Source organism: Gossypium arboreum, chromosome 12 (genome assembly GCF_025698485.1).
Source record: "Gossypium arboreum isolate Shixiya-1 chromosome 12, ASM2569848v2, whole genome shotgun sequence".
In the NCBI taxonomy this organism is placed as follows: Eukaryota; Viridiplantae; Streptophyta; class Magnoliopsida; order Malvales; family Malvaceae; genus Gossypium; species Gossypium arboreum.
The window spans coordinates 9,481,129-9,553,217 of NC_069081.1; the positions used below are offsets into that span (position 1 = coordinate 9,481,129).

Genomic DNA, 72,089 nt, shown 5'->3' on the forward strand with positions numbered 1-72,089 from the left:
AGCTTTAGTTTAACCCTTACGGGTTTTCATTCAACTCTTATGAGCTTCCGTTCAACTCTCATGGGTTTTCTGTTTAGCACTTATGTGCTTCTGTGCAACCTTCGGGCTTCTGTATATGATGTACTCATATCCGTAAGACATTCTCTGAATTTATAAAACTTGGTAAGTGACATATTGAATTTATGTTTGAAGATTTAAAGTTATTATTGATATCAATTTGAAATAAGTGAGTTCATTGATTGAAGTTGTGTTTAGAAGGAATAGTATATTGAATGATTTTACTTAAATGAATTGTTATAATATGTTCGATACGATTTATGTTTAAAAGCCAACAAACTTACTAAGCTTCATTAAGCTTACTTGCGTTGTTTACTATTCTTTGTAGATTATCGATAAGTTGAGAGGTCAGATCAACACATCGAGCCACACTATCCAAATTGTTTCGGTAGCTTTTGCAACGTATACTTCGTTTATATGCCATGTATAGGGTTGAATTGGTTTGTGTAAAAGTTTAGAGTTACATTTTGTTTATATTTCCAATTAACTTAAGTGTGTATGGTTTAATCATGTTGATATATGTGTTTGGATTAGTTAGGTGATGGATAAATCATAGTTATATGGGTGAATTGATTAATGTGGTAAATTAGAATGTTAAGATATATGTGATAATATGACAATGTTAGAGCTAGGAATTGGTTGTTTTGAAGGCATTGTTATCGCCTATAGGTATGGAATTTGAGATGTTTAAGTTGAAGTCAAGAATAGGTGAGAAATGTGGCCATAAAATGGCCTATTTTTGTCCACACGGGCAAAGACATGGGCGTGTATCTCAGTCGTGGGCATGTGGTCTGGCCATGTGTCCTCTATATTTTAAAATTTCAAAATAGAATACCTAGGTTTTTGGGTACGGCCTAGCACAAGGGCGTGTGGCTTAGCTGTGTGACCCTTGCACCTTACACTTTGCCTAACACACGAGCGTGTAATTTGGCCGTGTGACCCAAATCAAAGAGTTACACGAGTAAGGACACGGGCTGGGACATGACCATATGCCTCACATCGTATGCCTATATGGCCTAAGACACGAGCGTGTCTTCTGCTCACACAACCATGTGTCGCTTGCTTCTAAGAAAAATTTTAAAATTTTGGAAAAAAATTCCTTGAGTATCCAGTTTAGTCCTGATTCACTTCTAAAGTGTATATTGGGCCTCGAAGGCTCATACAAGGGACAATACGAGTATTTTATAATTGGTTTCTGATAAGTATATTAAATTTCGTGAAATGTTCGTATTTAATCTGTAAAGTTCAGTAATACTCTGTAACCCTATTATGACGACGGATAATGTAACAATCCAATTTTAACTCTAGTTGAAATAGTAGTTTCAGGACCACAAATTTGAGTTATAATAATATTTTAATATTATTTTCCGTGCCTATTATAAGTGAATTAACATGTGTGAAAGCCTCGTGTGAAAATTTAATTGTTTGTAGGCTTAATTTACAAAAAAAGACCTAATCGTGTAAAATGTAAAAGTTGTATGCTAGAGGTTAAAAGTGCCTATTTGACTTGGATTTATAATTGTAAGGTCTTTAGGTGGTTAATTGACCACAGTTATGATCAAATGACGTTAGTGGACATTAGTTGTTGGCATAATAATGTTTTAATGTAAGGGTAATATGGTAAAATACATATTAAAGTAAATTATATGAAAACAAATTAGAAAATGATATTATGTGTTCATCCACCGAATATTGAAGAACAAAAGAAAAGAAAAAGAGTTTTAGGGTTTCGACACATTGAAAGCTTAATTCGGGTATCTTTTGCTTCGGTTTTTGATGATTTCTACATTTTTGTAATCGTTGCTTAGTATATTATTGAACCCACGCTTCAATTTTGGACTTTGGTGATAGTTTTGAAATGTGTCATTGATGAAACTATGAGCTTTGTGATGTTAGTTGATGAATTATGGAAGCTTGATGTTGGGTTTAAATGTTTTGTCTTTGAATTTTTGATGAAATTGAGTATTATGGGCTAAATTGTAAAAATTCTATTTTGAGGGACTAAAATGTGAAATAATTGAAATGTATGGACTTGAATGAGAGTCATAAAAATTCGACTAAACTTGTGTACAAGCAAATTTTGTGTATTTTGTGATTTTGTGAATTAGGAACTAAAGTGTCAAAATATGAAAATGTGGGGGCTATTTTGTAAAATGCCCTAATTGTGTCTATATGGATTGTTTTGAATGATTTAGTGAATAAAAGGGTTAATTTTGAATACATATAGATCAAGAAGAGGAATTCAGACTTAGACCAAGAGAAGTCGAAGATTATGGAATAAACGGTAGAGTCGACAACTTCGAATACGAGGTAAGTTCATACTTATAGTATGATGTTTAAGTATGTTTTGATGTTTATATTATACATAGATTGTATATATGTTTGGTTTGGATAAGTATAGCGATAAATCAAAGATATTTGGCACTAAGTGTGCGATTGAAACTAGCTTTGGCTATTTAGGGCACTAAGTGTGCGATTTAAATTATCTTCGACTATATGAGGCACTAAGTGTGCGGTACTAACTTAGCTTCGGCAATTGAAATGGCACTAAGTGTGCAGAATCATTCTAGCTTCGGCTAACCTTTATAGTATTAAGTGTGCGGATGTTTAAAGTACAAATAATGTACGGAAGTCTTAAAATATTCAACGAGAGGTAAGAATGAAAGTGAATAAGTACGGGAAGATTCAGGTATGTACGATACCTAAGTGGTAGATGTTATTATGTATGTGAAGTTTATTGAATTGGTATGAACATATAGATTGAAGATGTGTAAATGCTTATGGATTGATGTTTATGTTTTATATACTGTTGATGATTTTAGTATGAGCTTACTAAGCTTTGGAAAGCTTACTTTGTGTGTGTTTACATTGTTTTATAGATGTCAAAGCTACTGCAAGCTCGAGGATCGTCAAGGATCGTCACCACACTATCGAACCTCATTTTGGTACTTTTGAAAATGTATATTTTGAAGTATGGCATGTATAGGTTAGTAGTTGTGGAAGTATGTTTTGTGATGTATATACTTAGCCATGTGACTTGGCTAATTTGTGCTTGAACTCATAGTCGATAATGGTTCATGGTATGTGATGGCAATATGAAATTGTGGTATGTTTTAGTTGGTAAGTTTTGGTAAGTTTTAACTTGAGATTGAATGATGTATGGAAGGAAATGTTTTGGTATGATATTACCATATGTTTGGCACGAATTGGTAAGGTTTATGAGTATGAATATTGGTGACTATTATATGATATGAAAGGGTTATGTTTTAGTATAAATATTGGCTGAATTGGTGGTGCAAATATGCTTGATTCTTTGCTTGTAGGTTGACTCATATTTGGGTGGCAAATTGGCTACTCAAATGGCCATATTGCACGGTCGTGTGTCCCTTGGGGTACCCTACAATTGTAAGTCAGACTCGACCACGGCCAAGGCACACGGGCATGTCTTGTAGCCGTGTGAGCAAGTCAGTAGCTATGCACTATTTTGCCACGGCTTAGACACACGGTCTTGTCTTAGACCGTGTGAGGCACACGGCCTGTTCACACGAGCATGTGACCTTTTAAAAGTTGATAATTCTTTTAAAATTCTGAAACTTTTATGTGTTGTCAATTTGGTCCCGAATGTATGTTTAAGTATTGTATATTCGCTTTTATGATCTTAATGAATGTGAATGATTGAGAATTACTGCAAACAGATGATATTTGTTATTCGATTATTTATGAATTGTGTTATAGATTAAGTAATGCCTCTTAACCTATTCTGGCGACGGATACGGGTTAGGGATGTTATATTTTATTGGTATCAGAGCTATGGTTTAGCTGGTTTTAGGACTACCATAGCGTATGTGAGTCTAGCTATGCATGTCATATTTATGAATTGTGATAGTGTGACGAATCCTGACATTAAAATGTGCTTTTATATAGCAATGGATCCCGATAGAGCTATAGCAGACGATGTAAAAAGTAATGCACCTGCTCCCGCGCAAGGGACGATGCAAGATAATTCTCGATCGGCTACGAGTAGTCGTGATGGTGAGGCTAAACAAGCCTTTTATCATATGATGAATGATTGGTTCACCCAATATATTAGAACCAATCCGGCTGTACAATAACTTCCACCTCCGGTTAATTCTCCTCAAACTCCTGTTATGTCACCAGTGAATATGGTACAGTTGAGTAGACCACCAGTTGATAAGATTAAAAAATATGAGGCTGAAGAGTTTAGAGCTACAACAAGTGATGATGCTGAAAAAGCTGAGTTCTAGTTAGAGAACACAATAAGAGTGTTCAATGAGTTGTTTTTGAGTCCAGAAGAATGTATAAAATGTGCTATTTCACTTCTGAGAGACATGGCGTATCATTGCTGGAAAACTTTGACATCTGTGGTTCCAAGTGAACGAGTTACATGGGATTTCTTCCAAGCTGAATTTCAGAAAAAATATGTCAGTCAGAGATTCATTGATTAGAAATGCAAAGATTTTCTCGAGCTTAAACAAGGTCGTATGTCTATCACAGAATACGAGTGAGAATTTGTAAAGTTGAGTCAGTATGCCCGCGAATGTGTATCTTCGGAAGCAATAATGTGCAAGAGATTTGAAAAAATTCGTCTGTTAGTAGGGATTTTTGGAAATCAAAGAATTTGTAGTGCTTGTTGAACGAGCATGTAAAGCTAAAGATCTTAGGAAAGAGAAAAGAAAGGCTAATTTTGAAGCTAGAGAGGTACGAAAGAGATCATCGAGTAAATCATTTCAATTTGGATCCAAGAAGTTTAGAGATGATTGCAGCCGTTCAAAGACTAGTGTGGGACATTCAAACAGAGATCATGCTAGATCGCAATCAAATTTCAAATCTTCAGCTACATCTGTTGCCAGTGTTGATAATGTAAAGAATAAAAAGCCTGAGTGTGATCAGTGTGGAAGACGACACTTATGTGAATGCTGGGAAAGTGTAATAACCAAACTTGTTATAGTTGTGGTTCAATAAATCATTTTATAAAAGATTGCCCTGATTTAGTTGAAAAAGATAATGTTCAAAATCCGAGGCAGAATGGTAATGCTTCTCGTGGTAGACCTCCCAAAAATTCGAGAAATGTAAGCAGTAGTCAAAGAGGAACGAAAGACACAACTATTAGATCTGAAGTTTGTGCACCTGCAAGAGCGTATGCTATCTGAGCTTGCGAGGAAGCGTCATAGCCAGATGTGATTACGGGTACATTTACTCTTTATGATACTTCTGTGATTGCTTTGATAGATCCTGGATCGACACATTCGTATATATGCATGAACTTAATGAACAGTAAGACTTTGCTTGTAGAGTCTACTAAATTTGTAATTAAAGTTTCGAACCCCCTAGGCTGATGTGTTCTGGTGGATAAAGTATGCAAGAATTGTCTGTTAATGTTTCAAAACACTTGTTTTCCAGCTATTCTGATACTATTACCTTTTGATGAGTTTGATATAATTCTGGATATGGATTGGTTAATTGTGCATGATGCTGTGGTGAACTACAAACGAAAAACTATTGATTTGAGATGCAAGAATAATGAAACAGTCAGAATTGAATCTAGTGATTTGAATGGATTGCCTGTCATAATATCTTCGATGAAAGCTTTAAGTATTGTGAGAAAGGGTTGTAAAACATATTTTGCATATGTGATTGATTCGAGTGTGTCAGAAAAGAAAGTTGAATCTGTGCCTGTTGTCTGTGAGTTCTCTGATGTATTTCCTGAAAAACTTCCGGGATTACCTGCAGTTAGAGAGGTAAAATTTGGCATTGAATTGGTACCTGGTACTACTCCGATTTCGATAGTTCCGTACAGAATGGCTCCAATCGAGTTAAAAGAATTAAAGTCTCAGTTGCAAGAGTTGATCGATTGAGGATTTACTAGATCGAGTTTCTCATCTTGGGGTGCTTCGGTTCTATTTGTGAGAAAGAAAGACAGTACGATAAGAATGTGTATAGATTATCATCAGTTGAACAAGGTGACTGTTAAGACTAAGTATCCCCTGCCCCAAATTGATGATTTATTTGACCATTTAAAAGGAGCTGCTGTGTTTTCGAAAATAGATTTAAGATCAGGCTATTATCAGCTACGAGTTAAAGACTCATATATTCCGAAGACTGCTTTCAGAACGAGGCACGACCACTATGAATTTTTAGTTATGCCTTTCGGATTGACTAATGCACCTGCTATCTTTATGGATTTGATGAATAGAATTTTCAAACCGTATTTAGATCAATTTGTTGTGGTATTCGTTGATGACATATTGATTTATTCACGTGATGAATCCGTACATACCGAGCATCTGAGAATAGTGCTACAGACTCTGTGAGATAAACAATTGTATGCAAAGTTTAATAAATGCAAGTTCTGGTTGCGAGAAGTTAGTTTTCTGGGTCATATTGTATTAGCATTTGGTATCTGAGTTGATCCGAGCAAAATTTCAGCTATTTTGGATTGAAAACCTCCAAGGAATGTTTCTAAAGTCCGCAGTTTTCTAGGACTTACTGATTATTATAGAAGATTCGTAAAAGGTTTCTCTATGATTGCGACTCTGTTAACAAAACTGCTACAGAAAGATGTGAAGTTTGAATGGTCTGAGAAATGTCAGAACAACTTTGATCAGTTGAAAGCTTTGTTGACTGAAGCTCTGGTATTGGTATAACATGAATCGGGTAAAGAAGTTGTAATTTATAGCGATGCTTCGTTGATTGGTCTTGGATGTGTTCTAATGCAAGATGGAAAAGTTATTGCTTATGCTTCGAGACAGTTGAAACCACACGAAAAGAACTATCCGACGCATGATCTTAAGTTAGCTGCGATTGTGTTTGCTCTAAAGATTTGGCACCATTACTTGTCCGGTGAGAAATGTCATGTGTATTCAGATCATAAGAGTTTGAAGTATTTGATGACTCAGAAAGACCTAAATCTACGTCAGAGAAGATGGTTAGAATTGCTAAAAGATTATGAACTTGTAATTGATTATCACCCGGGAAAAGCAAATGTTGTTGCTGATGCTTTGAGTCAAAAATCATTGTTTGCTTTGCGTGCGATGAATGCTCATTTGGTTCTATCAGATGATGGTTCAGTTTTAGCTGAATTAAAAGCAAAACATTTGTTCTTACAGCAGATTATCGAAGCTCAGAAGATTGATAATGAGATTTTAGTTAAACGAGCTCAGTGTGATGTAGAGACTGATTCAGAATTCAGAATTGATGAAGATGATTGTTTGAGGTTCCGAGATCGAATTTGTGTTCCAAGAAATATAGAGTTAACTCAAATGATTCTGAGTGAAGCTCACAGCAGTCACTTATCAGTGCATCCGGATAGTACGAAAATGTATAATGATCTGAAACATTATTGGTGGTCTGGAATGAAAAGAGATATCTCTGATTTTGTTTATAAATGTTTAATCTGTCAGCAAGTTAAAGCTGAACATCAGGTGTCATCGAGTTTGTTACAACCGATTATAGTTCCGGAGTAGAAATGGGATCGAGTGACCATGGATTTTGTTTCGAGTTTGCCTCTACCTCCGAGAAAGAAAGATACAATTTGGGTTGTAGTTGATCGATTGACGAAATCAGCTCATTTTATTTCAATTTGATCTGATTACTCGCTTGATAAATTAGCTAGGTTATACATTTCTGATATCGTGAGATTACATGGTGTGCCATTGTCGATAGTGTCAGATAGAGACCCGAGATTCATATTGCAATTCTGAAAGAAGTTGCAAGATGCTCTGGGTACTAAATTGCACTTTAGTACTACTTTTCATCCGCAAACAGATGGTCAGTCTAAGCGGATTATTTAGATACTCGAGGATATGTTGAGATGTTGCATTCTTGAGTTTAAAGGTACATGGGAATAGTATTTGTCTTTGATTCAATTTGCTTATAATAATAGTTTTCAGTCGAGCATTAAAATAGCACCCTACGAATCTCTATATGGTCGCAAATGTCGTACACCCTTGTATTGGACGAAGCTCAATGAAAATAAGATTCACAGGGTTCATTTAATAAAAGAGACTGAACAGAAAGTAAAAATGATCCAAGATAGTTTGAAAGCAGCTTCCGATCGTCAAAAATCATATGCGGATTTGAAAAGAAAAGACATTGAGTTTGAGATCGGCAACAAAGTGTTTCTAAAAGTGTCTTCGTGGAATAAAGTACTTAGGTTTGGTAGAATAGGCAAATTGAGCCCGAGGTTCATTAGGCTGTATGAAATTATCGAGCGTATTGGGCCGGTTACATATAGATTGTTGTTGCCACCAGAGCTAGAAAAGATTCATAATGTATTTCACGTATCGATGCTTCGACGATACAGATCCGATCCTTTGTATGTGATTCCTCCATCTAAGATTGAAATTCAGTCTGATATGACTTACGAAGAAAAACCAATACGTATTTTAGCTCGTGTGGTTAAAGAGTTGCGAAATAAGAAATTTTCATTAGTAAAACTAATATGGCATCGACATGGCATTGAAGAGGCTACGTGGGAGCCTGAGGATGCTATGAGGCAGCAATATCCGACTATGTTTAACGGTAAGATTTTCAGGGACGAAAATCCCTAAGAGGGGAGAATTGTAACAGTCTGATTTTGACCCTAGTCGGAATAGTAGTTTTGGGACCACAAATTCGAGTTAGAAAAATATTTTAATATTATTTTTCATGCCTATTATAAGTGAATTAACATGTGTGAAAGTCTCGTGTGAAAATTTAATTGTTTGTGTGCTTAATTTGCAAAAAGGACCTAATCGTGTAAAATGTAAAAGCTATATTCTAGATGTTAAAAGTGCCTATTTGACTTGGCTTTATAATTGTAAGGTTCTTAGGTGGTTAATTGACCAAATTTATGATTGAATGACATTAGTGGATATTAGTTGTTGGCATAATAAAGTTTTAATGCAAGGGTAATATGGTAAAATGCATATCAAAGTAAATTATATGAAAACAAATTAGAAAATGATGCCATATTATGTGTTCATCCACCGAATATTGAAGAATAAAATTAAAAAAATATATTTTTAGGGTTTCGACACATTGAAAGCTTAATTCGGGTATGTTTTGCTTCGATTTTTAATGATTTCTATATTTTTGTGATCGTTGCTTAGTATATTATCGAACCCATGCTTCAATTTTTGATTTTGGTGATAGTTTTGAAATGTTTCATTGATGAAACTATGAGCTTTGTGATGTTAGTTGATGAATTATGGAAGCTTGATGTTGGGTTTAAATGTTTTATCTTTGGATTTTTGATGAAATTGAGTATTATGGGCTAAATTGTAAAAATACTATTTTGAGGGACTAAAATGTGAAATAAATAAAATGTATGGACTTGTATGAGAGTCATGAAAATTCAACTAAGCTTGTATACAAGTAAATTTTGTGATTTATGAATTAGGGACTAAAGTGTCAAAATGTGAAAATATGGGGGCTATTTTGCAAAATGCCCTAATTGTGTGTATATGGATTGTTTTGAATGATTTGGTGAATAAAAGGGTTAATTTTGAATACATATAAATCAAGAAAAGAGGAATCCAGACTTAGACTGAGGGAAGTCGAAGATTATGGAATAAACGGTTGAGTCAACAACTTCGAGTACGAGGTAAGTTTGTACTTATAATATGATGTTTAAGTATGTTTTGATGTTTACATTATACATAGATTGTATATATGTTTGGCTTGGATAAGTATAGCGATAAATCAAAGATATTTGGCACTAAGTGTGCGATTGAAACTAGCTTTGGCTATTTAGGGCACTAAGTGTGCGATTTAAATTATCTTCGACTATATGAGGCACTAAGTGTGCGATACTAACTTAGCTTCGGCAATTGAAATGGCACTAAGTGTGCAGAATCATTCTAGCTTCGGTTAACCTTTATAGCATTAAGTGTGCGAATGTTTAAAGTACGAATAATGTACGGAAGTCTTAAAATATTCAACGAGAGGTAAGAATGAAAGTGAATAAGTACGGGAAGATTTAGGTATGTATGATACTTAAGTGGTAAATGTTATTACGTATGTGAAGTTTATTGAATCGGTATGAACATATGGATTGAAGATGTGTAAATACTTATGGGTTGATGTTTATGTTTTATATACTGTTGATGATTTTAGTACGAGCTTACTAAGCTTTGGAAAGCTTACTTTGTGTGTGTTTGCATTGTTTTATAGATGTCAAAGCTACTGCAAGCTCGGGGATCGTCAAGGATCGTCACCACACTATCGAACTCATTTTGGTACTTTTGAAAATGTATATTTTGAAGTATGGCATATATAGGTTAGTAGTTGTGGAAGTATGTTTTGTGATGTATATACTTAGCCATGTGACTTGGCTAATTTGTGATTGAACTCATAGTTGATAATGGTTCATGGTATGTGATGGCAATATGCAATTGTGGTATGTTTTAGTTGGTAAGTTTTGGTAAGTTTAACTTGAGATTGAATGATGTATGGAAGGAAATGTTTCGGTATGATATTACCTTATGTTTGGCATGAATTGGTAAGGTTTATGAGTATGAATATGGGTGACTATTATATGATATGAAAGGGTTTTGTTTTAGCATAAATATTGGCTGAATTGGTGGTGCAAATATGCTTGATTCTTTGCTTGTAGGTTGACTCATATTTAGGTGGCAAATTGGCTATTCAAATAGCCTATTTTTGTCCATACGGGCAGGGACACGTGCGTGTGTCTCAGTCGTGTGCGACACACGGCCATGTTGTACGGTCGTGTGTCCCTTGGGGTACCCTACAATTGTAAGTCAGACTAACCACGGCCAAGGCACACAAGCGTGTCTTGTAGCCGTGTGGGCAAGTTAGTAGGTATACCCTGTTTTGCCACGGCTTAGACATACGTGCGTGTCTAGACCGTGTGAGGCACACGGCCTGTTCACACGGGCTTGTGACCTTTTAAAAGTTGATAATTCTTATAAGTTCTGGAACTTTTACATGTTGTCAATTTGGTCCTGAATGTATGTTTAAGTATTATATATTCGCTTTTATGATCTTAATGAATGTGAATGATTGAGAATTACTACAAACAGATGATATATGTTATTCGATTATTTACGAATTGTGTTATGGATTAAGTAATGCCTCTTAACCTATTCTGGCGACGGACACGGGTTAGGGGTGTTACAGATAAAGGTTAGGGGCGTTACAGTATATCAATATTGTGTTGTTGTGGTATGTTTGTTTCATGTTCTGCTAATGATGAGAATTTTTATTATTATGGGATGTTATCGTATGGTTGAATCATGCAAAGTGATGATCTATATATGCATGTCTTGTTGTATGTACAAGTTTCTTATTTGATGAACTGTCACTGGTAAAGTAATTTCTAAAGATAATATCATTGATATGGTCCGATAGGTGATATGTTGGCATGATCTGTATTGTATTTTAACAGTATGTTTAGTTGAGTGCTTGATATATTGTTAGTCATGAAAATAAATGTATGCGGAGTATAGAGGTATGTAATAGAGGATGAAAGATGAAGAAATGTCATATTGTGCAACTTGTGCCACATGTTCTTGGTTTTGCGAAGGTTCGATTGAATTGTACGGAGATATATGCGCACATGTATATAATAACCCTATGTGGGTTCTTTCAAATATGAGACTCTGCAGAGTTTAAGGGCTAAAGCCTCATGCTTATAAGCAAGTCCATGGCCATGGTGTATGAAATTTATGGAAGCCCACTAGACTTGTTCTCTAGGTTTTCTGTCAAAGTTAGATGTGAGACTTCACTATACAAAGTCTATGACATAGTTCGCACGTATAAGTCTGCCATATCTATAAATTTTCTTCTCTAAATTCGCAAGTATAAGACCACCATAACTATGAATCTGCTTCTATGAATCTGCATATATAAGTTTGCCATATCTATGAATCTTCTTAAATGAAGTCACATTTATAAGTCTACCATATCTATGAATTCTTCTTCTACGAGTTCACATGTATGAGTTTGCTTATAAAAGTCCGCATCTAGAAATCCATAAGAAAGTGTCCACAGGATTGTCGACCAAGTAATCCAAATTTACTCTCCTCAGTAGGTTTTCTTCTAAGATTATATGCAACAAGTCTGTACGAAGAGACTATATGTTTCATGATCTTTCATAGAAGAAATTCTCATACATTAAGTATTGTGCCTCTATATTGATCAAACCTAAGCACAAGCTATGGAATATGATTACACAAGTTTTGTCTAAGCGAATTCTATGACAAATTCTTAATTTTGAAATAAAAAGGGAAGTAACTTTATTTTAGAATTCACTGAGTCCCTTATGAACTTACCATGTTTCAGGTAATCTAAACTGTTGTTCATAGGAACAAGGAAACTAAGCTAGAATCCTTAAAGTCTAGTATAAGCACGTCACATTTCGTTTTGTAACATGTGTAGATATTGGGACAACTTGTAGCCTTAAACTTCTGTTTTGCATATGGATAAGAACTTTTTAAATTCAGTTCAATTTATAATTTGACGTATAAGGATAAATTGACAGATCCCTATAAAAAGATAAATATTATCAAAAGTTCGTTTATATATATATATTGTGATTTCACGGTAAAACACTAAGGAACTGTTGTGTGGTTATTAAATTATTTTGCATATGCTGATAGTTGAAATCTCAAAGGGTCGATCATTCAACCCATCAGCTGAATGTTACAATTGCCATTGAATTGGATTGGATAAAAATGAATATTGATGGAATAATCAAAAAAGCATTATGACTTCTGCACATAAGAGGAGTACTTCGCAATTCAAACCATATTTGGATTGTTGGTTTCAATAGAAATGTGAGACTTTGTTTGATCACCCAAATAAATTGTGGGCATCTTACAATAGATTAAATCTAGCATGAGAGGTAATTGATTTATATTAGCATGGGATATAAGCTTCAGCAAAATCGTGTTTAAGACAAGTAACCAATCAATAGTAAATATGCTTAATGGAATGACCAAATATGCCAATAGAATTTCCTTAGAAGTGTCTAGGAATTGAAGAAAAGACAATGGGATGTGAATATACAATCATGTCTTCGAATAAACAAATTTGATAGTTAAATACACGGCGAGGATCTTCAGCAATGATTCGTAACAAGTTTGTGTCTTTTATGCCCCACTGATTACTGTTTGACACAAACTACTTAGTGATAGTATGGGGATTTCATACGAGAGAAATGTTTTTAATTTTAGTTTGTTGTAAATTAGGAATGGAAAAAAAATTAAGGTCAATTTTTATTTTTATTTTGAAAAATTAAGTTCAAAGCGAGTTAAATTGAGTGAAATTAGTAAAATAGTCGAGTGAGGTTTGAGGTAAACCCGCCCCAAGATATAATCAAAGTACCCCTAATATATACACATATATTTAGTTTTTGCTTTGAACAAATAGACATATAAATGTATTAAGTCTAAACCCAAAAAAAAAAAAATCTTATTTGCTTCAAAATTAAAAATAAAACAATTAAAAATGTATTCCTATTTGCTTTAAAATAAAAATAAAACAATTAAATTAGATTTAAATGGAGACAAGGAGGGGCGGAATCAAGTCTTCTATTAAATTTTGGGTTTGAGTTTGAGCAATTTTTTTCTTAAGAGTCGGGGTCGAGCAAGTTTCAATTCACGTCAAGCAAGTTGCCAGACGAGACGAGAAAAAATCTATCTCATCCCGCCCCATTGCCATTCCTATAACTTAGGGCTTCGCCCTTTTCCTAATACCAAAAGAAGTCATAATTTTGACCTTTTTTATACAATTCAAGTTCAAACTCACACAACCATATACACAGGCTACTCTACACTACCACACAGGGAAACCTATGAATCAAACATTGTATCGAGCATTGATGAACCCACTTCGGCCAATGAACCTATTACTTGGATTTAATTTTTACCTATTTAATCTAATTGATTATTTGAAAAATAATATCAAAACAAAAATAATATATCCATTAATATGACACATAATTGTGCTCATCTCAACTCTTCAATTTTTTTAATTGGCCAGATGAAAGTGAAGAAAAGTATGACTGGAGGGGGGGGCGGGGGAAGAGTGGATAAACTGAGTACATATGTAACTAAATTTAACATAAAATGTTAAAGTAAATCAACTGCTAGTTGCAAACAGAAGAAATGAGAGCAATGTACAAAAACAAAGCAAACAAGACAATGCACAATGTCGGCAATTTAAGGTATATGTTCAGCATAACAATAACTAGTTTACTTTTAACTTCTGTTGTTTTCAAGTCACCAGATTTTGTTTATTCAACCTTAGACACACAACAGAAAAAAGGTTTGATAAGTTCAAAGATTAACATACCAAACATAAAACGAAGTAGATAGGAAATATAAGTTGCAGTACTTAATAACACGCGCTTAATTGTCTCACACTTCTATTTCTTAACATTTGGAGCAGCTGCACCGAGAAGCTTATCATAGTCATTCAGATGTCAGCTTTGCTTTCCTCCCTCTCTCTTCCTACTATTTCACTGCACGAACAAAGGGCAGAAATCTCAAACACAATGAATCTCTTGATACTAGTAGAAATGCAGTTCACTGCTCTTGCGCATATGGATCATTAACTTATATCTAAAGGGTGTTGTGTCACAGAAGGGTATAATTAATTTTTGAAACAATCGTTTCAAAGGGAGTTCAAGACTTCAAGAGGGTGTCCTCAAATACATATATATGCATGTATGTATGTATGTATATATTATTACCGTCTCTTTGCTCCTCTTCTAGAGGCAGTTACTTCCAGAAACTGCAGTTTAATTTATACATAGCCAAGAATATATGCAACGAAGGTCAAACACTTAAACCATAACTGCAGAATCATTTGACAAAGGATTTTCTATTGGGAAATGATTGGCATCAATTATTCGCACAGGATGATGATTCAGGGCATGAGATCAAATTTTCCAAGAGATTAGGACTGAAATGATTCAAGGACTGGTTCCTGGTATTATCTATGCCATTACTTCAACAGTTCAGGTAAGCACCAAGGAGCAAAGTAACCGGAGTAAACTATAACATGGAAAAAAGTATTCCTCCTCCTCAACAAAAATGAACCCATTCCTTCCAATATCAGGTACAGGGGTTTTATAATTCCAGAAGAGTTAAAACTGTCTATATACAAATTAAATTAATGAATGAATGAATGAAACATATAGCACTTTTTTAGACTGGCTGTGAGTTAAAAAGCTCCATCAGTTCCAATATATCAAATGATAATCCCATTCATTTGGTCCCTGTAAAGTGCGGTTGGGAGCTCCTCATCATGCTTATAAGGATTTTGTGTCTTTCTTAATACAATTTAACAAATTACCCATAAAAACATATACAGATTCAATGTCAGATTTATAATGAATTAGTAGTTAAGCTACCAACCGGAGCATTTCAGTGAGAGTAGCAGCGGTATTCAACTCGCCGGCTTCCCTTGCTTTCAGTATGCGGAACATAAGAGCAAGTTTAACCTGTCAACAACCCATCACATGGTTAAAGCTGCCCTAAGATCTAAGGAAGAGCCTTGCTAATGAAATCCTTCCCACAATTTGTAATATACTAAAGAAAAAGGAGCAAGTTTAACCTGAGTTCTCGCACTTTGCTGGATTATGAGCCTAGTTTCCCTCTTCAATTCCTCGCACTCGGATTCGATGATTCCGAATTTTTCTTTAACTTGCCTTTGCCCTTCCCTGATATTCTTTTGTTCCTCGCTTATTTCTTCCATTTCAGATTTCAATCTTTTGAAGCTTTCCGCCATGTTCTTCATCCCTTTCCTCCCCTGATCCCCATATCAATTGTAAATTAGCAAGATATGGCAACGAAAATTTGCAAAAAGAGCAACCGAAAAAAATTATAATTACATGCTTGGCTTTGGATTTGAGACGCCTCTTGCTTAGCGCAGAAGCCTGAAGACGGCTACGTAAAGAGAACGGAGCCATAGTTTCAGAGGCAAAAGTTTTTCCTCCTGAAAACCTTAAAATTAATATATGCAAACATTTCCTCCTCTACCATATATAATCGCGCGAATCCTCAAGAAAATAAATAAAAATCTTAAAACTGTCGATAGCCGCACAATATCGGTCGATAACAGCAAGCAATCGCGCGTTTTACTATTATTTGGTAGAAAAAATGCAAGTGGCCCCACATGCTGAAGGAAGCTCGCTCGATCGCTCTTTAGTCGCGCGATTGTGAACTAAAATTTGGAGAATCGCACGATATACATCAATTAAAAAAACCAAAAACCCAAAAAGACAGGCCGACGCTGTTGATCAGTCAAATTGTGTAAAACAAACCAATTTGGCAATTCCTCCTTGCTTCATTACAAAAAGCTTTGTCAACTTTTCGCAGATGTTGTGCGCGCGAGTTCGTTTTCTCTTCGTGGGCTCTTGTGCGATGTTTAAAGATTTTTTTGTATGTCCCACCCAATTTTCTTTCTTTTTACGAAATTAAGCTATGTCTGTACATTAAAGAGTGGTTAGATTAAATATATTTTATTTGGTTATTAATGTAATAATAGACTTGAATTTTAAATTTAAAATTAAAAAATAAGTAATTATTATTGTAAAAAATAGGTATAATGACTTGGTTGGTCTTCAAACTATACAAAGCAAAAATCATTTAACTCCTCATTTAATTTTTTTATCTCTTTTAGTCTTGAGATTTTATTATTTGTCAAATTACCTACAAAATAGATAAAAAAATTAATGTCGATTAACTTTACTGACGCGACATCCATATGTATGTCATGTCATTAATTAATTAATTTTTAAAATTTTAAAAAAATAATTTTTTATATTTTATAATTTTAATAATAATAATAAATTATTTAATAATTTTTAAATTTTTAACTATGAAAAATTAATTGTGCACGTGTCATCCATGTGGCAGTCCACATGAATATCAGTCAACAAAGTTAACTTTTATTAACTTTTTAATCTATTTTATGGGCAATTTAACAACAGTACAAGTTTAATGGCCAAGTGAGGCTAAAATTTAAAGAAAATATTGAAATGACCTTTTATATATATGTATATAAAGATGAAGATTCAAATAAATTATTAGGTCTAAAAATAAAAGTTTTTCAAAATAAAAAAAACTCTTTTTCTTTTCCAAAAATAAGTCATTTAAGTAGTTAAAATTAATTTATTACTAATTCATTTATTAAAACATGGTGAAAAATAATACTCTTACTATACATAATATTAAGATATATTGATACATGATATTGACAAGAAAAAATTTGAGAGAAAAAGATAATAATGGTTTAAGAGTCAATTCACGTATAATGAACAAAAAATTAAAAAAGTGATCATTGAAGAGTCAATTTACGTACGATAAGCAAGAAACTGAAAACATGATTATACAGTACTTTTGCGAGGTTATTGCAAAGCTTGTATTACAGAATATCGGGTCATCAATAAAAAAACATTCCTCGATTTCAACCTCTAATTCTAACTTTGAGTGCGGTTGGGATTAATTGATAACCCAAACACAAAAACCCCCCAAAATGATATTCTGTAAGTCTTTTATTTCAACATCGAAACGCGAATGTCCTATGTTCTATGAGTGCCTTTGATTTATCCAAGTAATTCCCCCTCTGTACTCGAACGAGAATAGACTCGCGCTATCGCACAACATCAGTCGAAAAATACTGCAATAAATTCCTCCTTGCTGCAATCGATGAACTTTATTAAAAATACTGTCAACTTTTCGTAGATGTTGTGCGCGCGAGTTCATTTTCCCTTCCTAAGCTCTCGTGCGATGTTTAAAGATTTTTTATATGTGGAACCGAAATAAGTTTCTTTCCTTTTAGGAAATCAAGGTATGGCTGGACATAAAATCAAAATATATTTATTATGTTTTATTTGGTTATTAATATAATAATATGATACAAAGTTTATTTATTATTTATGGGTTACAATGATAGATATAAAATAAACATTAATTAGTACAAATTTAAATTTAAAATTAAAAAAATAAGTAATAATTATTATCAAAAATAAGTTTAATGACTTATTCGGTTCTCCAAATTTATAAAAAAAATTTAATCCTCCATTTAATTTTTTATTTCTTTTAGCCCTTGAGTCTACTTTGTTAAATTACTCGCAAATTAGATAGAAAAGTTAACATCTATTAACTTTACTGACGTGACATTTATGTGTACGTCAAGAATAAATTAATTTTTAAAATTTAGAAAAAATTTATTTTTATTATACTTTTTAGTAACATTAATAATTTATTTAATAATTTTTACAATTTTATAATTTTTTTGAATTTTAAATATTAAAAAAATTAATTGTTGATGTGCCATCTATGTGGCAGTCCACATGTATGCCACGTCAATAATGTTAACAAATGTTAACTTGTCAATCTATTTTACAGATGATTTAACAAACAGTACAAATTCAAGGGCTAAATGAGGCAAAAATTAAATGAAAAGCTAGAATAACCTTTTTTTTTTTATAAAATTGGAGAGCCAAACAAATCATTATGCCTAAAAAATAAAAGCTTTTCAAAATAAGAAAAAAGATTCTTCTTTCCAAAAACAAGTCACTTGTTTGGCTAAAAATTAGTTTATTACTAACTCATATATTAAAACATGATGAAAAATAATACTTCTACCAAACGTAGCATTAAGATATGCTGATATAGGGAATCAACAAGGAAGAGTTGGGGGGAAAATGTGGTGGTTATTGGAGGGTCAGTTCACCTATGGCAGGTAGGGAGCCAGAATAGGGAATTAAGGGAAAAGGAAAAAAAGAGGAAGAAGGAAGGGGAAGGTTGGGTGATGTTAGGGTTTTCTTGGAGAGAAAGAATGATCGCTTTCATGCTTCAGGATATATATACGGGAAGGTGATCTGTCGTAATTCGGTGTAGCAGATTAAACTAGTTTTCATACTTAAGGAGCTCGAATATAAACAATTTCATTATGTTTTAGTTAGTTTTTCTATTTTAGTTTTAACTCAATAAAAAATCTAGATTAAATCATTTTATGACCTTAGTGGCCGAATGTGGCCTAAGGGTGAGTTAACGTACTTAGTGAGTGTGCAGGACATCATTCAAAGCCAAAATAGCTCAAGGTTGGTCACTGTGTTACAACACGGGAAGTCCAATGTCGCAACATAAGGAGTAGAATACAAGAATTTCAAAACTGCCTTTAGTGTCGTGACACGCCTCTGAAGCTAAATATGAGCCAAAGGATACTACCTTCAATATTGTGACACAAGCATTAGGTATCGCAACACCGGCCATGTACAAGAACAATTTACGAGCTGAGGGCATTTTTGTCCGCACAATGAAAATTAACACAAAAACGTCAACAAACCCAGGGTTAAGGACGACGACCAACCCTAACTTTATAAATAGGTTCATTTAACACTTGTTTAGACACAGTTTTTGTAGCTCATAATTTTATTTGTAATTTTAGTTTCAATTTTCTTTTCTTTAAGCTTTAGGTTTATTTTCAGTTTATTTGCATTCGTGTTCTTCGGAGAACTTGATTTATAGATGTGATCAAACTCTTACGGATTTCTGCACCTTCATCAATCAAATATAATCAAGATTTTCTTAAACCTTATTCTTGATTTATTCTTTATGTTTATATCATTTATCAAGTTTATTGTGTGTATGGATTCTATGTGTAATATCTCGTTTTTCAGTGGTGTCAAAAAAGGTGGTTTTGGGACCACAATTTCGACATGTAAAGTTGTGTTTTATGGTTTAGTTAATGTTTATAGAGTTACACTATGTTCGTATTAAATTTTGGTGATAAAATTTTCATGTTTAGTTAGTTAATTAATTAAAAAAGATCAAATTGTAAAAGATGTAAAACTAGCTACAATTGAATTATAGTGATTAGATGGCTTAACTATTATTTAAAGGAAGATTTATATGGAAATTATGTCATAAAACAAGTTAATGGACGGTATTGGGTATTGTTTAAGCTTAAAACAATGTTTTATTAAAGGGTGGTATGGTAATTTAAAAATTAAACATAAAAACAAAAGATAACAAATTATGTTATCATCTTTATTGTTTCTTCATCACCGATTGTAAAGGGAGGAACACCAATTTTTGGTGCTTGAAGGTTCGGTCACCATAGCTCATTGCATGTAAGTAATTTCCAACATGTTCCTTGTAATTTTTTATAATTTTGAAATCGCTGTAACTAGGTCCTGCTAGCCCAAACCTTCGTTTTTGTAACTGTTAAAGATTATAGATGTTTTCATTGATGAATTCTTGTTATTTTAGATGTTAAATGATGAAATGGAAATTTTAGTTGTTGATTATGATTAATTTATAAAGTGGTTTTCATTACTTTTTTATTAAAGGATTGAATTGATTAAACATTAGATTTGATAAGGAAATTTTGTGAAATTAGAATAAAAGTGGGCTAAATATGGAAAGGTAAAATTTCAGTTGGCCTGATAAATCATAAAATTTTGTCAAATGTGGATTTTTGAGTTTAGGGACTAAATTGAGAGAAATGTAAAAGTTTAGGGAAAATGTGTGAATAATAAAAATTTAAGGGTAATATGCCTTGAATTGAATGTGAAATGTATGTGAATTTAATAGAATGTATTTAGTTACTGTATAGATCAAGATTTGAATAAAAAAGACAATAACCGAGGAAAAGGAAAGATTGCAAAGTAGTCCCTGTGTTTAAACCAGAAGTGCTTTAGAGGTAAGTTCATAGTTATTTGCTATTTAATGTGTTTCACTTGTAATTTATATGGTTATTACCTTGTTAGTTGATTTCTTTGAATGTACATGTGAGTATAATTGTTAAGAATACAAGTATTACATATATATACATGAAATTGAAAAGTAATTATCAGTAGTGTTTCTTGGTTATGAAAGGAATTGTATGAGACTGTAATGAGTTTTAATACGAATACGAAAATGTGAAGTGATTTCATTGCACCTCGGTGCCCCTAAAAACACTTCAGTGTCCGTGTTTACACAATTGTGCCCCTGTAAACACTTTGGTGTCCCTATTTGCACATCCGTGCCCTTGAATGCACTCTAGTGCCTCTGATAACACATTTGTGCCCTTAACTGCACTCTGGTGCTCCTGATTGCACTTTGGTGCCCCTGTTTTTCCATGTATGGTGCCTTTGAAAATAAATAAAGTTTGAGTATTTAAACTGGTTAATGCTGAAATTGAATGAATGATATGAATAATTACATGGAGTGGACATATTCAAGTTATGATGAGTTCTTGGAAATTTATAGGCAAAGCAATTAAGAATTTTAGTTATCATGTTATAATATTTAAGTGATTCCTTTATTAAAAGCAATCCAAGTAGATTTTACACTATGATCTTACTAAGCCATTTAAGCTTAACGATTTTTCTCATGTTTTTTTGTAGTTAACGGTTGCAGACGGCTTTAAGGATCGACATCAAAGCTCACACTATCCATTTACTCTTGGTAGCTTTTATATCCTTTTTTGGGTTGTGGCATGTATATAGGTTTTGTTGTAAGAAAGTTAACATTAGAGGTTTGGAAGATATAAAAAGTTCATTAGTATTTGTGATTATGTTATATGATGTTGAATGGTAAACTTTATTAGTATTAATAGAAGATAATAGTATGGTTGGTTATGAATTTTGATTGAGGTGTGTTAATGGATAAAGTTTTGGTTTATTGTTGCCTTATAATTGAGGTACCTATGAATCGTACATTGGTTAGAAGCATATAGCCTGGGACACAGACTGTCACACGGCCGTGTTCCACACATGGTTATCCCACACGACTATGTGTCTCAAGTCAGTGAGTTACACGGGCTAGCACATGGCCTACGACATGGCTGTGTGAGCCAAGTCAAAAAGTTACAAGGGCTAGCATAGAGTCTGTGACATGGTCGTATGAACCAAGTCAGTGAGTTATACAATCTATAACATGGGCGTGTGCTCCCACTTCGAATGTTCACACGGTCTTATCTGTGTCACACGGCCTAGCCACATGGTCGTGTGACTCCTGTTTTCCAAATTTTTAAGTTTTTCCAAAAACTTATGTTTTGATACAATTTGATCCCTGAATACTTTCAATCTTATTTTAGAGCCTTGTAAACCTAAAATAAAGCCCATGTGAATAATTATTTTATGATTTATTATATGTTTGTATTTTAATTGAATATTTGTTTTGATTCAAGATAAATTGTTCCATTTGATTTTGTAACACTCTGATCCTTAATCCGGCAACAGAGACGGGATATGGGCGTTACACCATGAGGAACTAATCCTCTTATAGGGGATTAGTGAATGAAAGTGTGATCAATTAATTGTTATGTAAGGTTTTCTCAGCGGATCAACTATTTGGGAAAGGAAGAACTTAAATCTTAGGATTGACGACCTTAGGAAGTCATTTAGGTAGGAATTAACCCAAAATTGGTATGACCTATCCGTGAACCCCTTACCCCCCCCCCCCCAAAAAAAAAAACTAAGATTTGCTTTCAAGGAAAGCTTGACCCTATTATAGATTTGCTTTTAAAGTGAGCTTGGTTACCTTTAAGGCAAGCTACACTTTATTACAATTTTGCCTTCAAGGTGAGCTTCGCTCTATTAAAACTTTACTTTCAAGGCAAGTTCAGATAATAAAAAAACCTTTACTTTCAAGGTAAGCTCTACTACATTTAATCTTTAAGGTATACTTGGACTTCTTAGATACTTAGCATTCAAGGCATGCTTCCCTTTCTTAGCATAGTTCGTTAAGAATCTACTAAAGCTTCATGCTTAAACTACTTAATCATTCTACTTCATTAAAAAAAAATACTTTAGTTCCTAAAGCACTCCAGGTATAGAATGAGGTAACACAGCCTCACCTAACACTCAACTTTCAAAGGGTTATTGCGCGCTAATTATGGTATAGCTTTTCTAGACATACCCCACCTTCTCGAGCACTTTAATTTTTAGGGACAAAGTCTCTTCAAGATTGTTTAGCTTTTTTTTTGGTAAAAATCATTTCTAGGACCACATTGGATGTTTATACTTGCCTTTAAGGTTTCATGCATTCATACTTCGTGTGTTACACTTTGCCTTCAAGGTCTCACACAAGTTTCACAAAAGTAATTTAATCATAAACAAACTCCACAAGAATTTCCACCTTTTTTTTTTAGAAAGAGATATAACAACATTTTCCTAAATCAATTAGATCTCGCCTATGACACATAAACCTCACTGACATTCTTTTTCTTAAGAAAGGTCACTTTATAACCTTTCCTTCGATTGGAGAGTGATGTTACACATATCCCAAGCTTTGCCAAGACTCCACCTCCACCAAATAAGAAACCTTCGGCAAGACTCCATGTAACACCCCCTAACCCCAAACTGTCACCGAAAGAGGGTTATGGAGCATTACCGGAGTTTACAAAATAATTACGCACAATTTCATTATTTTCTTATGTTCATGTCAAAGCTGTCCTCTCTAACAACAATCACTAAATTATTTATATCTGGAGCTACGAAACTCCAAATTAAGTTCCGTTAATTTTTCATGAAACTAGACTCATATACCTTTATACCATAAAATTTTCAGAATTTTTTTTTTAGTTTAGCCAATTAGTACTGTTTATTCCTCAAAGTTACCCCTGGTCTGCTGTTTGATAGCTTCAACCTTTCTTTACTAAAATTTAATTATCTCATAGCACAGGACTCGGATGATGTTCCTGTTTATTTCTCTTGAAAATAGACTCATTAAAGATTCTAAGAATATAAATTATAGTGCATAATTATTTTTATACAATTTTTAATGATTTTCCCAATTCAAAATAGGGAATTCCGAAATCAATCTGACATTGTCTCACAAAAATTCAAATTCATACCAAATTAGTCAAATCTTCTTTTATACCATAACCAAACCTAAATTTATTTATTTCATCCTTACATTTACAATTTCAAAATGACACACACACATAAGATATCCTAGGTACATGCCATTATCAATAATTAACACACTTTACCTTATTGAATTCGGGATCGGCCTAGGATGCTGATTCAACGTTCTATCTTTACTTAACCTGTGCACAGAAACAAACCGTACGCTGAGTATAAGTATACTTAGTGGTATTTCTATAATCCGAACATTTAATAATAAAACAAATACTTAAGATCATAATAACAATTACAATTATTCGATTATTTATTTCATAGATAAATTTCAACTACTTACCATATAAATTTTATACAAATCATATAATAAACACAATAACATAATTGTTCATTTCTTAAATAAATTCATTATTATTTACTCCATTCTTTCACTTACTATTCGGTATAGCTTTCTCTATTTACATAGATTCATATATCTCAAATCGCATTTCAATTCATCAAATGGCATCATATATCATCAATTCGAACTCCAATCATTTCATGAACCTTTGGTTTATATTTTCAATCCCATATCTAAATTTTCAATTTTCAATTTAATTTCTCATTTCATTTCAATAGCTTGATTAATCAAATTTATTCGATTTATTATTTCACTTATTTACCCCTATTAACAAACCCGGACTTTGACGGATACAGGATTCCAACCCAAACACACCAATGCGGCACATTATGCCTAAAAGCGGTACATAGTACTGATCGATATCGACACATAAAGTGCCTAAAACGACACACGAGGTGCCGATACGACACACGAGGTGCCCGAAATATGACACATAAAGTGCCCGATCGGTAAAGCCAAGAAATCCGTACACTTCCGGATCCTATGGCATGCCAATTATATCCGACTCATTTGATTAGTTAATAGGGTATTTCATTCACTTTCTCAATTTAATAATTCTTTCATCAATATACCATTCGATAATCACATATTCACCCATTTTCACAATTCATACAATTTATTCAATTCAACAAATATATATTTCAGTTATTCACATTAATTCATAATTCAATACAACTCAATTCACTTTTCAATATCAAATATTCAATTATCACAAATCTCATATATTCACATCAATTCCCTCATATTTTCAATCAATATAATTTTTCAATATAACATTCATTCAATATTCAAATTTTTACATAAATCATATATATTATATAATTCAATCAATATAAATTCAATCAAAATAATTTCAATCAAAATAATTTCAATAAATTCATCGCATACTAAAATCAATCCATTTCAATTATAAAACATCATAATTCAATCACTAACAATTGTCATATGTATATAAATATAACAATTAATGACTAAGTTCAGATTATAGAAATACAAACCGTATTTTCTCGAGCTAACTCCTCAACGATCTTTTCTTTTTCTTTAGATGCCGATGCCTCGTTTTCCTTGTTAGCTAAAATAATAATAATTTACATTATTAATTACAACATTAATTTAAATAATTAATTAAATTTCTACTCAATTTATGCCTAATGTTCGTTTGGTTGCAACTCCCAAATTTTCTTCATACTTCATCCGGAATTATTACTTTGTTGTTCTAGCTTCAACAAGAACTTCATATTTCATCCGGATATATTACTTTATTGCTCTAGTTTCAACAAGAGCTTCATATTTCATCCGAATAACTTAGTTCTTTTCTTTTTTTTTCTTCCTGTGTGAAAAACCCAATAAAACTCTTACTAGTTGAAAATTCATATATTTATTTCATACTTCAATTCTATTCATTTTCTTCCATATTCATCCTAACTATCAAGTATTCATAATATAACCCTAATTTAAAAATTCTTTTAATTTAATCCTCTAATACAAAACTTATAGCTTACTTTATAATGTAATCCTTTTACTAATTCTTACTTACAATTTATTCAATTAAATCCCTAATTCATCTTTTTCTTCAACATGAATTTTATTTAAAAGCTTATAAACTTTCAAACTATCAAATTAATTTCATCAAAACCTTGTTTTAAGACTTCTAAAATATCAAAATTAAGTGAAAAGAGCTATATTAACTTACCAATTAAACTTTAAAGCTTCAAACCTTTGAATTTCCCTTTCTTTCTTTCCTTTCTTTTCTCCTTTCTCCCTGTTTCACTGTTTCACGTTTACCTATTCTGTTTCTTTTCTTTCTTTTATTTACTTGTTTTTATATATATATATATATATATATATATATATATATAAAATAATATAATAACATTGTGTTATTACTTATTTATTATTTATACATGTGTATATTATTATTACATATATATCCATAAATCACCATACATTTGTCATACTTTTATTTATTTATCATATAAATATCTTATAATATAATTATTTAATTAATAAATATCTTTTACTAAATAATAAATATATAATTTAATATCAAATACTAATATTACAATTGTACACACTAATATTTTCACATTTGTACCAATAAATTTATTACAATTGTCATTATTTAATTTATTTACCAAACAAAAATCTCATTATTTAATTATTTAATTAATAAATATCTTTTATTCTAAAATTAAGTAAATATACAATTATATTTCAAGTGTTCAAATACATATATTACACTTTTACAATTTTATCATCATACATTTGTCTTTATTTCAATTTATTTCATAATATAATAATTTAATATCAATTAAATAATAATAACTATAATAATAAATGAATTAATTAATCTAAGAAAATCCTAGATTGTTTTATCTTTTGCCGCCTAAATTCATACATTAGGCATAATTTCCTATTTGGTCCTTTTTATTTTCTTTCTATCTACAATTTAACTTTCGTCATTTATTCAATTTAGTCATTTTTCCTAATTATTTTTAATTAAACTCTAATTAACTACTCAATTAACTTCGTAATTATTTTTATAAATATTTTCTAATCCATTTTTCAGAAACAGAGACCCGAAAATATATTTTTTTGATATCCTTAAAATTCGGGTCTTTATACTCCACCCCTACCAATAAGAAAACATTACCAAGATTCCACCAATCTTCATGCCCCACCTAGAACCAAGTCCACCACAAGTTTAATCACTCCAATATTACTACTATCACTCACCACTGAAATACCCTGCAACCTCATCACATCAAATCACATAATCAAACTAAGAAGGCACCCATTTTATATGATAAGCCCACCAACCAGAGAAGCCACGTAGCATATAAGTATTACCCTCACACTCTTCAAACTTCATAACTCGATTGCTTTTTGTTCTATCTCCCCCCCTCCCCTTACGGCTAAGCTTCTTCCAAGCTCTCCACAATCTCTCCTCCTTGAACTCAATTACTTGCAATTCTTGGCCCATTGGATAAACCACCTCTGACCTCTTGCCACATTTTGTATCAACACATAGCATTAGCTTATCCCGCTGCCATTCACAGCTTATATGCCAAAAGGTTACAAAGGGTACCCTTTCGATAACAAAACTCAATCCCTTGGGTCGAAAAAGTAACAAACCTACCCATAGTACCAAAACGACAACATATCAACTAAACAAAATAATCACCGAAAGCAACATTCAACTAATTAGGGAAATACAGAAAATAACATGCTGAAATAATAAAAAAATGAATTTTCCCTGCATAAAATAATTTTAAAAAAAAAATCCTTTTTCTGATATTGCCAGAACAAACCATACGATCACAGAAGAGGAAAGGAGAAAAACAGAAAGTTATTCTAATGGGTTCTTTCTTAGCTAATAAAAGCAAATTCTTACCAAAAGTAAACATATATCCATAGTAGCTTAATAGCCAAACAGAACCAGAATAGCCTTAACAACAAAAACATCATAAAGAATTATCATAATTTGCTCTTTGGTAACCCAGTTGGTGCAACCCTAGACCTTGTCTCCTGTCTTCTAGACAGTTGCCTCACAGCATCTTTCGACAACAAACGGGGTGTGCTCAACCATTGTCCTCCATCAACAACCAAGACTGTTCCATTCACAAATTTCCCTTCAAGAATTCAAAAGATGCAATGCATTGTGTTAGCACACAACTGGAAGGAAACAGAGACAATAGGTTTATCCTTCATTATGTTCACAAACTTTTTGTTTGTATTTTTTATATCAGCAAGTATGAATATTGGCAAATAGTCACAAATTGACTCTCAGTTTACACCCAACTTTTCCTTGTAAAACTTAATTGCTTGTCAAATGCTGCTTTCGTTCAGACTAAAGGTGTAAAAGAGTTTAAACAGAAAGAGAATAAAGTCTCCTAAGGTTGCATAAGGAAAGTTGCAGTTCAAGTAAACAAGTTAATGGCCGTACAACTGAAAAACGAGACAAAACTACAAACCTGCATCAGATGAAAGATAGAGAGCAGCCATTGCAATATCCCATTTCTCCCCAAATGTGTACAAAGGTTTCTCTTTAATCTTGCTCAGTACCTCCTCAGGTGCAAGTTTACTGACACCAGCAGTGTCCTCGATAGCCCCCGGTGCAATCCCATTGACTAGAATGCCATGATCTTCACCCCATTCCAATGCCAAGCTTCTGGTAATGCTATCGATAGCTGCCTGGTGGGAGCACAGCATATGGCAACTGAATCTTATTTTAAAAGATTCCAAAGTACAACGTTTAACAAGCTTGCCAGCTGATTTTACTAACCTTGGCTGCCGATGCATGAATTTGGTACCATGTTGCTCCATAATGTAAAGTTGCAGTTATGTTTATTATTGTTCCACCAGTGGAAGGGTCCTTCCCTAGTCCCCCTTTCTTAAGATATTTGAAAGCCTCATGACACATTATAAAAGTTCCAATAGAATCTATATCAATGACTGCAACAAGAACAATAAAAAGAAATAAAGAATTAAGTAACATCTAAATGCCTTGTTTGGACAAAATCGAATCATCAAATCTGAAATACAAGATATGTTTAACATTGTAGCACGCTGACTCGAGAAATTTGCAACACAAATAAAATACAAATTTATGTACAACCTGTTCGAAAGCCATTGGGAGATAAATCCTGAGCAGGCACGAGGAAATTGCCAGCTGCGGCATTGACAAGGATGTCAAGCCTGCCAAAATGCTTAAAAGTTGATTCCACAGTTCTAGCTGCATCATCTTCTCTTCTAACATCTCCCTCAAGCCCTATGGCCTGCAATAACTAGATCTTAAGTCCCACCTCTGCTATAACTAAATCATCAACTCATCATGCTAGTTAAATTTGTTCTCTTTCTATTGTATATTTAAAAAAAAAAAAACCAACTAGAACATGATCCGTGATTGGAGAATATGGTTTCAACCAATTAAACAAACTTCCCACCCATATTCATACATCAGTTCCAAAGATTTTGGGGAAACCACTTGACAGAAAAGTTGATTTTTTGCATCTCCAATAGCAAAGTCAACAAGTAATAAGAAAGGCATGGCAAGACGCTAAGGTGTATAAATATAAATAAGTGAAAGGACAATTACAGGGATGCCATGGGAACGGAGAACATCAACAGCAGAGTCGAGAACATGTTTGCGCCGCCCCATGATGGCAACTGAGGCTCCATGTTTCCCCAGCTGCACTGAGATCTCGAATCCAATTCCTGAGCCTCCTCCTGTTACCAAAGCTACTTTGCCTTTCAGTAAATTTGCTCTGAATGGTGACTCCATTTCCTTCAGTTTATTGCCTTCGTTGGTACTGACTTGTAAAACTCCACTCGAAAATGGAGCTCGCAAGCTCGTATTGACCCTCATTTAATCTGGGTCTTCGGTGAAAAAAAGGAAAACATGTTGTTTTGACATCGCCCGTATGACGCATTAAAACAATATTATAATCATTGTTTGATACCGACTTCTAAACCCAAACTCAATATTTAGTATCATTTTGCGTTTGATGAAGACAAAAGGAAAAAGGTAGCTTAGAGTTGGCCCTGAGCAATAGCAAATAGGAATGAATTTGGGTTACTCTGGACTCGTTAAAAAACACACTTTCACGATTGACCTTAAAGTTTAACTCCATACATCTCAAGTATTTTGCACATCGACATTTCCTTTTTGTTTTGCTACTAAGTATTCTAAGTATTTTTTTATATATTATATACATATAAATATACCAAGTAAATAAATACATATTAATTAAAATTATTGATGAAACTATATTTATTTATTAATAAATAATATATTAAACTATTGTGTATTTTATAGAATATAATAAATAGTATATATTATTCTGCTCCTACTACTATTTAAACTGTTCATTACAAAGTTTAGAATATAAGATCCTTTTTTTTTTTTGAAAATATGATTATTTATAAGAAGAATATTAATAGAATTGCGAAAATAATTTTTTCCAAAAAGTATTAAAGACATTTTTAAAATTAAAATAAATAATGAAAACATAAGTTTTAATAAACTTATTTTTAGGAAAAATATGCTAATAGAATTATAAGAATTAAGAAAGAAAAACTATAACAAAATATTTAAAATCTGAGTGGATTTAATATAAACAAATTTTTATTAGAATTTGGATTCAAATTGATTAACTAATTAGTTAATTAAGTGAATTTAATATTGTCATATTTTTTTAATATTCGTATATTTTATATTTTATAAATATTTACATAGTATTTTAACAATATTTTCAAAAACATTATAGTGATTTTTTACTATATATTAAAAAGTTGTCAGTAAGTTGTATTTATTTTTTAATAGAATTTAAAATATTTTATTCCTATTTTTAAACACTGTTAATTCATCTATGAGTATTTATATATAAAAATTAAATAGCTTTTTACATAGTTTTAAATTTCATATATATTTTTACATTTTAAATTATGTTTTAAAAAATATAAATTATATTTTTATTAGTTTTAAACTATATTTTCTAAAAATATTTTTAAATGTTATTTAAATATATCTTTTGTAATAAATATAATACATTTTAAAATTTTGATTTGTTGTCTTTAATAATTAAAAGAATATAAATTTTAAAAATAAGAAAAAAAGTATATATACTTTTAAATTGTCTTTAAGTAAGGCTTTTGGATAACATTGTAACTTAAAGTAGCGAACATAATTTTATAGGTAAAATATTTGAATCAAATTATACTTTTAAAATGTTAGCATTATTTTTAAAATTTTATTTTAAAATGAAAATTTAAAATAGATAATATTATATAAAATATATAAATAAAATTTAAGTTAAATTAAATGGACAAATTATCTAATTATTTTTTATTTAATTAAATATTTATCTGACTTTTGAAAATTATTATTTATCTAATTAATATTTAACATCGGGCTAGATTATAAAATCATATTATTATCACAAAAAATAAATTTAATTGATAATTAAAAATAAAAAAATTAATATACGTACAACCTAACTTGTGCATCATTTGACAGAATATACTACTAATGCTGCTTGATTATTATATTATAATATTATTATAAATTTGAAATTTATTTTAATTTTAAATAGAATAAAATTTAATAATCATATTTGAAATGCACGTGTAATATATATTCTCCCGTTTATAAATTATAGTATAAATAATTATATATTTCTTATGTCTTATAGCACATTAATTATAAATATATAGAAAAATGTCAACCGATTATTAATTGTAAATATATTTTTAAAATGAACCCGTTATTTAAAATAATATCATTAAAAATGTATTTATCAAAACGTGGATAAACTATTTTAAGATACATCATCAATTTTTAAAAATTATGACGGTATAATTTACTTTTTTTAAAGTTTATCATTAAATATAATTCAATGTGTATAAAGTTATTATTTATCATTAAATATAAATTTAACTTAGTAATGTTCGGTACTTATTTTAGTTTTTTTAAAAAGATTTTTATGTTGAGTACTTAACATTAAATATAATTTACGTTTTTAATATGTATAAAATTTAAATTATATTTTATATTATGAAATAATAATAATGCAAGAAACACAAGAATAATAGATGAGAATAAAGGAGAATTTCTATTGTATCTTCTTTTTCATCATCATTACATGTCACGCCTCGTTTTATAATTTATTGTTGTAAGAGTTTAAATAAGATTGAGTTTTAGCCTAGTGATCAAGAGTAAGTGTAGTTATTTAAAAGACCCAAGTTCAAGTTCCCTTTTTAGCATTTTTGTTGAATTTCGGCTCACCCTTCGACAACCCTCCCATTGCTGCCCAAATGAGTTGTCCATCCCTTAATTCCCTCATTTTCTTCTCCTTTGTTTCCTTACTTTCTTTTTCTTTCCCTTTGACTATCTAGTGCCGCCCTTATCACCAAAGAAATATATCACTTTTATTTCTTTTTTTCAACTTTTCTCTTCAAAACCACCATCTTGTGTCACCCCTTTCCCCTAGCTCATCCTTTTTCTTCTTAATTTGCACTTTGTCGTCAAATCTCCTCATTGTACCTCCTTTTGCACCACCGTCACACCATCACACCTTCCACCTTACTCCTCCGTCACAACGTAGTACCTCCACCACCGCAATGCCGTTACACCGCCACCATTGTCGCCACCCTTTTTCTTCTCCACTTTTCTTTCATTCTCTTCTTCTTTTCTTCTTACTTCACCACCATTTATTTTCATTGCTACCCTTATTTTTATTTCATTGTTGTCCCTTCTTGCACCGCCCATCGCCACTGGACCCCCATCTTAAATGCTTTTCTTTTATTTTTGTTTTTATTTTTCTTCCCTCTCTTCATTTTGTTTTGTGTGATTGGATTCTCACTTTATTTCTCCATCATTTCTTTCCCTTGGCTGAATCTCTTTAGTTACTCAAGATTTTTTTCGTTGAGCCCATAACATTCTGATCTAGTCCAGTAAAGCGTAAGTGGTGATTAGCTTAATCTAATTGTAACAACCCGATTTTAGGCCTAGTCGAAACAGTGGTTTCAAAACCACTAATCTGAAATCGGAGAAATTATTTTTAATATTATTCTATGTGTTATAGCATGATTATGTGAGTGCACGAAAATTTTGGTGAATTTATTTTAGAGATTGTGAGCCCAATTTCGAAAAAGGACTAAATCGCATAAAGTGCAAAGGTCCTATTTTGATAGCTAAGGGTGTTAAATAGCTAGAGAACCAAAATTGGGGGTCTTTAAAAGGCAAATAGACCCTTGAAGGGAGGCATAGCCGACCATAGGAGACAAATGCATTAAAAAGTCAATATTTGGTGAAATTAGGTGGCTTAATTGAATAAAATAAAACAAATAGGAAAAGTTGTCATTTTTCTCATCTCTCTCCTTCTTTCTCCACCGATTTTTCCTCCAAGAAATAGTCATGGGAGCTTGAAACTTTCAGCCATTTATTTCTCTCTCAAGTAAGTGATTTAGATGGTTATTTTTGATGATTTTGGTATTTTTGGAACCCCTAAAGCTTAATCTAGCTATTGAGGGGACTATTTTGCAAAATGATTAAGAGTCTAGGGTTTTTCCATGAAAGATTATGTGATTTTAACTGAAATTTTATGGAAGAATATGAGTTATAGTTGTGTAATAAACAACTTTTGTAAAGTGATTTTCGTGGAAAACACCTAAAAGGACCATTTTGTAAAAGTTATAAAATAGGTTGTAATTGTGTGAAATAGTGGAAATTTTGGGTTGCTATAAGAGTAAAGAGAGTTTGGCTAGGCTTAAAACATGAATAAATTCGATAAAAATTAATTTTCGGGCCTAGGGGTAAAATGGTCATTTTGTAAAAGTCTAGGGGCAAAATGATCATTTTGCCCAATTATAGATTGTTAAGTACCTAAATTGATAAAATGACTAAATTGTGAATTTTTATTATTTTAGATCAAGAAATACAAAATTCGAACCTAGACCAAGGGAAAGCCAAGTAAGTAGATTAAACTGACTAGTCGCCTACATTTTGTAATCCGAGGTAAGTTGGGTGTAAATATTACAACTACATTGTTATTATATGTAATTGAATTGACATAGCATGAATTGTTGATTTGTGAAAATGATCATGTATGATGAAAATTGATGTGGTAGAACTCCCGGTTGAACCTTAGGAAATAAATCGGATATTCATGCCATGACATTTAAGTCATTTGTGAGCTAGTGTAAGACATGTCTGGGACATGAATCGGCCACATTATGAGAGCCAGTGTAAGACCATGTCTGGGACATGGCATCGGCATTCAGATGAGAGCTAGTGTAAGACATGTCTGGGACATGCATCGGCTACGAGATGTGTCAGTGTAAGACCATGTCTAGGACATGGCATCGGCACGGATATGTGAGAGCTAATGTAAGACCATGTCTAGGACAAGGCGTCGGCCTCGATCGCGAAAGTCAGTGTAAGACCATGTTTGGGACATGGCATCGACTTGATGTATGAGCTAGTGTAAGACCATGTCTGGGACACGGCATCGGCATTCTACCCTATGTTTGAGGCTTAATAAATATCCGGTAGCATTTCGAATAGTTCAACGGTGAGAGTTATAGTTAAGCTAAACGAAAAAAGTTATGACCATGTTGTGAGTGGTACATGTACCTATTTTGAAATGTATAAGATGCGAACTCGATATATGCCATGTGAATTGTATTGGATTGTGATAAGTAAGTTGTGCTTATGCCTACTTTTGCATTAATAGCATGATGAAGCATGGTAAAATTGTTGTTTTATATTTACATGCAACTTACTAAACTTTATGCTTACTCCCTCTCCTTTCCATTTTTTTATAGTGCCGCTCAATTAGCTCGAAGATCAACTGACGTTGGAGGCATTGATCACACTATCAATCGAAGCACTCGGTATATAGTAGTTTTATTATCTTGAGTATGGCATGTGTAAGGCTTAGACTTTTGTGTTTTGTGTTGTAGTTAGATTTGTTGTAATAGCCCGATTTAGACCCTATCCAGAACGGTGGTTTCGAGACCACGAATCTGAGTCAGAAAAATATTTAAAATTTATTTTTTGTGTTTATTATGTGTGAATTTATATGTGTGGAATTTTCATGCTTTAATTTTGTCGTTTGAGTGCCTGAATAAATAAAAGGACTTAATCGCGTAAAGTAAAAATTTGATGGTTATTTTTAAAAGGGTTGAATTGATGATGTCTTTCTTATATGAGGTATTTATGTTGCAAATTGCCCATGATAATATGCATTGGACGGTAGTGCCCTTGTTATATCATGGTTCATTATTTTATTACAAAGGTTATTTATGTAAAATGGTTAATATAATAAGTTATAATAGAACATAAAAATTAAAAATATGCTTTCATAATACATAGTTCTTGCCGAAACTAAAGAAATGAAAAAAGAAATAAACAAAGCTTAGGTTCAGCCATTTTCAAGCTTGATTCAAGGTAAGTTCTAGCTCATTTTTGATAATTTTTACGTTTTTGAGATAGTTGCTAAGTTATCTACAAAGCCCATGCTTGAATTGTTTATTTTGATGAATATTTTGAGTTATGCTATTGTTTAAAGCTTGTGATTTTTGTTGTTTTATGATGGAAAATAAAAGATATGTAATAGATTAACATGTTTTGTATTGGAATTTTTGATGATTTTGAGTAATTAGGACTAAATTTCAAAAATAATAAATTGAGGGACTAAAATGTGAAATAAATGAAATGTGTGGACTTGTATGAACACTAGGAGTATTCGGCCTAAGCATGGTGTGTGCAAGTTTTGCATGTTTTGTGTTTTGTGCAATTTGGACTAAATTGTAAAAAGTGTAAAATGTCAGGGGTAAAATGGTAATTTGCTTATTTATGTGTTTTGGATGAATTTGATTGAATATTTGATTAAATAAGTTTAATTTATATTAATTTAGATCAAGAAAAAAGAAAATTAGATTTGGATCGGGGAAAAACTAAAGTTGTCGACTAGCCGTTCCGTTCCGGTTTTTCATCGTCTGAGGTAAGTTTATAAGCAAATAGACGTTGTTAATTTTAATTAAATGTGAATTATATTTGCTGAAATGAATATGTGAATATATGTATGTATTAGCCGAATGTGTACAAGCTTGACAGCTATGTTTATAAATTCGATTCGACTGAGTTACGACATCCGAAAGCCCCATATAAACCTTAAGAATAGCTAGGATACATATGTCATGACATAGGATTTTGATATGTGATGTGCGAGGAAGACCATGGCATCGATATATGTGTGCAACTAAGACCACGTTTTATACGTTGGCATCGATATGTGATTCCAATAAATGTGTGCGAGTAAGATCTTGTTTGGGACAGTGGTATCGATATGTGATTACATGTAAGACCACGTCTGGGACGTTGGCATTGTACGATATATGTGATTATCTGAGTGTCCTATCCAATTCCGAATGGTTCATCGAGCAATGAAAAGTTGTGATTGAATGTACAAAACGAGCTAAAATGACCAGGTATGAGTTAGCTTATTACCTACTTGAAATAAGGTAAGTAAGTTACTTGATATTTGTTGCAAATTATGTATGAGGTAAATGAAGAATGTATGTGTACATGGAAAGTGTATTCGGCCTTTTGAACAAATAATATGAATATTTTTGAAATGATTCTTGAATATGTGAATATAAAATTATGTACATTCGGCCATATAATAATAAGTGTATATAATAATAAGTGTATGTATAAGATGTTATATTTTGGTTCATGAGTTTGTGTATATGAGTGTAAGTATACTTGGTTATATAATGACATTTTGGCTTGGAAAGTTGAATGATATTTCGTTAATATAATTATATGAGCATTCGGCCAAGGTAACATTTCTGTATGAAAGTATATATTATTTATGAAATGGTAAGTTCGAGATAATGTGATAATGATATTATAATTTGGTTTAGTTAAAATGAATTAATTTTATCATTGAGTTGTTTATTTGCTTATGACTTAATAAGCTATGATATCTTACTGTATGTGTTTGTTTGCATTGTTTTATAGATTTTGGAGTGAGGTTACGAGCTCGGGGATCATCGTCAAAGTCTATCACACTATCGACTGCCTTCGATATTTTATAAGTTGAATTTTTGAACTTATGGCATGTATAGGCTAGATTATAGTTTTAAATGTTGGAATTTGGCTTTTGTATAATTTAAGCCATGCAAAAATAGCTTAACTTCTATGCTTGAATTCAGTTTTGCTTGATTATGGTTTGTTTCATTTTGGTTATTATGTTATGCGTCACGGTTGAATGATAATTGAGATATGTGTTTTGTGCATTGAAGTAGGTTGGTGATTTTGGATGTGAGCATTTGGTTAATTTGATTATGATATATGGATAGATAAATATGTATGTGAATTCGGTTGATATGCTTAATTAAGGTATTATTATGTGATTTGGTGTTAAAGAATATTTGGTTATAACCAAACATGGTTGGAGCTCATTTTGATGTGTATGTTATATGGTATGATTTGTCTTTATGAATGGTTTATATTATTATCGAATTGTTAAGAAGTAAGTCGGTTTTGGGTTGTATTTTGATAAATGTATAATATAAGTATTTAACATGATTTGGCATATATATATATATATATATATATATGAATATGATGTAATAAGTTTGATATGACATAAATTTTAATAACATATATACTTAAATACTTAGTCAAATATATGGTCTTTGAATTAATAAAATTATGTTCTTTGTTGTATTATTAAATAGGTAATATTAGCATGTTTATATTCGATTATGGTATGTTAAAATGTTAGACAAGTTATGTTATATATATAATTATATATACATATATATATTGAGTTAGATGACTTCTAAAGTGATTGAATAAAGCTGAAAGTGAACAATTGTTAAAGCATATTTGTTAAATATATTTGTACTTGGTTAAATGCCTTGAAAAATGACCAAATGAATAGTAGCTTGTGCATTAGTAAATCATGAAAATTATATGAATTCTTTTTATGTGATGTACAAATGTTCTACTTGATAGTAGATGAATGTCCAGTAGTGTATAGGTCATTCCTTAAATTGTGATTATAAATTGATTGAATTTGTAGTAATGTACAAATGTCGAATATGCTATGGTCAAATTGATATAATTATATGGACTTGGTTTTGTGAGTTCTATTTATGTTTGATTATGCGATTGAAGTGTATTGTAGTTTGTATGTTTTGCACATTCTATAAGTTGCATTAAAGTTATATTCGACAATATGGTAATAATAATTAAATCGGTTATTATTTTTATTAATAATTGATTGGTTTAAAAGTTTGTACAAGTGTATGAATATGATTATTCGAAATTTGTGTCTTTTCTGGTAATACCTCGTAACCCTATTCCGACGACGGATAAGGGTTAGGGGTGATACATTTGCCAAATGTGTTGGCTTGGGATGAATCTATTCATTTTGTATAAGGCCATGGATAATGGTCAATATTCATTATTGATATATATATTCAATTGATGTTATTTTCGTAAATGAGTAAATGTTGTGGATGATCTAGTGCTTATTGGAGTTACCTTTGAGTGTCCTATTATGGTTGTGTTTGATGTTATGTAGGTTTGTGCTAGTAAGGGTGGCAAAGAGGCTTGGTAAATAGCCTTATTTTGGCCACACGGGTAGACACACGGGCATGTGTTTGGGCCGTGTATGACACACGGTCAGCCCCATGGGCGTGTGATCCGGTCATGTGTCCCCTGCACGTTAAATTTTTAAGTCAGTATGCATGGTAGTAAACACACGGGCAGAGACACGGCCGTGTGTTTTAGCCGTGTGAAAGGCACGGCCTAGCATACAAGTGTGTGACTTGGCCGTGTAACCCTTAAGGGTTGCTGATGTCAAAAACAAAATGTCAAGGTTTTTGCACATGGGCTAAGACACAGGCATGTCATGGCCGTGTGAGGGACACGGACATGTGTCAAGTCGTGTGAAAACCCTTGTAAGTTCAAATTGAAAAATAAATCCACAAGGGTAAAGGGGCATGGGCGTGTCCCTAGATGCTTAGGTCGTGTGAGCCACACAGGCCATCAACATGACCATGTTCAAGTTTCACACAGCCGTGTTGCCCTTCCATACGGGCGTGTGCCCTGTTTTAAAGGTCATTTTTGTAAAGTTAGTTAAAGGACCCGGGTTGGTCCCGAACGATTTCCTATTTGTGTTTTGGGCCTCGTAGGCCCACGTTAAGGAGTTTTAGACAAAGATTGAAAAGTTTTAAATTTGATCAAGTCTTGATGACCCGGGAACGTATGAATGCTTGTGTTTAACTTTAGTAATGCCTCGTATTCCATCCCGACGTAGAGTATGAGTGTGGGGTGTTACACTAATCTTGTTTCTTTCTTTTTCTTTGTTAGGGCCGAACTTTTTGTGTTAATCTTGTTTACATTATTTTGTTGAAGGTTTCAATCCGGGTCACTTAGATCTTCATTAACGCCAAAAGGTTTTTGGATCTCCATTTTGAAAGAGTGGAAATGTGAGTAGCAATATCTGAATCTTGATTTGAAAAGTCTAGTCATTTCCTATTCTAGTTGAACCCTTTATGAATTTAGGGGCTATATTATTGTTCATCTTACGTACAGATCTGATATAGATCAGATCAAATCTAAGTCTTAGAAGTTGCGGAATTAAAATAGTGCTTTGGATTTGCGTAAATCAAGTGTGGATCCTAACTATTGTGTTGATGAATAATTGAAAGTATGTTAATATGTTATTTTGGTTTGTGGTAAGTTGTGGTAACTGAATGATCTAAATGATCTAGTAAGCATTGGTCGAATGATATATAACCCTAAAATTAAGTAATTGGATGTGTAAGTGTTATCGTTATCAATTGATTGAATGCATGAAATTACATTACATGTTTCATATTCATTAGCATGACACTGACTATATCCTATATTGATTGCATGTATAACATGCCATTGACATAATTGATTACATGTACGCATGCCACTGATTCTTATCGTACATATCGAATGCATGTTTAAAACATGCCCACTGTTTTCTGATAAATCTAATCACATGTTAAAATCTTGCCTACTGTACTAATTTTGTTACTGTCATTGCATGTCATACTACATTGCATTGGGCTTGGGACATTTATGAAAGGAGGAAGTTCTTGCAATATAACTGCAATTTTGGTGGTTTAACCACATATATTTGGCAGCTTGACTGCAATTACTGGTGGCTTGTCCACATATTTCTGGCAATATATATGCATATCTGGTAGTCCGTCCACATATATTTCTGGCAACTTAACTACAATTACCAGTGGCTTTGTCCAAAATTTGGTGTATTTTTGGATGGATGAGTTCTAGGGAACTCTTAATATGGTGTGTAGCGGAGTTGGATAGGAACTTCTCTGAAAATAATGCATCGACATGCTCATGCATATTAAAAATTGTGAATCTGTACAAATAAAAGAATATTAAGTATAGGTATCCATCAAAACAAATATACAATTATACAATTATGTTCAAAAGAATACAAGTAGTAGAAATATCAATCCTTGGTACAATTTTCATCCAAATAAAGAATTACCTAGGTCACATAGGACTTTTTAGCTTGTAACGTTTTGCGGCTTAGGTTGGTTCAAAATTCGAAAGTAGGCTCAACAAAACGACTAAGCATCGGAGTAGTTTGGCACTTTATATTGTCCCCTATACTTTCCCAAATGTACATATAGCTCACCATATTATATTCACTTCTTTCACCTTCTTTATTTCTCCATTTACTAAGGCATGGTATAGTTTCATGAGTACAATCATCTGAGCTTGTATTTTTTACAAATGTGAGCGTACTTTTTTTTCCAAGTCACTTTGTTTTTATTTCTCTTTTTCTTCTAGATTTTCTCGATTTGGCATTTTTTCTGTTTCTAATTTTTTTTTCTACAAGCTCAAAAATCTTATACTCATTATAGCATACAATTCTTGAGCTTTAATACCAATTGTTGGAAAAAATCTTATTCAAAAACAATTTTCTTACACAGTGAAAAATAAAATTTTTGAAAATCAACCCGATAGCAATAAACCCTAAACTAAAATCGTACCTATATTTTCGGATAGACGGATCCTTGTAGTTCTTAGGTTTCAACCAAACGATATTCTCCGCTATTCTCGTACCACGAATTGCTTTGAATGTAGGCTCAGACAAAACGAATCAAATATAGAAACTAGAAATAGTTTTCTTTTCTTTTGTGGTGAAAACAAAAATTTTCTTCTCAAATAAAAACTGGCAGAATCTTTATTTTGAACAACATATTTAATTCTTAGACAATAAAAATCTCTTTATTTTTGGACAAAATAACAATATCTGAAATTAATAGCTCTATCAGTGCCATCTATTTATAAGGAGAAAAGATAGAACCCTTGTTAAATTGTAGAAGTTTATTTCAACTAGAAAAACAAAATCCTAATTCAACTAGAATGTAGGGGGTGGCAAACCTAGTTAATGGTACTAAGGTTTGTCATCTCCCCTTGTTACATAAGGGGCTTTTGGGCATCTTTCATACCGAGTCAAATTACAAATACTTTTTAGGCTTTTAACCCAATACTTTATAATTTAATTCAGCCCAATATTTATTTTTCTATTTCAAAAAAAAGAAACTTCAATGTATTTCCAATTAAATAATTTTCTCAACCCAATTCTAATTCCATTAAAACCATGACATCTTTACCATAAAAAATTTTATGAGAAAATATATTTAATATTTTCACATTCAACAGTTGTGAGAACGACCCATGGCCACATTTACTTTTCATCAATCATGTAATGCCAATAAGAGGATAACATTTACTCATGCCTTGGACTATGAATTCAACTATTGTAAATGACACTACATACTGCAAAAGTTGTACACCCAACACATTAGCTTTTAGTTTCTTATCTATTCAAAACTAGGCTTTTACTTCCATCAAAGTGTGTGAGTCACGCATTCATAGTCTATAATCTACTCAGAATTTAGGTATGTCACACTATGAACGTCACAAGTAAACAAATTCAGGATCTATTCTTCTTGGGTCCATTTCAATGTATTGCCAGTCCAATCAGTCACGACTATGTCTCTATCTTCTGAGAGTCATCCGCTATGATACCCAAGACAAAACATCTCCCTAATTGTACTTGATAGACAACATAATAGTCTTTCAATTGTCTACTAATATAAGTTGTCTTTCTGTATTACGATTCGTCCACGTAAACATTAGACAACTAGTGAGTAACACTTGCTTCCATTTTGTTTTGCATGCAAAAACAATGAGGACAATTATACAAAATATATTAATGTAATCAATGAATTATCTTATTAATCAATTTGTTCGAAAAAATTACAAGTTTAATTAGACGAATATACTACAATTAGAACACCAAATCCAACACTAAGTTGACATAATTAATGGACAAGAATGTTTGGAAAACATTTTGCACTTAGTAATAAAGTTTTGAGCTCATAATATTATATAATGACATGTAATTATAGAATAATTAGTATATATATGTAGTCTAAGTGAGAAATTATTGAAAAATATGAACATCACATATATAATAAGAATAATTACTGGTTATGATTTCATATCATAAGAGGTTAGCATAAATTAAAAGTGATCTAATTTAGTTAAAGCTTATTGGAGTTTAATTATTAAATAAAGTATTAGTCAAATATGTGTAGATACTCTAATAACTAATTTCTAATTAATGATGGGCTGATTAGAAATTAAAGTTAATATGCAAAAGTTATATATTAAAGTTATATAACTTTTCTAATATCTCATATTTAGAAAAGAAAGAATCATTTTTTCTAAAATACTTGTGTTAATTTAAAATATCAAAACCACCAAATTTTAATATCTCAATATATCAAAGGGTTCAAATACGCTTCCCCATCTATTCTGTTATTAATTTATTCTTATGTAACAAATTTATTAAGTTTTTGTATAAGATCTACGACTCTAACAACCAAAGCCACTAAAGTGATAAAAGGAAAGTGCTAAACTTCTCTTTCAAAGGCTTCCCTGCAAAGAAGCTGACTTTTATTCTCTTGATTGCTACATCACAACCTTTCTAATTTGCCTTTGATAAACTGTCCATATGTTCCAAAGCCTTTTTCTCGGATCTCCTCTACGTCATCCTCGTTTGTAACAAATTCAACCTCCCACTAACTCTCTCTCTCTCTCTCTCTCTCTCTCTCTCTCTCTCTCTCTTTATATCTTACAAATAATCATTTCTAGATCACCAACTCGAAAGCAGTACCGATTAACATGAAATTTTTTCAAAAGTTATTTCACCAGATTTTTTTCAGACTTTAAAAACAATTGCCAGTAAACATAATCAAGCATAAACTGAGTTAAAACAATTGAAAATAGAAAAACAAGAGAAAATGATTAACTTTCGAGCAAGAAGTCGATAAGCTCGTTTGATATATCAGCAGACGAAGCATCTTGAGTGACGTCGAGTACTGAATAAAGGTTCTGCTCACCGTTGATTCCAGTCGGTGGTGTGAACAGTAATTATGGCGGTGGAATCCAATGATTGTGGCGTTCGCGTTAGTGGTGCCAGTTGCGGGGGAAGAGTTTTTACCGTAGGCGATGAAGGAGGGGGGAAAGCCGTGGATGGGAAACTATACTTCTAAGTGTTGGGTTTTTGATCACACAAAAAACAAAACAAAAGAACTAAAAATTTGTGTTGAAAGATGAAAAACAAGAGCAAAACAGATGTTGAAGGAGAAACTTAAGTTGACTTCTCTCATTCATCAATATTGTTTAAAGAAAAATGCACATATATTAAACTATTACATTAAAAGAGTAATAAATTTTCTGCAAAGTAACTTGCACAAAAACAACTCAATAGTAACCTGCTCCTGTCTAAAGCTGCTTAGGTTAACTAACTTTATCCAGGCAGAAAAGTTGTCAGATTAGATACAGGTCGTCTGTTACACAAAAAATGCTTCATCCGGATAACATATGGTACTTTTGCATGTTGCTGTATTTTATCCGGGTAACGTATGTATGCTGTTTGTTGCCACCTTTTAACACTCCTCATTGGCTACAAAATAGCAAACTCCAATTTCCTTCCTTAAACACTCGAACCTTGTAGCAACTAATGGCTTGGTCAAAATATCAGCAAGCTGATCCCTCAAACAACAATGGACCAGGCTGATTTCCTTAGTTAATTCTGCTTCCCTCACAAAGTGATATCTGATCTTGAAATGCTTCGTTTTGCCATAGAACACAGGGTTCTTGGCTATTGCAACAGCTAACTGATTGTCTACCTTAATCTCTGTTACTTCTACTTGACTAGCATTCAAATCATCCAACAGCTTTCTAAGCCAAATTGCTTGATTAACAGCAGTAGCAGCTGCAATATACTCAGCCTCTACAATGGATTGAGCTACTGTCTGTTGTTTCTTTGAACTCCAGCTGAAAACTCCTAAACCTAGAGTGAAGAAGTATCCTGATGTGCTCTTCATATCATCAACTGAGCCAGCCCAATCACTGTCTGAATAACCAACCAGCTTCAATTCTTCAACTTTCTCAAACATCACACCATAGCCTAAGGTTTCTTTGGCATACCTTAAGACTCTTTTAGCAACCTTGAAATGAGTTGTGTTGCAGTAATGTATGAACCTTAAGAGAAAGCTAACAGCATACATAATATTTGGCCTTGTTGCTGTTAAATAGAGATGCATCCAACCAAACTCCTATACCTCTTTTCATCCACTCGATCATGCTCACTGATGCTTGACAGTTTCTCTCCTAGTGCAACAGGAGTGCTAGTAGGCTTGCACTTTGACATGCTGAATTTTCTTAGAACTTTCAGTGCAAATGCTTGCTGGCTTATGAAAATGCCATGCTCATTCTGATTCACTTCCATACCAAGGAAGTAGGTCATCAAACCAAGATCAGTCATCTCGAACACATCTTGCATCTACTTCTTAAAATCCTCAATCAGCTCACTTTTGCAGCTAGTAACTAACAAGTCATCTACATAAAGTGAGACTATCAATAAGGTTTCTTTCTCAGCCTTCTTCACATAGAGTGTAGGCTCACTAATGCTCTTCTCGAATCCCAGCCTTGATAGGTATGCATCAATCCTATCATACTAGGCCCTTGGAACCTGTTTTAGACCATACAAAGCCTTCTTGAGCTTGTAGACTTTGTGTTCTTCACCAGCAACCTTAAATCCATCAGGTTGTTCTATTAAGATTTCTTCCTTAAGAAATCCATTCAGAAATGCTGATTTGACATCCAATTGAAGGACTTTCTATTGCTTCATTGCTTCTGAGCAGCCAAGGCAAATAATAGCCTTATGGTATCTAACCTTGTAACAGGTGTAAAGGTTTCAAAGAAATCAACCTCTTGCTGCTGACTGTAGCCCTTCACAACTAGCCTAGCCTTATGCTTGTTCAGTGACCTATTTGCATTGTTATTGGTCCTGAATACCCATTTGACACCAATAACCTTTCTATTTGCTGGCCTATCGACCAACTCCCAAGTATCATTCTTATGGATCATTTTCAATTCAGCTTTCATAGCTTCTTGCTAACAGCTCTCTCTTGTTGCTTCATCATAGCAGGAAGGCTCAACCATGGTTACAACACACCTTTCATAGATGTCTACTAGTGTCCTAGTGCCTCTAACAGGTACATCATCATAATCACCTTCAGCTTCAGCTTCAATCTCAGCATGGTGCAAGTCAAGATCATTTTGGTCCTCCTCAAGCAAACTTGCATTAGTTCTATCCCATTTCCAGTAGCTTACTTCATTAAACTTCACATCCCTGCTTACTACAATCTTTTTGGCCAATGGATCAAAGACCCTATATCCCTTATTCACATTGCTATAGCCAACAAACACTCTTGGCATGGACCTCTTCTCGAGCTTGGTTCTTTTTTTAGTTGGCACCAATATATAGCACAAGCAACCAAACACTTTCAAGTGTGAAACAATTAGTTTTTGTCCAAACCAGGCTTCAAAGGGTGTTTTACCCTTAATTGCATTAGTTGGCAGCCTATTCAGCAAGTAGACAGATGTGTTTACAGCCTCAGCCCAAAATTTTTTAGGCATATTGGCCTCAAACAGAAGGCACCTGGCCATATCGAGGACTGTCCTATTCTTCCTCTCACAGACACCATTTTGCTGTGGTGTGTAAATGGTTGTCAATTGGTGTTGAATCCCACCTTCATCACAAATCTTTTGAAACCTCTAAGACACATACTCAGCTCTATTATCTGACCTAATGCACTTCAGCTTACAACTGGCTTGGTTCTCAGCCAATGCCTTGAATTTGCAAAAGAAATCAGCCACATCTGACTTTTGTTTCAAGAAACTCACCCAACAAAATCTGGTGCAATCATCAATGAATAGTGCAAAGTACCTACTTCCATTCAAAGAGGTGGTCTTCATAGGTCCACAGATGTCTGTATAAACCAGTTGAAGCCTTTCTTGAGCTCTCCAAGCTTTGTTGATAGGAAAAGGTAGTCTGGTCTGCTTGCCAAGTTGACAAACCTCACATACACCATTCTTGAGCTCAATCCTGGACATGTCTTCAACTAAGCTCATTTTGTGTAGCAAGCTTAGTGACTTGTAGTTCACATGCCCTATTCTCTTGTGCCACAAACATGATTCATCAGCTAGAGCAGTATGTGCCTTAGCTTGTAGCTAACTCACATCTAAAATGAAGATTCTATCATACATAGCTACTGTCACTAGCTCCTGACCAAAAGAGTCATTGATCATACATATTTTTCCTTCAAAAATAAGGGAGTAACCTTCTCCAGCAACTGACCAACACTAAGCAAATTTTGGTCAATGTCAGGTACATAAAGAACATCAGTAATAGTCTTGTTACCTGACTGAGTACAAATCATAGCCTTGCCCTTGCCTTTTGCCTCTAAAAGCTCACCATTACCGATTTTGACTTTGGACACAAAACTGGTGTCTAGCTCCCTGAACAAACTTTTGTCTGAAGCCATATGATAAGTACATCCACTGTCAATCAGCCAATTTTTACTGATCTTGCTCAAGTTTGCAAAATAAGAGGCGGTGAAGACATGTTCTTCTTGTGCTTCAACATCCTCAACAGCCTGAGCTTGGTTCTAGTGTTGTGGTTGTGCTCTTACTTTGTTCTTGCAAACTTTCTCAATGTGGCCAAGTTGCTTGCAGCCTCTACACTGAATGTCAGGCCTGTACCAGCAGTATTTTTCAAGGTGAGTAGTCCTTTTGCAATGAACACAAGGTGGAAACTTCTTTTTGGCAGCATCTTTCTTGCCTTTCTCTTTCTTTTCTAGCCAAGGCTTCTTGCCTTTGTAACTTGAGCTTAAGCTTGAGCTTTCTCTACTTCTGGCCTGAAAAACTCCCTCAGAGTGCTCCTCCATTCTGTTTGCTCTTCTTTGCTCTTGTGCATAGAGAGCATTTATCAACTCTATCAAAGGAATGGCTGATAGGTCCCTCGAGTCTTCCAAAGAAGAAATTTTTGATTCATACTTCTTTGGTAAGGTTTTTATGACTTTCTCAACCACCCTTTGGTCACTAAACTCATCTCCAAGTAGTCTTATGTTGTTGAATGTGGCCATAATCCTATCAACATACTGTTTGATGGTCTCTGAGTCCTTCATTCTCAGATTCTCAAAGTCCCTTCTCAAGTTAATCAGTTGTTGCTGCCTGGTCTTGTCTGACCCTTGAAACTCCTCCTTGAGTTTGTCCTAGGCATGCTTTGGAGTGTCACAAGCCATTATCCTTGTAAAGATGACATCTGAAACTCCACTCTGAAGGCACGAGATAGCCTTGTACTTCTTGGCAGTGTCCTCACTATGCTGCCTGATTTGAGCTATGGTCGGATTAGCTCTCAAGGGATGTGGCTCTGTGTCATTTAGAACAACATTCCACAGGTCATGTGCCTACAGATATGTCTTCATTTTCACAACCCAAATATTGTAGTTTTCACCAGTAAAAACAGGTAGTGGTGGTGGTGGTGAAAAACTCATCTTTGCAGCAACCAAACAAGCCAACAAAAAACAGCTCCTACTTCTTTTCTTTCCAACACTAGCCACTCACAAACAAAACACAACCAAGGCCCTCAAAGACAACAGGCTCTTGATACCATTTGTTGGGTTTTTGATCACACAAAAAACAAAACAAAAGAACTAAAAATTTGTGTTGAAAGATGAAAAACAGGAGCAAAACAGATGTTGAAGGAGAAACTTAAGCTGACTTCTCTCACTCATCAATATTGTTTAAAGAAAAATGTACATATATTAAACTATTACATTGAAAGAGCAATTAATTTTCTGAAAAGTAACTTGCACAAAAATAGCTCAATAGTAACCTGCTGCTGTCTAAAGCTGCTTAGGTTGACTAACTTTATCCAGGCAGAAAAGTTGTCAGATTAGATACAGGTCGCCTGTTACACAAAAAATACTTCATCCGGATAACATATGGTACTTTTGCATGTTGTTGTATTTCATCCGGGTAACGTATGTATGCTGTTTGTTGCCACCTTTTAACACTAAGGTCCTAATCAGGATTACATTAATTGAATTAATCAAATTTTTTATTTGTTAATCGTTAATCGAATTAAAATTTATTTAAAATAAATTAATCAAATTGAAATATTTTGAATTATTTTGTCGATAATTAAAATTTATATGTTTTTATTTTTGTTTGTTAGAACAAGTATAAAACATATTTAAAAAATTGATAAGATTTATTTGACTGAATTAACCGAATTAAAACTACATATAATTTGTATTATTAATTATTAAGTTCAATTAATTTGATTAATTGCTTGATTTCAAATTAAATTAATCGATAACCGAACTTCTAAAAAATTATTAACTGACCTTCGATCAAACTAAATCGATTAACTGACCAATTAACTGGATTAGATCAAGTCGATCAATTAATTTAATTTTAACTAAAATTTAAACATCCATGAGTCTTTAATCAATAAATCAGTTTGTTTTGACATGGCAAATTTTTGTTTGCTTCAGTTGCCACTTGCCTTTTGAATGGACATGGCAAAAAAGAGAAAAAAAAATGGAAAGTAATGCCTTAGTTGTATAAATGGTCTATGCTTTCGACAAGCCTCTTTATTCTCTTTCTCAAGACGCCCCAAGAGGAGAGCAGGACTTGGTTTTTATTTTGGATCCTCGGCAAGTCGGTGATGCCAAGTGGTGTTAATAGGTAGACGGCAGCCTAGGGTGATCACGGTGGTGCAAGTCGGCTACGCAAGTGGTGCATAAAAAAATTTGTAATTTTCTTTTGAAAATATTAATTCCTAAAATTAAATTAGAAATAATAATAACAACTATACGTAAGCATGAAAATGTCATTAGCACTTTGCAATATTTATATTTTGGTAAATTATACGGTTTTGTTTCCATCACAATTAATTAAAAATGTTATAATTTTAATTTTTATTTATTTTATTAAATTATTTAAAAGTTTTTATTTAAGGTTTTTTTAAATTTTTATCGGTAAATTTCATACAATGATTCGATAATTGATACAATGGATCAAGATTCATCGAGAGAACATATCTTAGATCCAATTCGATATGATCGTCAATATCAAAGATTAAAGAAAAATAATTACAAATGTCAATTAAATTATAACATTTTAAAGAGTCATTTTACTATTATATTAATTCATAATTTTATAATTTTTAAAAATAATTAGAAAGCAATTTTACAGGTGGGTGCTGAAGACGAATGCGTACCCCTTGGATCGTGGCAACAACAAATTATAATGATTAAGCTAGCCACATTATCACAATAATTATCAGTAATTATCAAGACAACGGCCTTAATTGATTTATTTTTTCATTATGGACGGTATTGAATGTGCTCTTCTTTTGAAGATTTAAAAAAAATTAAAAAGTTTTTATGGTAAAAATATGCTATTGGTTCTCTATTTCTATATTTAAAAGTTAAAAACTAAGTTCTATTATTTTTATCTAAAAACATAATTCAATTATTGATATTTTTATTTTGTCCTCAAAATTTATTAGCTTGCTATATTGATTAAGCTGCTCAGGTTGCTTAAGCATGTAAAATTGACAATTTCTTTTTAATATTATCAATTGTAATTGATTAGGCTATAATTTTAAACTAAAAAAGGTTTAATTTTAATTTTAATGTATTAACTTTATAAGTAGAAAAATTAAATCTCAAATTATTTACAAAATAGAAACATTAACCGCATATTTTGATTACTTCTTAAACTCTTAAGCCTTTCATTTAATCTTAAATAAAATCATTTTTAAGACCTTTAGATATTTTTATTTACCTTATTAAAATCTTCATTTATCTGCATTGTGATTTAACTGACAATGTGTAGAAATGTATTAAATATTAATTGGATATTGGGAAATTGACCATGTCAAAATTTTTTGAAGAGTATGGTGTTTTAGGTTTAAATTTTATCTTGCACGTATTTTTAAAATATTATATATATAGAAAATAAAATACTTTCATGGTAATATTTTTACTTTGTAAAAAACAAATGCTGATAGTTTTTAAATTTATTTATACTATATAATAAACATTTGATTAAGTTGGTGTCATGACTCAATCGACCACTAATTCAATTGTGTAATGATAAAAATATTTTTACTTTACAAAGTAACTTATATTATTTTAATAGTATTTTGTCACTTTAAATTTTTTATATATAAAAATAAGAAAAATATTCCTATATAATTGGATTTGAATCCATGTTTATAATTTTTACATTTATAATTTATTATTCAATCAAAATCTTATTTGTTCTTTGTATCAAATTTTAATAAATATAATTATTATATAATTTTATTTTTTATTCATTGTGGGTGATCCAACAATAAATAGTATAAATAATTGTAAGCGTAGATAGCAACTGTAGATTTGGTTGACCCAATGTGGAGAAGGAAGCTTTTAAAGCCCACTTTCCAATGGGCCCCAAAATCATGTGACTGACACACATTGGGTTGCCTTGTCCCTTCAAATTAAATTTCTTGGATTTTAGTTAAGTTCATTAAATAATTAAATTTGTTGTGTCTTTAAAATTTGCTTGAGGTCTTGAATTTGATTCTCATATTTTGGGATTTTCTGATTTAATTTTTAATTTTGTGTTATGCCCAATTTGAGTCTTTGGGCTTTTTTTTTTTTTTTAATTTTGTTAATTTATTAATAAGAATTAGTTTATTAGTTGGGTGGTAAGGTGTTTATTAATTTACTCTTTGGTCTTATTTAGGTCCCTTTGCAAGCAAATTGGAATTATTTTTGCTAATTGGTGATATCGCCTAGGTGGAGGAAGTTGGATGGGATTGAAATTCTAGGGGAGTTTCTTTAGGGATGATATCTGATTCAGTGGGTAGGTTTTATTTGATTTTAGATTTTTTTTAAATTTCCTAAAATTCTGCTATCTGCTCCCATTGTTTTCCCAAACTTCTTTCACGTTATTTTCTTCTTCGTTCTCCTTCTTGTGTCGTTTTCATTTTCTTTTCTTGTCTCTTGTTCTTGTGATTTTATTTTTGCGTTCTATCATCGCTGTTGTTCTGCATTTTGTCATGCCGTTAGTCTATCGAACGATTTTGGGTAAGTGTTCTTTACTGTGTTGTTATAAAAGATTTTGGGGTTTTGATTTGGGATTTTTCTTTGTGATGGGTTTCTATTAATGGTGAAATCTTTCGTTCTAGGAGAGGAACGTATGGTGTTAGACGAACCTCCAGCGAATTAAGTCTTCTAGTCAGTTTGGGCTGCTCGCTGCTGTTATTCATATGGTAAGTATGCGTATATGGAATTTGGGATTGTTTTCCCTGCATATTTATGAGTGGCGTACTGCCATGTACTAATGTGATTGGACGGATGAACTCTTGTAGTTTTAATTAGTGTGGTTGGTTGAATGGAGATGGTGCGTAGAGGATAGATGTAGGATGTGGTATGAGATGATATATTATAAGATATGTTCTAACATAAAATTTGATATGATATGTATAAGATATGTTCTGAAATGTAATCTGATATGCTATGATACGTTCTGGTATATATATTTATATTGTTTTGTTTGTGTGGGACATACCACACACTGGGTGTACAGTTCACGTGTTTGTTTGTTTCATTTCAGGTGATCTTCAGACTTAGCATTGGACAGCGATACAGGACCTCGGTTTCCACGCTTTTGGTTTAGTACGTTCCGGACTGATATTTTTTATGGACTTTTACAGACTTTTGTAACGTTTTAATTTTGTTTGGGATTTCAAATTTTATTTTGGTGTTTGGTTCTGCAAAAATTATGGTTTTTAATCAGTATTTAAAACAAGACGACAAAAAATAAACTAGGGATAAATAAGACCAAGTTGCTAAAAGGGTTTCGAAGCCAAATTTTGTTGAAATTCGCTAGAATGTTTTGTTTCGTAAAGAATTAAGTAAGTTGGATCTGTTTTAGTAAAAGCTATTAAATAGGGGTTTTACCTCAAAATACTCACGGGTTTTTGAAAATCGATACGTTTTCTATAAGATATATGAAATTGGATTTTCTTAAAGTTGGAAGAGGTTTTCACCAAAACTTAAGCATTAGCGTTTTCAGTAATGATGTAACCTCCACAATCTGAACGTAATGTCTAGGTCAGATTTAGGGTGTTACACTTTAACGACATATTATTATGAAAGCAACTTAATTATTGCTTGTCCAATGATTTTGTTAAAAGTTGTTACCCTCTTAGAATGCATTTAATCTCTTTGGAATAGAAACATTAATTGCATATTTTGATCACTTTTTAAATTCTTAAGCTTTTCATTTAGTCTTAAATAAAATTAGTTTTTAAGACCTTTATATATTTTTATTTACCCTATTAAAATTCTCATTTATCCGCATTGTGATTTAACTGAAAATCTGTAGAAATGTATTAAATATTAATCGGATATTGGCAAATTGGCCATGTGAAAATTTTTTGAAAAATGTTTATATTAAAATAAATAAAATTTTAGTTGAAAAGATAAATTTGAGACATTGAATAGCATAGTGTTTTAGGTTTAAATTCTATGTTGCATGTATTTTTTTTCTAAATTATATATATAATAAAACACTTTCATAGTAATATTTACTTTGTAAAAAAAGAGTGTCAATAATTTTTAAATTTATTTATATTATATAATAAACATTTGATTAAATTAGTGTCATGACTCAATCGACCACTAATTAATTGTATAATAACAGAATATTCTTACTTTACAAAGTAACTTATATTATTTTGATGGTATTTTGTCACTCTAAATCTTTTATATACAAAAATATAAAAATATTCCTATATAATTGGATTTGAATCCATGTTTATAATTCTGATCCTTTAAACTTTATTATTCAATCAAAACCTCATTTTTATTTTTATCAAATTTTAATAAATATAATTATTAAATAATTCTTTTCTTTTATCTATAATTGTAGGCGTAGATAGCAACTGCAGATTTGGTTGACCCAAGGCGAGGATGGAAGCTTTTAAAGCCCACTGTCCAATGGGCCCCAAAATCATGTGCGCAATCTTTATTTATATCACAGTGACAATCATATGTGGAAGGCCGGTGCTTGATATATTAATATTTGAACAGACAAGGCGACTGGGGTTGGTTAGAGATATAAGGGATTGTCGGCCACGTATCTACTGATACCACAGCAGTCTTTTGTTTTCTTTTAGACGATCGAGCCACGATTTCAAATAAAATATTCTATTATTATATTTCCTATTAATCGAATATGATTTTAACCACTGACTATGCATCTACGAAGCACTTCAGTTTTTCTTCAACTGCAATCATGTCTTGGTGCAAACATTTCAAACCCCAACACCAAACTATATATTATACATGACAATAATTGAAACTGAAACTAATTCACAGCGGTTGCTTCATGCTTGTCGGTATTCTATTAGTATTGCTATATATAACATCAATCTTCCTTTCTATCACATCAATACTATCCTATAATTACCTTATACCATAATAAGTGTCATTATACGAGTACATCATTAAAGATTTCATTTTTAGGGATCATTCCTCTCCTCTCCTCTCTCCATTAGTGGTGAATTTAAGGAGCTGTTATAGATACCGACTCTTAAAATGTAAAATTATTATTTATGTATTTAATTTTTTTTAAATATTTAAAATTAGTAAAGATAAAATTATATTTTTGTCTTCTTAAAATTATAAAATTTCAATTAAATCTTTTAAAATTTATAAAGATATAGACTACAAAAAATTAAAATTTTATTCGGCCCTCTTAAAAGATTGTTCTGGCTTCATCTTTACTCTCCATCTTTCTTATTTCCATTTTCCTAAAAAAACTCATCAACTAAATAAGTTCCAGGTCCCAACTTCTTTGCTAAACTCTACCAACATATATTTTTGACTCTCCGCTTACTCTAAACAAAATGAATCGATCAATACGATTACCAACCAAACTTTGCATCAATAATTAATGCATAATCGCCAATTATTAATTGGCACCCTTGCCAACTAAAAGAACTTGTCAAACATAATTGAAAGCTATTAAGGAACCAAAATTTTTTGTTTTCAGCCCTCGCCATTTTGTGGGTGGGAACCCTTGCCATTTTGGTTTAAGCAAGGGTTGAAAAGAGTAAGTTCCCTAGCATCCATCATCACACACGTAGTATACTGGGTGCTGTATCATAGTAGGGCCAACTTTCAAATAAACAAAAGCATATAAATTTAGAGTAAATGAATTTAAAACATATTTTAATTAGTATAATAATAAATAATGATAATTAATAACTACTATATTATGCTACTATTTTAGTATGTCATATAGTATTATATAATGTTATAATGTTTAACTATCAATGCATATATATAAACTATTAATATATTATATATGATATGATATAATATTATATAATATACTAGGAGAGCTAACTTTCAAATATACAAAAGAGTATTAGAGTGTTTTCAACCATTATAATAAGCAATAATATATAATGATAATTAATATATTATATATAACTATTATAGTATGTGATATAGTATTATATAGAGTAATAATATATTTTAAAACCATTAATACATACATATATATAACTATTAATTGGTCCAAAATTAAAACCTAATTTACCAATCGATTTGACTGAATTGACTTGATTGGGTCGATTAAATCGGTTTTAGTCCGCTAACTGTAATAGATGATACACTATTACATAATATGATAATACTATATATATATATATATATATATATTTGTTAAACAATTTAATTTTTTACATAAAAGAAATAGTTATAAAATTTTTAATTTACATCAAATTTGACATGCATGATTTATATGTGACAGTTGAATAATTAAAATATTAATCGTACAAAGAGATACGAAAGAGTATAGTGTAAGTGGATCCTCCCATAGTATATAACTATTACTAGAATTGTTAATACACACACATGTGTATGTATATATATATATATATATAACCAGGTAAACTATATAAATAGTCAACTAATTATTAGCGTGTTTATATTTTAGTCACTTAAGTTTAAAATTACTATTTTAATCACTAACGTTATCGTAATTTAATATTTCAGTCACTCATTCATTAAATCAGTAACAGAATGTTGACATGGCCATTTCTTCATTGGCATAATAACAAAGTTAGCCTTCTATCAATTTGGTCCTAATTAAAAAAATTCAACAAATTTAACCCTCAACTTAACACAATATGTCAATTTAGTCTTGATTAATCTTAAAATTTTAAAATGAAAATGAAAAACCTTTAAAAAATACAAAAATTTAAAGTTCATTTTGATAAAAATTACAAATAAAATTATAAATAAATGAACACCCATTTTTTTTCTTTTTTCTAACATGAAATTTATTTATTAAAATAATAATTTTGTAAATATTTTTTTTGAAAAGCCCACAAACACGATTAGCCTTTTTTCTCTTTTTTTTAGTTTTATTTTATAAATAATAAATTATTTATTATATGTATGGCCATGTTCTTTAGTCCTCGTCAAATTTGTTGAGTGTTGGTCAGAATAGCCGGTTTTGAAAATCGAACAGTGGTTTTGGGACCACAAATCCGAGTCCGAAAGGAAAATTATTTTAATATTATTATTGCATGGTCTGCATTATGATAGAAATGTCGTATAAAAATTTCATTAAGAAAATTTTACCGATTGCATGTCTAATTAGATGGAAAGGACCAAATTGCATAAAATGCAAAAGTTGAGTTCTAGTAGCTATGGGTATCAAATAGCTATAGAATTCAAAATTTAAGTTCCTTATATAGAAAATAAACCATTTAGAGGATTTTGTAGATAAGTATGCTTAGTCATCAGTAGAAAATTAAATAAAGAAAAGGACTAAATTGAAAAGATGAAATAATAAAAGATGATATTTTAATTAAATAGAAATATCATCATTTTATATCATCTTTCTCCAAATTAAAAGACATGGAAACCCTAGCTATGGTGTTGAGTTCTAGCAAGACTTATTTGGCTTAATTAGATCCAGATAGACCAAATACAGAGTTAAACCGAGGAAAACAGAAAGTAGTGGATTAGTAACTTTTGTGTGTACGAACATTGTCGAGGTAAGTTCGTGTAGCTAAATTATATTTATATTTTGAATTGAATGTTGTGTATGTGAACTAAATTGTGTAATTGACATGTATGAAAATTAAACACACATCCAAATATAACTGACAAGCATTAAGTCCCGTTTGAATAAATGAAATACGATGGATACGGGGTTCCCGATTGGTTGTGATCTTGCATGTGTTGCGGACACACCATAGCTCAAAAGAGCGTCCTATTATTAGCTCTCATGAGCTTCCCGATATATGGTTCTTGCGAGCTTCCCGTTAATAGCTCTTTGGAGCATCTCGATTTGGTTGTGATCTTACATATGTTGTGGACACCCTGTAGCTCTTATGAGTATCTCGATAAATGGCTCTTCACGAGCTTCCCGATTAAAGGCTTTTTGTGAACTTCCCTATTAAATGCTCTTTGTGAGCTTCCCGTTAAAGGTTCTCCGGAGCTTCCCAATATTGGCTCATTTGAACCTTCACAATATTAGCTCTTATGAGTTTCCCGTTACATAGCTCACATGAGCTTCCAATTATATGGCTCGAAAGAGCTTCTCGTTTATGTGCTCGTATAAGCATTCCTGAATATAAATTGACGGATTATATATTTTTACAGTTTGTGTGTACTACCCGGGTATCTATCGATATTTTAAATGATTCAACGGGCAAAATCCTGATATGAGATAATAAATGAATTAAAAGTGAAACATTATCTGTATATACACGAAATACATGGAAACTTGATATTGATGAGCTCATACATGATTATTGATATTCAGGTGAAATAAATGACTAACTTGTTTGATGAAGTTGTGTGTTTAGGTTATTAGCCAAATTGCTTGGACGCATTTTGAATGTTTATTTTAATAAAAATGAATGGTAAGTTAATTTTCCATTATACGAACTTACTAAGCATTAAATGCTTACTTTTTTTATTTCCTCTGTTTTATAACACTCGAAAGCTCGTAAAGGTTGGAAGTCGGTCAGAGTCGCATCACACTATCCCTCGGACTTTTCAGTATATTTAGCAAACTAATGTTGGTTATAATGGCATGTATAGGCTAAATATGACCAATGATGGCAATGTAAATGTTTGGTTGTAACTAGCCATTCGAATAGCTTGTGAAAGACATATTTTGATATGTTTATATATGGTTTATTTGTGTTTGATGAGTCTTTGAATTGGTTAAATGATGGAAATCATATAGGCTCATTATTAATTGGTTTGAGTTAGTATAATTGTTAAGATATGCATGAATGTGAATTTGGTCAATTAGGCAAAATTGAATACTTGGACATATGGATAATATGTATTAAACTTGATTTTGGCTTGGTTTGAATGATTGGTATTGCCTTGTGAATGTGTTAAAGTGTTGGTGTAGGTGGAAGACAAATTGGGTGAGAAAAGTGGCCTGTTTTTGTCCACACGGGTGTGCACACGGCCTAGCACATGGGCGTGTGATCTGGCAGTGTGTCCCCTGCATCTTAAAAATTGAGAAAAAAAATGCTCAAAATTATCCACACTGCCTAACACAAGAGTGTGTGCCTTGGCCATGTAACCCAAGTTAGTGAGTTACACGGGCATGGACATAGGCTGGGACACGACAGTATGCCCTATTTCGAATGCCTACACGGCTTGAGGCATGAATGTGTCTCTTGGCCATGTAAACCACGTGGCCTAGCCACACGGGCGTTTGGCCCTTGCACCTAGTAAAAATTTGAAGTTTTGCGAAAATTTTTCTGAGTTTTCGATTTAGTCCCGACTTGATTCTAATGCATATTTTGGGCCTTGAGGGCTGTTATAAGGGACGATATGATTTATTATTATTAGTTTATGATGTGAATGTGTAATGATATGAAATTGTCTATATTTAATTATGTAAATCTCAGTAACGCTCCGTAACTCTATTTTAGCGACGGATAAAGGTTAAGGGTGTTATATGGGCACCGCCTTTGCCCATAACCACTGGCACCATTAACTCTTACACCAAACTCCTTGATTTTTACATCCTTGGTCATCGTGTCATTAAACTAGGAATTGATTTTTTTTATCATACCTTTTATATTTCAAATTTGATTGAATTAACAAACGATGATTTTTATAATACAATATAATTTAAAAATGAAACACAATATTAAAGCTTTGACATAATCTCCTTATCATATTAGAAAAACATAAACTTCATACAATAACAGAGCCAAATTTTTCGATACAAGATAATACATTTCAAAGATAAATCCTAATTCCCTAAACCTTAATTACATAAACCCATAATCCTATGCGCCTCCATCATTCTTTGGTTTAATCTCCTTACAATCATTGGAATGGAGTCGATACATACAATCCTTCGAAAACCCATTTATATCAAAATTCCTCATCCATAGAAAATAAGGTGAATTTGAATTTTTCACGTAGATATGATTACCCGTAATCAGCTAGGAAGTTCTCTTTGCACCATATTTTACGACGCCCTTCACAAATTCTTTGGTTAAGATCTCTTATCATTTTTTTTTCTATTTTTCTTGTTGGAAGATAACATCAACCACAATCTATCCAACCTAACTTTATGTTCTACGTATATAAATATTTCTCTAAGAAAATGATATTTCTGAATTTCCCACCTAAGACCAATATAACATGACTAAATTAACTCCTACATATTAAGGTTCACAACAATTATGTGGGAAACAACGTAGTCGTTGTTCAAGTTCATCCTATAATTCTTAATTTTTCTACCAAAGTGTCAACAACTTCTCATTGTTGTTCAATTCTTACCTTTTTCACAGTTCAAATAACCCTAGTCATTTTCCTCTACACAATAAAGCATTATCTTTATTACAATATATATCCTAACCCTAAACCATCTAACCATTTCAAACTAATCATATTTCATAAATTCTAAACCCTATTATCTCATGTCACAAAAAATTCACATAATATAATTTTATTCTATTTGTAAACCATAAAAACTGTAATATAATTACACTATAAAGTTTCCTTACCTTTTTTTTTTCTCGGAGCTTGCCTCTCCTAACATCGATCCTGAGAAAAAAAATTACTTCCACCAATTAATACAATGATAGCCCACTAAATATGTATAACATTTGCAATTTTTATATTAGTTAGATATATTTATTTTTTCTATACTATTGGAGAAAAAAATCCAAATTAACATTTATAATTTTCTATATTTTTACTTTAATAATTCCATTTTGTTGAAAAAAAAAGTAAACATTTACTATGGATATATCATTTACAATTTCCTATATTTTCTATGTAATTTTTTACTAAAAAATTTAAAACATTTATAATTTAAATTTATGCATAATAATAAACTAATTTTTACCAAATAATTAATGGCTGGTTTTTACATTTGGAATATTAACCTTTTTCTCTAAGCTAAATTATCTTCTAACAAATTTAATAACTCTCTTAACAAATAGATTTTTTTTCAACTCTATTAACCTTTTTTTTTTTATTCTCTTTACTTTCAGCTTATTTTTTTACTACCCACAACTATCATTTTTTTTTTCACTTCGAAGCAATTTCTTTTAAAAAAACTGGGGTTTTTAAACACCTCTATGTATAGTCATGTCAAGGAGAAGAGGTTTTTGTTGCCTAGGAAGCCTAAATTGGTAGCCGCCATTTTGATTTAGGCTTCCTAGGTAACATAAAATCCCTGTTGCAACACCTGCACCGACATGATAAACTATTGGAAACCCAAATTAGTGTGTTGGTTGTCGATTTGGGGTTTTGAGGTGCTTTATTCATATTCGACTCACTAGATACATCAATTTCAACCAAAGTTATTAGTTACCATGCCGATTTGGGGGTTCCATGCATCTCTCATATTATTTTGGTAAAAAAACCTATATTATACCAATAAATAATCTATTTTTGTATTATTTCAGAAAAAGTCTAATTATATAGAAAATTTATGTAAAATAAAATGAAACTTTAATTGAAATAGTAAAGTTGAAAGTTTAAAAACTATAATGTCTTAAGTTCAAATGTCAGAATACGTAAGTTTTATTAATTTTATATAAAATAAAAAAACAATTCCATAATAAAATAATTTAATTGATAAAAATATCTTTTAATCAATTCTCAAATAAATTGATATTCAATTCGCTGAACGCATATATTGCGTGTGTTAGTTGAATTCACTTGACCCACCCTAGATAAACTTTAATTATATTTTTTATTTTCTTTATCAATAATTAATGAAGTCATTGTTAATCTAGAATTGATTGAAAAGCTACTATACTAATAAACGATATTGTAATAACACTCTAAGTAGTCTTTTCTAATTACATTATTATATAGGAGAAGAAAAAAAAACACGTTTATGAGGCCAACAAAAGTGCATCAAGTTTTGTTGACGTTCAATTAATGTCACGTGTCTTATTCTCTTACTTAATTTCCTGTTGTAATTAAGTTATCTGGGTTTTCATATTATTTACGATAAATAGATATCACATTTAATTATTTTTATATGTTTGAAAATCTTAATTTAAATAAAGATTTATTATTATTTGTACCTTTACACGTGGGTACCTTCAATCATAGAAGAAAACAAAATGACTTATTACACGTAGGTGGCAATCCTTGTGAATTTAAGATTATGGAACATTGGTTGAAGCAATTGAAGGGCCAAAGATGTGAAAGGGATAAAGCCGGCAACAACTAACCAACCACTGTGCAAATAATATATGAGGTTCCACTTTATGTTTAGATAAACTATACTAAATTATTAATAATTTTATATTTTTGTCATTTAATTTTAAAAAATTATGAAATGATCACTGAACAGTTTTAAAGTTTTTATTTAAGTCATTGCCTTCACCAATTAAAAGTCTTCTTTCCCCTTCTCTTATACAATTCAATTTTTTTTAATGAATTAGTTTCAAATATCACAAATCTGTGAACAAAAATTTAAATAACTTTCTTATCCAATCTCCATCACTAATTGTCTACTTGTCTATGAGTATTGATCTATCACAATTGTAGAATGGTCACTTGAAGCTTGCTAGTTCGACTTTTAAAAAGAATTTAACAGCCTAGTAACTTAAAATAAATTTTTTTGAATAATTCAATGATTTAAATGAATACTTCTGAATAATTCAATGATCATTTTATAACTTTTTAAAATTGAGTGACCGAAAAAAAATTATTAATAACTTAATGACTTTACAATTTATTTATTTTTTTCCTTTTTTGAAACAGAACATTTATGTGTTGTATATATATTTAAGGACAAGGGTAGCGGCTATTTAAGAAATAAAGTATTTCATCATTATCGTTTTTTCCTTGAGACTGGATAGAAATATAAGACGCCAAAAAACAGCAAAGCCGCAAAACAACAGAAACACCATCTCATGATGTAACAATGAACCATCATTAATCAGAAACCACCAAAATTAAAACATTGAATCCCATTCACCTCCAGCTTTCGCCTACAATACTCCAAAATAAAGCAATGAAATGCCTCCCATTAATTCCTAGTCAGGAACTTAAACTAAAGCACCAATATGATTCAATAACCCATATGTTGTAGCCATACCACCTAAAAGACCAAACTCAAACACCTGTTCTGCCCAAACTCACCCTGCTTTTCGCCATATTGACACATACAGAGCACCAATCGTCACTCTCAACATCCCCCTGTCAACCAATTTAAAGTCAACCATTCAATACAATAAGAATCAATATCCCATATGTACTGGAGGTGCAAACAATGATTCCAAGGCACATCTCCACACCAGAAAAGCCATACAAATCAAAAGGATTAGGAACCAATTTTCTTCATCAGCCATTAAAATTTTGTTATTTTTTTTTTAACTTTTTATGTTAATTTTGTAGTCTATATATTTAAGATTTGTGATCGCTCTTCTCAACAATCTAAAACAACAATCTAGAAATCTTATATACAATTTTCACGTGGTAAAAACAATTACATAGACGAAAAATTTTATCATACGTGTAAACATGTGGAGACTATGTATTTAAAACACATGTATATGTTTAAAATAACATACAACAAATAATAAAATTTAAGGTTTGAAAGTGATAATAATAACATATAGGCAATATGTACATATTTAAAATAAAAATAGTTTAAAATTTATGAGTAAAAAGAAATTTAAATAAGTAAATACATTAAATTAAGAATATTAAATGTACTTCAATTGTTTATAGATGATAGTAGCATAGACTCAAATCTCAAAATTTACAACTTTTTTTATTCTTTTAAATAAGAAAAAGAAAAAAGTGCTATTGTCATTATATAACTTAGGGTCTATTTAGTTCACTGAAAATGATTTCGGAAAATAAATTCTAAAATTGATTTACTTTCTTAAAAAGTTAATTTTTTAATATTTGGATGAATCTATGTAAAATATTCTCTATTATTTGACGGATTTCTTAAAAATATTTCATAAAAGTTGGTTTTGCATATATTAAAAATATTTTTAAATTTAAGTTCATTACAACGTCATTTTTAGTTACATAACTACCAAGTGAGTATTTTTATTTAAAAATGTGGCATCAACAAAATTAAAAAAAAATTAACAATGTCAACAATTGGACTTGATTTTCAAATCTGAAAAGTAGAGGGACTAAATTCTTAAAATTAAAAGTACAAAACTAAATTACAAATTTGTGAAGAGTACATAGACTTATGACATATTTTAACATTTATACTACAAAACATTTATTTTCAACATATTTATAATTGTAATAAATATTTATTATCAAAATATTAATATTGAATATTTTCAATAATATGTGAAGAATATTTTAAAAATTAAAATTAAAATATTAAATAATTTATTAAAACAATAAATTATATTAATTATATTATTAATTTATTATATGACTAAATATAAATAAATAAATAAATATGCATGTTTAATAATATTAAAAATATAATATTTTATATTAATAATTTAATAATTTTAAATATTTTTAAAAATAAAATTTATTATCAATATAATAATATTAAGCTTGATTTAAGTTAATTTTTCTATAAAAAATAAAATTACATATAGATGAACTCTTTTTCGGAAAATGATTTATGCTTTTCAAGAGGGTAAGTCCTTTTACAGGAAAATGGGTTATTCTACCTTGAATTTTAAGTCATTTTTTGTTAACCAAACTATTTTCTGTTAAACAAACACAAGAAAATGCAGAAAACATTTTCTATAAAACATTTTACATGTAAATAAACGGACCCTTATTTCAAATATTTAAGGTTGTTTTAAAAAAATTTTTGACTGAATTGGTGTCAAGTTAACTCGTTACATCAACTTAATTACACACTTAAATAATATTATAGATATGAAATTATAATAGATTTTCTTTTAAAAAAATTATTTGATTCATAATTTAAGGAAAAAAAACTATTTAGGCTCCACCAAGATAGTGTGTATTTTTTTATTTTCAAATTTGCCACTTTCTAAAGCTAATGTCCACTATTATATAGTTTTAATAATGAAGATATTAATTAATTGGTAAAATTTTCAGCATTATGCATTTAATTGAGTAACAGCATTGAAAATAAAGGGAAATAGAAATGGTGTTAACCGATGCATGGGGAGGACCACTAGCTCCACGCCACTAAACCAGCTGGCTTTGAATAGACCCATGGTTGATGATGGGCCAGCTACGAAAAAGTGACCCTGTTGGTCCCCAAAATTGGTCCCAAATATAGTAGTAGTACTAGAGGTTGCAAATTTGAAATAAGCAACATGTTCCAAGTTTTGGATAAAGTGGGGTTCATTTTAACATTAACCAATAACAGCCAACGGGGGACGCCTTGTTCAGTGGCATTTCATCACTAGAATTAACAACAAACTACGTATGATTATTTATGGAAGACAAATAATTATTTATGTATTTAAGGAAGGGATCAATTTTACATTTTTATTTTATTTTATGAATTTGACCGTTAATTGTCATACATGTAAGCAACCCCAGTGGCAAAATATCATTCTAGTCCCTTTAAATGTTTGAAATTATAAATTAATTTAATGGTAAAAATACGCTTTCCCCTCTAAGATAATAAAGTTTTAGTTTAATTTTTATTTTATAAACATATTATTACAAAACATTGCAAAATTTATGAAAAATCTTAAGAAATAATTGAATATAATTTAATTAATACATATACTCAACTCGTACAAAACTAGTTAATATATATTTAACGGTTAAAAGTTTTTTTTACAAAATAAATAGTTAAAAAGATTTTCTTTACCTCAAACGTAGCATACATAATTTATATGCATAAAACATGAAATTCAATGGTTAGATTATTAAAATATTAATCGTAAAAAAATTATGAAAGAGTGTAAAACCATGTTAATTTTGCACCAGTATAAGTGAATCTCTCCCTTTATATATATATATATATGATTCTCTTAAGTTTATAATTTCTTTTTTGAATAATCTCATTATAAGTTCTGATCATATTTTTTTTTGATACAATGCCTAATATTACCCATAGCTCATCCCTAACCCATAAATAGGAGGGTAATGTGCTTTAACGCATTTGAATCTACGTCTTCCTACTTTGGTAACAATGTACATACCAATCGAGCTAAAATTCAATTGACTTTAAGTTTATAATTTTATGCCCAATCAATAATAATTTTTTACTACTTCGATTTTAAGGTTTATTTGAATATATATACAATTAATAGAGATAATAAAAGTGTGCATAATGAAATTAAAATGTATTTAATAATTAAAAATTTGGTTGAGTAGTAAATTTAAGGTTTTATTAATATAATTAGTATAGGTTCAAATCATGCCATATTCATATTTTATTTTGTCTTGTTTTTAAATTACAAACATCAAAGTAACTCAAATAATATAACTTATTTTAAATACTGAAAGGACATTTTAATACCTCCTTAACCGAAGTTAGTGTCCATTGACTTGTGGTACCAACTCAATCAAGAGTTTAAATAATAGTGCACAATTGATGGAGGTAATAAAATATGAATTATAAAAATAAAATTAATAAAAAATTAAAATAAAGCTTTGGTTTAGTAGTAAATTTAAAGTTTTCCAAATGTAATTGGTGTGAGTTCAAATATCGTCATTTGCATATTTTTATTGTTTTTAATAAAAGATTAAAATACCCTCGAATAATATAATTTATTTTAAATACGAATGACATTTACATAATTTCATTAACTGAGTTGGACTTTGGTTGACTCGTAACACCAGCTCAATAAAAAACTTAAATAATAGTATAGATTATAAGTAGTTTGTATTCTCGTGCGATACATGAGTCGGTTGTATATATATAATATTTTACATTTAAAACTCAATGTAATTTGTGTAAATATAATATAATATATTTTACATTTAAAATAATTTTCCAAACATAGACCATTTTCGATTCTATATGTAATGGAAAAAAGAATGAAATTATTGATGTTGTTTCCATGAAAGTATATAAAATGGATTTTTAAAAGTTAGAAAGCCATGATTTTTTGGTGTGAGAGATTTTAATCTCAATCAAACATTAAATTTGTCAAAATTTGTCCAGAATATTATTATTATTATTTTTGTTTTTCATTGTTATGAGATTTATAAACATGATGAAGTATGTATATCTTTTGAGGAAAATTAAACGAGTTTGATGTACTTATATTAATTTTTTGATTATTGCGCATATATTTATATGTACTTATATTAATTCTTTAATTATTCCACATATTTGGTAAAGGATTATTTGTAGAAGCATTTATGGTATACACTATTCATTAATTATTTAAGTACAAGAATAATTTTTTAAAATATTATAATCATTTTCATCTTTTAATTGAAAATATTTAATAAATATAATATATATATATATACATGCATTATTGTAAAGTACTATTCAAATATTTTTTATATTAGTTGATGATAATAATTGTATTTATTAAGGATGTTTAAGTTTATTATATTTAAGTAATTAGCTCAACATTGATTACTAATTTATAATTATTTCATGAGAATAGTTATGTAACACCTTAAATCGGCCTAAACGTTATAGTCAAATTTGGAGTTACTACATAAAACAATTAACAATTTAATTTTTGGTATATTTTGAAAATTGACGAAACTCTTAAAATTTCGGATAATTTGAAAACGTATCTTCCTTAACTATATTATTGAAAATGTGGTTTTTGTGTAACTAGAAAATCATCATAAACTTTCAAAATCCTGAATTTATTCAAAGTTATATCTTATCGTACTATTTTATTAAAACGTTGTTTATTTGTATTTAAAAAAAACTTATAATTTTTACAATAGAAACTTCTTAAAAGTGATATTTGAAAAAAGCAGTTCGTTGTTAAAAATCTTTAATTTTGCAGAAAAGCGAATTTTATCAACTAAAACATTTGAACAATATTAAGCAAACTACAGAAATAAAGTTTAAAATCTAAAACAATCCAAAAAGTCCATAGTCCAAAATTTATAAAACTCAAATACCAAAATTTAGATAAATTGAATTTAAATATATTATAACATTAATGGAGCTCCCGATTGCATTGACCCGCCTAAGCCTGGGAATTACTTGAAAATATCAGTCAGACAAAAGGTGAGTTTTCGAACTCAGTGTATAATGTATAACTTAAAACAGTTAATGCATAATAGATAGATTTATCAGAAACAGATTCATAACAGGCAGAACAGATATAGTCATATGATCCTACCCCCAACTGCTACACACCAATTTCGACCATATAGACCCTACGAAAAGTCCACGGTAGATCGGAACGATGTGTACGTCCCTAGGAGGAATTTCAAATTTTTGGGCCCACACGGCCTCACACATGTTTGTGTGGTCTATACGACTCAAAATAGCCCAGGTTGTGTGTCACACACAGTCAGGCACACAGTCGTGTGGCATTAATAGACTGCTTTTTCAACTCTCGCCAATTACTGTTTTTCGTGTTTCTCAATACACACCTGAATATTTTCTGATGTAATTCCACAACCGAATAATTCCACACCTAAGCCAATAATTAACACAACTTAACTCAGTAGTAGTTTGCAAATTTAAACGAACATTGTTCACAAATGACTAATAAAAACCTTCCAAAACATAATTGATGAAACCCTTGCCACTAAAGGGGTAACAATTATACAAAATTTAGGTCGTTGAAGGATCACCAATCGTCTCACGAACGTCCCCTAAAACAAACAGAATTAATTAGTTAATCCAAAATACTCCATTTGCACCACAACTCCGAAATTCAACCAACACACATGCTTAACGAACACTTGCAATGACTAAATCGAGTAAAAGCGATAAACTATACCTTCGTGAACTGAAAACCAAACAAAAAACGGATTGAAAAATATTTACAAAAAATTAAAATATGGAATGCAAGGATTGAAAGCACCAAACGCCACGAAAGGAACAAGAACCGACGCGAGAGGCTAGAAGGAGAAACAAAATTGAATTGAAAAAGAAACAAACAAATTGCACAAGTAAGGAATATGTAAAACCGCGTGAAGTGGTGGAAACATGGGTCAAGGGAAAAAGTGAAATAAAATCGAAACAAATTGTTTCAAAAATAAAAGGATGGAACAATATATTTAATTTATATATTTTACTTTTTTAAAACAAAACCAATTTTAAACAAAGTCAAAATTCTAATAACTAATCAAGTTTTTTTCCACAGATAGAGTTCAATTAGACCACAACTACTACCAACATGCTCATAAACTAGAAACAAAAATTAATTAAATTTTCTAAAACACTATAACTTGAATCAAGTTTGTTGATTGTAGTAAATTTCATTATTAGTTAAGTTGAAAATTTTTCTTTATTAGAAATTGTAGAGTAAAATTTGAAGGGTATAATTTAAGAGTAAAATTGTGATTTTGTAACATTATAACTTGCCACAAGTCGATAATTTATAATGACAAATAGCTAATATTTAATCATGCCATATTGGATTACATTTCATAATTGTAACTTTAAATTACTATAGTCTATATATGTTAGACTGTATTTTTATATAAAATCTTTAAATAAAACTAAACCAAATGTCTAGGAATCAAACTTAGCATTAATAAATATGTATGTAATAGGCTAATTTAGCCCGGGCTCAAACCAAATCAAATAAAAAAAAATAACAGTCCAAAGTTCAATTTCAAAACAAAAAAAGAGAGCCCAAATGGCCCAAATATAAAAACCTAAAGGCCCAGTGGCCCAAACTATATTACAGAAAGCTAGAAACCCTAGGGTTTCTAGCGTCGCTCTCCCCTCGAAGGCGTACCACCCGAGGCCCCCCTTCGTCACTCGAGGTTTGACGCCCTTAACACCGTTGCACCAAAATGGCAAAGGTGTAAGTCCCATCTCCTTCCGTTGACAGTGCTAATACCTGTAAAAAAAAGAATGGAAAAGGACAGAAACAAGGACAAAAGAAACCGAAGCAAAAACAGTAAAAACAGAAGCAACAATAGCTACAAAATAAAAAAAAATGTATAATAAACAGTATAAATGTAACACCCCTAATTCACATCCGTTATCGAAATAGGGTTATGGAGCATTACCGGAATAAACAGATCAAATACAAACATTTCATATTATTTAACATTCATGTTAGATATTATTCATAAAGTCCCTTATATGAGTCCTCGAAACAGACATTAGAAACAAGTTGAGACTAAACCAGGTACTCAGAGAATTTTTCGTAAAATCTTAAAAATTTTTTCCAACCTGTAGGGGACACACGCCCGTGTGGTCAGGCCGTGTGGCTCATACTATCACAAATTATATAATGGCATGTATTGCTATACTTGTACTTGCTACGTTAGTATGAGAATCGGCTAAATTGTAGCTCTGGTACCAATAAATGTAACAACCCTAACCCATATCCATCGTCAAAACAGGGTTATGGAGCATTACCAGAATAAACAGATCAAATACAGACATTTCATATTATTTAACATTCATGTCAGATATTATTTAGTAATAATCCATAAATATTACAAGTGCATTAGTTAAGCCAAATGGCATCATGAGAAATTTATAATGCCCGTACCTGGTTTTAAAGGTTGTTTTTGGCACATTCAACTCTTTCACCCGTAACTGATAATAACCAGAACGGAGATCAATATTCGAGAACTGTAGCACCTTTCAACTAATCAAACAGATCATCAATGCGAGGCATTGGATGCTTATTCTTAATTGTGACTTTGTTGAGCTATTGGTAATCAATACACGATTTTAGAGATCCATCCTTTTTCTTAACAAATAGAACCGATGCACCCCATGGTGAAAAACTTGGTCGAGCAAAGCCTTTGTCAGTCAGTTCTTGCAACTGTGCTTTTAACTCTTTTAATTCAGTAGGAGCTATTCTGTAGGGTGCTATAAATATCGGTGCTGTCCCTGGAATAAGATCTATAGAAAATTTAACCTCTCTGACCAGTGGTAATCCAGGTAACTCCTCTGGAAACACATCAGGATATTCACAGATAACTAGCACTGATTTAATCTTCGATTCAGACACTTTAGTATCCAACACATAAGTAAGATAGGCATCATAACCTTTTCTGACATATTTCTATGCTGACATGACTGATACCATATTAGACAAATCATCTAATTTATCAGATTCAATACAGAGTAATTCACCGTTCTGACATTTCAACACAATATGATTCTGTTTACAATTTACCACTATATCATGCTAAGTTAACCAGTCCATACCTAGAATCACATCAATTTCATCAAATGACAATAACATCAAATCAGCCGAAAAATAGAAACCCCGTATCATTAACGGACAATTCTTACAAATTCTATCCACTATTACATACTGGCCCAGAGGGTTCGATACTTTAACCACGAATTTAGTGGACTCAACAGGTAAATTTTTATTATTCACTAAATTTGGGCAAATATATGAATGTGTCGAACCAGGATCAATTAAATCAATTATATCAGTATCAAGAAGAGAAAAAGTACTAGTGACAACGTCGAGTGCAGAAGCATCCTCACGTGCACGAATAACATATGTTCTTGCTGGTGCTTGTACATTAGATTTCACGATTGAATCTTTTGTTATACCTCGACTACCACTGACATTGCTGGGGTTACGAGGTGGTTTACCTCTGGTAGCTGTATTGCTCGGCTTTGAAGTTTGAACAGTATCTTTTTCAACTTTCTCTGGGTAGCCTTTGAGATAGTGATCATAGGTGTATAGCCCAAATTATGCCCGGCCCAAAACCAAACTCTAGACCCAATTACAAAACCCAAATCAGCCCACAACCTTAACTAATTTTCAGCCAAAAAGGAAAACCCTAGCCACCAAAGTCTGTCACCACCCACACCTCCACTTGCTCCACTTGCACCTGCAAAAGAGAAAAAGGAGAAAAGAGAACAACAAATAATAATAAAATTTATAAAAAAGGGATGGCTATAAGAAAGCCATTTGAAAATCATGAATGGGGGGGTTGGATTCTATCTCATTCGGCTAAAAATAGAAGCCGAAAGCAATTGTAAAAAAGGGGATCCCCATTCTTGTGCACAGGCATATTTCAGAAATAAAAGAGAAAATTTCAGAAATAAAAGAGCAAAAACAAAAGAAAAAAGTTACGTTTTTTTAATTTCTGATTTCCTCGTTTTTTTTTTCTTTTTTTCATTTTTGATTTTGCTTTTAAGCTTCAAGAACAAGAAATAAAAAGAAGAAGGGGAGAAAACTTACCCGAACCCCTGGGTCACACCGTCGGTTGTTCCCTCCATCGTCGGAGCCGAACCCAAAATGGGTAGAGATCCCTTCATTTTCGGGTTTTCTTGGTTCAAAAATCTTAGCCTTCATACATGGTTGAATCGGGGGCTAAACACCCACCCTTGAGCATTGCCAGCCACCGATACGGTGGTGGCGCGGTGATGCAACAACGGCGGGCTCACGATTGTCGGTAGGAGAGGAGAGGGAGAGAAGCTTTAACGTTCTAGCTTTTTTTTCTTTTCTTTTATGAAATTAGGGCTGAAATAATAAAGAGAATGGGTGTTTTAAACACCAAACAAAACGGTGCCGTTGGTGGGGATGGGGATTCATGTATCCTCAATTATTGGGATATTTCCCATTTTGGTCCTTCCATTTTTTTATGATTTTCAATCAGTTTTTTTAAGTATTTTAAATTGGCCCTATAATTTGTTGCACTTTCCAATTTGGTCCTCGATGCTGCTGTGTGTTTTGAGTGGAGGGGTTTATTTCGTTTTTGGTCCTTCCACTATTTGTGCACGTTGAAATAGGTCCCCTTTTCTTTTTTATTTCAGTTTCGCCCCAAGTCTTTTATTCTTGATTTGATTCGATCCTTTTTTTAATTACTTTATTATTAAAATTAATTATTCTAGTATTTTTATTATTATTAGTACTATTCATGTATATATATATTATTGTTACTATCACTATTATTAATCGTATTATTACTATTATTTCTTTATTTTATTCTATATTATATTACATTATTAGTTTTAATATATATATATTTTTATGTAATATTATTAATAATTATTTTTAAAACATTATTATTATTTTTAATACATGCATATATATTATGTGTATATTTATGTAGCTTATTAATAGTTGTTTTTAATATTATGATTATTTCTAATATGTATATATTATGTATTTACCTCTAATACTATATATTGTATATTTCTAATACTATTATGCTATTACCATT

General features: G+C 31.4%; 2 protein-coding genes and 2 long non-coding RNA genes across 4 annotated transcripts; 1 reads left to right on the forward strand and 3 right to left on the reverse strand.

Annotated features, from left to right (window-relative positions):
• Positions 1 to 14,255: 14,255 nt before the first annotated feature.
• Positions 14,256 to 16,162, reverse strand: LOC108479909 (uncharacterized). The gene is made up of 4 exons (XM_017782758.2): positions 15,920 to 16,162; positions 15,643 to 15,837; positions 15,444 to 15,529; positions 14,256 to 14,545 (listed from the first exon to the last, which is right to left on the reverse strand). The coding sequence occupies exons 1-4, from the start codon at positions 15,995 to 15,997 to the stop codon at positions 14,500 to 14,502; spliced, it is 405 nt and encodes a 134-aa protein (XP_017638247.1). The 5' UTR covers positions 15,998 to 16,162; the 3' UTR covers positions 14,256 to 14,499.
• Positions 16,163 to 27,559: 11,397 nt separating this feature from the next.
• Positions 27,560 to 29,865, reverse strand: LOC108478611 (peroxisomal 2,4-dienoyl-CoA reductase [(3E)-enoyl-CoA-producing]-like). Its single transcript, XM_017781079.2, has 5 exons — positions 29,389 to 29,865; positions 28,909 to 29,068; positions 28,576 to 28,745; positions 28,265 to 28,484; positions 27,560 to 27,922 (listed from the first exon to the last, which is right to left on the reverse strand). The coding sequence occupies exons 1-5, from the start codon at positions 29,656 to 29,658 to the stop codon at positions 27,768 to 27,770; spliced, it is 975 nt and encodes a 324-aa protein (XP_017636568.1). The 5' UTR covers positions 29,659 to 29,865; the 3' UTR covers positions 27,560 to 27,767.
• Positions 29,866 to 50,872: 21,007 nt separating this feature from the next.
• On the forward strand, positions 50,873 to 52,090 carry LOC108478477 (uncharacterized). The gene is made up of 3 exons (XR_001870306.2): positions 50,873 to 51,395; positions 51,497 to 51,580; positions 51,925 to 52,090. It is a non-coding gene; the product is annotated as an uncharacterized LOC108478477 (long non-coding RNA).
• Positions 52,091 to 66,854: 14,764 nt separating this feature from the next.
• LOC128285121 (uncharacterized) lies at positions 66,855 to 67,915 on the reverse strand. The gene is made up of 4 exons (XR_008275536.1): positions 67,706 to 67,915; positions 67,479 to 67,577; positions 67,353 to 67,396; positions 66,855 to 66,946 (listed from the first exon to the last, which is right to left on the reverse strand). It is a non-coding gene; the product is annotated as an uncharacterized LOC128285121 (long non-coding RNA).
• Positions 67,916 to 72,089: the final 4,174 nt, after the last annotated feature.

What these genes read in the sequence shown, in the direction of transcription:
- LOC108479909 (XM_017782758.2), bottom strand. Translation starts at nt 15,997, where the DNA reads ATGGCTCCGTTCTCTTTACGTAGCCGTCTTCAGGCTTCTGCGCTAAGC. An exon ending in AGCAAAGTGCGAGAACTCAG is followed by an intron (nt 15,530 to 15,642) that starts GTTAAACTTGCT and finishes GGTTGTTGACAG; the next exon opens with GTTAAACTTGCTCTTATGTT. An exon ending in ACTCTCACTGAAATGCTCCG is followed by an intron (nt 14,546 to 15,443) that starts GTTGGTAGCTTA and finishes TTGTTCGTGCAG; the next exon opens with TGAAATAGTAGGAAGAGAGA.
- LOC108478611 (XM_017781079.2), bottom strand. Translation starts at nt 29,658, where the DNA reads ATGAGGGTCAATACGAGCTTGCGAGCTCCATTTTCGAGTGGAGTTTTA. An exon ending in TCCGTTCCCATGGCATCCCT is followed by an intron (nt 29,069 to 29,388) that starts GTAATTGTCCTT and finishes TAGTTATTGCAG; the next exon opens with GCCATAGGGCTTGAGGGAGA. An exon ending in TTCATGCATCGGCAGCCAAG is followed by an intron (nt 28,485 to 28,575) that starts GTTAGTAAAATC and finishes TGCTCCCACCAG; the next exon opens with GCAGCTATCGATAGCATTAC.